Raw genomic sequence first — 72,089 nt, forward strand, 5'->3', positions numbered from 1 at the left:
ATAAAGGAACTAATAGTAAATCCTTGCATTAAGTCCAATGGCACTATTATATTGACATTCAAAAATTCAGGTACAACATAATCAGAAAATTGAGAGAAACCATATGAAATTATTATTATTATTATTATTATTATTATTATTATTATTATTATTATTATTTCTATAACATATATATGCGAATAAGCCCATTAGGACTACGCAAAGTTCTTAAAGGCGTGCAGTTTATTTCCTTCGTGCCTATATTTCTTTCATTCTTTTATGTGGGCTCCCTTTCTGTCTTCCAACCAGATTGTTCCATTCTCGTTCTTTGGTTTTTCCTTTTGGTCAACTTGCCATTTATGAATTTTGGATCTGAGAATACCCTGTTTTGGACATCTGCTGTTGTAATTCCTGCCCGTTTCAAATCGGTTTTGATTTCGCCGATCCATTGTTTTAGCTTTACTCCTCTTTTCATAGACTCGACTATTTGTCTGGAAGTTTGTCTGGATGCATTCTTTTAATACGTCCAAAGAATCTTAGCCGGCGTTTTCTAAGATCACTATGAATATTTGTGTATTATTTGATTTCCCGTCTGCCTCTATGTTGGTATTGTACATCGGTCAGTTTTGGACCTAGAATTTTACTTATTATTTTGCGTTCCTTTTTCTGAATGTTTTCAATGTCTGCTTTCCTGGTGAAAATAATAATAATACCAATAATAACAATAATAATAATAATCTTAATTTACAGGCCTTGGTAACTGACGTAGCAACGTCGCATCAGCTGTTGTTCACCGGTCGACAAGGTTAAGCAGTGGACGACTTCCCCCTTGATGGTTGAACATGATCAATAGTATGCTTGTCTTGTTCGTATCAATCAATCATGAATAACCTGCATTACGTCTATCGAATTTCATATGGCACTATATATCAATCTATAGCCTTTAATACATCCTCAGAAATGTTAAAATCATAGCTGCGTTTCTAGCTTTCACATTTTCCATCTTTTTATAAGTGTCTTCATATTTTAGGAAAATTTCAGTATATCCCATTATTAGTCGCCACCTCTATTAGGGCATTATCTCTACAGTCCAACTACCTTTACATATTGCTAACTGTATACTTCTGCCTTTTGGAAGTCCTGGAATATTCTCTCTCCCCTTGTTCATTAATGATCCCAGGAATGTCCTTCCCGAAGCCTGTTTCTGCCTTAATGTATCTATACATATACTTTCATTGCTCCCCAAAATTCACATGGTTGCCAATTATGTTTGCCATCATGTTATCCTTACCTGAATTTTTCGCTGAATCCATTACTCTAGTGAGCTCCTTCAATCTCTCCTTCCTCCCGCAACCATTCCTAACTCTTCTTTCTAATCTGCACAGCAGCGACCAAGGAAATGTTCGACATCAACGAAATCAAAATCCTAAGTCTACCTTCTGCCTCATAGCTATTCGAAGCTAAAATCATTCCGACCCTGTGTTACGGTATAGAAATCATCCGGAAAAATATCAGTGTAAAGAACCTCAAGAATCTGGAGAAATCAAAGGCCCGTTTCTTAAAGTTTGCTCTCGGACTGTCCAAATATACTCCATGAAGATAATTTTGTGAATTCACGAAAGAGACTTTCCTGTTGGAGGACCTACGAATAAGATTTTCGTTCCCCTTCACGATTAACTGGGCAAAAGTTGTACAAACAAGACAAGAGAAGAGGAAAACCGTATGGTCCGAGTTTTACACCACAAATGCAGTGCTAGATCGGTCATGGACAGGACCCAAACAGGACCTTCGTTACTTGACAACGGGATTAACGGTGCACGGTTATCATATAAAATATGTAAAAAAACATTCTATGAACCTCAACAGGACTGCGTATGTGATTACTGCAACCTGCCGTGTGGCAAATATCATATTACCAACTGTACGAAAAGGACAAATTCAATCAGTTCCTATTGTAAGATGTGATATTTCTAACATTATGCACACCTGTGCACAATTCTTACACTCATTTTTGATCTGCACTTACCTGTTAATCTCTCTGTTGTCCTGTTATATTATAATGGTCCTTAATATTTCTTACCACTTTTTACATTTTATTTTACCGAGCTCGATAGCTGCAGTCGCTTAAATGCGGCCAGTATCCAGTAATCGGGAGATCGTGGGTTCGAGTCCCACTGTCGGCAGCCTTGAAGATGGTTTTCCGTGGTTTCCCATTTTCACACCAGACAAATGCCAGGGCTGTACCATAATTAAGGCCACGGCCGCTTCCTTCCAACTCCTATGTCTTTCCTATCCCATCGTCGCCATAAGACCTATCTGTCTCAGTGCGACGTAAAGCAAATGGCAATAAAAAAAATATTTTCTTACAATTTGCTTTACGTCGCACCGACAGAGGCAGGTGTTATAGGCACCATGGGATAGGAAAGACATAGGAGTGGGAAAGAAGCGGCCGTGGCCCTAATTAAGGTACAGCCCTGGTATTTGCCTGGTACGAAAATCAGAAAACTCGGAAAACCATCTTCAGTCCAACAGTGGAGAACAAACCCACCATCTTCCGGATGCAAGCTCACAGCTACGCGTCTCTAACCGCCCGGTCCTTACCACGTTTATAGGTACATAGGCCTAACTGTTTTCACACTACTCAACAAATGCTTTGAACCCATCCCATAGACTGTGTCCAATTTTATTTACAATTTTTCATTCATCATAATTGCTTGAAAAAGTTCCCCCTTATCAGCCACATGGTATTGCTGGTACCTGGATTGAACTACTTTGGTACAGCACACCTGGCCAAGAACCGCAGAAGATGGAGACAAGTGACCAATAGGATCGTTGGAGTTCACGATTCCCAGAATTGAGGGAACGATAAGAGAGAGAGAGAGAGAGATGACTGATAGCATCCCTATTCATAGAGAGAATCTATATGTATAAAATAACATGTCCTGACTGATTGATTGATTGCCAACGGCCTTAGCCGTGTTGAAACACCGGATCCCGTGAGATCTGCGAAGTTAAGGAACATTGGGCGTGGTCAAGATTTGGATGGGTTGCCACGTGCTGTTGGTAGGGCGGGGGGGGGGTGTAAGGGAATGGAGGAGCGGAAAGGAGCTGGCCACCCTACCGTACGTAAACTCCGGCTCAGGCGCCCACCTCTAAGGAGGTTCGGACCAGCCTCCGGGCAGAATACACCCTTACCCACCGATTGATTTATCATCGCTGAGCCAAAACTACTGGACATAAGAAAATGAAACTTAGGGGATATATTTATGTTCCAGTGTAGGTGCTCACTAAGGGACGACTTTTGTATATTCCGTCCCTAAGTGGGTGAAAAAGGTGGGGCGGTGTTGAATTGTTTAAATGAGTGTATCTGTACCTAAAAACTTTACAGACGTAAAAATGGTATTTGGAATCACCTTTGAAATAAAAGAACCCGTATTTTTTCGTTTTCGGAAAATCCGCTTAGGGGGTGGGGTGAAAACAAGTGAAAAAATATTGAATTATTTTTATGAGGAGATTTATATCTCAAAAGCGGAAGATTTTACAGTCGTGAAAATTGGTACTTGGAATCTGCTTTAAGATTAAAGAAATTTTTATTAACTTTTATTTTGTTCTCGAAAAATCCACTTAATGGTGTCGATGGATCAACTAAGCGCAATTCCGCAGACCGGTTGAAATCAGCTTTCACATTCGAAGAAAATTTCAATACCACCAGCGACCCTCAACGTACCAAACATAAAAAGGAACCGCACAATGCCACGACTGACCAGACCGTCACCAGATCACGACGCATGCACGTTTCCTTGAAAGTTGTGCGAGCGGAGCCCCTAGTAACAGCTATTATACAATACAAAATATCTATGTTTCACGTAAAATTCATTAAAGTTCTGTCTTACTTGCATGTATCCTTTCACTCTTTCACTTTAAGCTCTGTACATGGTACTAGGATTTGGATTGTCCCTGAAATACTGTACACTTTCAGTCCGACCCCCACTACCCTCCACAACCGTCGCAGGTTCGAAACGAGTAGTTAAAAAATCAGCTAAAATATCTCGTAAACCAGTAAAGTTATCGAAAATCTAATTTCCATTTTCTGTAATGTTACTGAGCTTTTTAAATGTGTCAGTTCTTTGCTCGCCAGCCATGAGTTTTTGTCTGTATACAGTATTTGATATCAATTATATTTGTATGAGTCTTTAGACCGTCTCGTTTGTAATGCAAAGTTGGAAACGGATCTTCGTTACACCCAGCCTAGATTCTCTAATATATTTTGCCATTTACTGCAGTATACGACCGTAAAGCAGAGGAGTCTTACTACCGTAGCTAATGGTTAAAATACGCATGAGGTTTATTTTTTCAGCAGCAATATCCGTTTGTACATAAAGCACAGCAGAGAGTAAATAAATTGATAGTGTACATCACAAACAAAGAACGCTTACAAAGCTCTAGGAACAAAGACACTGTGCAGGCTGAGGACAATACCATTGGTCAGGGGAGGGATTATCACAAATCGCTCGCTACACTCTGCCAGAAATTTGACTCACCGGAACAGCTGTACTTACACTAAGTACTTTCACAGTGGTTGTTGAAAAATTAAAAGTAGTATCTTTTTCATCTATTGAGGCTTTAAGGTAGTACTCAGATCACTTCGCATTAAACAAGGAAAGGTCTCGGAGTGGGTAGAAATCGGACGTGGCCTTAATTAAGGTACAGCCCCATTTGCCTGATGTGAAAATGGGAAATGACGGAAAACCATCTCCAGGTCTGCCGACAGTGGGGTTCGAACCCCCGAATGTAAGCTCACAGTTTCACGCACCTAAAGACACGGCCAACTCGCTGGGTTTAAACAGTTAATGTTTGTAAAGGAAAAAACATTCAAAGTTTTCAGTACCAAGTTATATTTACCCTTATGCAAGCCCATCCCGGGTTTTTCTGGATGTTTTAGCAATGTGTGATGGGTGAACAATCATGGATGGAAAACACTTTTGGCGGATGTGAACTACTGTGTGATCAGTTTATACAGATTCATTCACTGCAAACTTGTTTTCACTATCCTCATAAAAGCTGCAATTCTAATTATTCTTGGCAACATCTAAAATCTTCAATCGTGCCTTCACTACACCTGAGTAGAGACGTGTAACCAGACAGATGTCAACGTTGAACACAAGGCATAGAATTCCAGTAAAAATACTGTAAAGTGATCAATCGAACTGACTGTCGTTTTCACAGGGTACAGCCGGGATCTGGAGCTAAATGGTTGGCAGGACAAAGGGCCCCGGGATCGGGGACTTTAACCTCCAGTAGAGTGTACCCGCCGATTTTAAGCTCCTGTCGTCTGGTTGTCTGGTGTCTTCTGTGATAGGAGACTTAATATCCAAACACAGGGGAGGCCAATAAATGTGAGGTGATACCTGCAATGTCGTACGGTGCAGAAACGTGCCAAAAGTGCAGTGACAGTGAAAGTGGCTGGAATAATCTGAAATGAAGATGCTGAGAAAGATGTGTGGGGTTACGAGGAAAGACCACATCAAGAACACCTTTATATGGGGCAGTGTTAAACTGATTGAACTATCCAGTAAGGTTCAAGAGAGATGATTGCTCTTGTATGGCCATATTAAGCGCAGGGATAAAAAATATGTGGGAGAATGCTTGACGCGGAGATGGAATGTAAGAGGAAGAGAGGTAGACCCAGAAGAGATGTATGGATTCTGTGCGGGAAGATCTCAGGGAGAAGAAGTTAAGAGAAAATGCCGTTTGGAACACAGGGAAAGGGAGTGGACTTGTCAGAAACGTCGACCGCGCATGGAATGGAGGTGACGAAGAAGTTAATTTTTCTGGCACGGGGACTATGCATTTGTGCCATCTCCAATATTAGATTTCATTGTACATAAATCGCATAGCTACTTGCTCGGTACTGCACTCATTGCTAGTGATGAGAAGAAAATTGCAGAGCTCATTTTTCGTGTCAAAATGCCAGTGCTCAAACGGATCTGCATAGCAACGTGAACAAGACAAAAAGAATGATTGCTGATAGATCCGAGAAATTTGCCATCACATACATCTTCGAATAATTGGAGAACATTTCATACATTCGATATGTCAGTTCATCCCTTTCCATTTCAGTCACCTGTCCTGCCGTAGAACACCTAAGGCCAAAAATGTAATGGTGAATTTGCTTCACTTATGGAAGGAATCCTCAATCTTGTTACCACCGAAAATGAGAGTAGTATCCTGTCTGGTATTTTCAGATTCCCTCTATGGAGCCGAGACTTGGACTATTCGTGCTACAGACCTGAAGAAAATGGATTTTAAAATGTGGTACTGGCGAAGAATATTAGTAATAATAATAATAATAATAATAATAATAATGTTGGTTCAATGGAAAGGGTAAAGAATCAAATATTTGGGGGGGACAATCCAAGAAAATGGTTTGGAAAATTCTGCTATAGAGGCAAAGATACACAAATTGGAAATAGCATATGGTATAACAAAAGATACATACAACAAGAAATGTTTACCTAAAAAATCTTAAAATAAAGCACTACAACACAGTTGGAAACCGGAATGCTTAGTACTCAATTATAAACTTGAAAGATTGGAAGTACTAGAAAGAAGAATTATGAGAAAAATATTAGGCCCTCTGAATACTAGAGAATTTTGGAAATTAAGAAGTAATAACGAAATTTATCAGAACATAGAAAACGTATCTATAACAGTACGGAAGATGAGACTGCTATTCTTGGACATATTTACAGAATGGACGATAATCGATATTACGATCGCCGTATCTACAGTACATTTCCCTATCTTACATACTGCTGTTCTCGTCGACTTCGTCCTCGCCGCATCAAGCACTCCGCTCACCTGTGCTCTACCAGTGTGATTACGTCATCCTCGCTGCACTTCGCCGTTCCCTGTGCGCTGTGTGTACACGTGACCTCATGTTCCTCGAACTCAATGGTTTGTAGCCTTCTCTACTTTTCTGGAATATTCTATTCCACTATATATTGCCCGCTCCGCTTCTCCACATTTGAGTCGGGTTTCATAGCGGAATGGTGGAGTGCCAAACTACTGTGCCTCTTGTAATCATGTCTATTCCATCTGGACTCTGTCTTCAAGCTATTTGGTGAGCAAGACTTATTGTAATTTATCTTCATTTGGACTTTAATTTTCATCCGGTCTCTTGCCAGTTCAAATTTTCTTCCGTCGAGTTGGTTTGCTACATTTTAAAGCTCATTGACTGCATCACTATACGAACATGCGCTACGGACAATTATGAATTATTTATAATCATTTAAGATGTCTTCTTGGACCTATATAAAAAAATGGTAAATCTTGCAAAACCCCGGTGAAGAAAATCCTTTCCCCGCCCTAATCCTTATGTCACTTCCCTTCCCCCTTTCTTTTGTCCTTCTTTTCTCTCTGATATTTACTCCTGCTGTCCTATTTAGTTTTTATATTTATTGTACGTTGGTAAATTATTTATTAGGCTTTCCCCTTATGCATTTTTGGATATTCAATTTGTAAATGTGGCACACTTTTCGGATTTTTCTCTACTCTGGTATATTCATCTTTCACCATTTATTATAAATTTATCTTCGATTTTATTTATCTTGTTGTTATGTTTTATTGTTAAATATATATTTTATTCACATCGTTATCATTTTGGTATTCCTATTGGCCTAGCTCCTTCTCACTGTGCGTTTCCTTGGTTTAAATCATTCATCATTATTATTATTATTATTCACATTATCTATTTCACTACTATACTTTGGTACACTGAGCTTTCTACGGTACTGCTAATATCTTATTATACTCCGCTCTACGAACTTCAGATTACCCATCACTATTGTATAATAGTACACCACTCACGACAGTATGATAGCAGTACCCACTCACTACATAGACTAACCGAAATGAACTTCACGTATCTTTGGAAGGAGAAAGTCAACAACCACCTGGATTCAAGAGATCAAGAAAAGGCTTGGAAAGAAACAACATCAGAGAAGGAGAAGTAATATCAAGAGAAATTTTCAGTAAGAAAGTTTTAAAGATGGAAGAATTCGAAGGGAGGGAGGCAAAGAAAACCGGCACAAAGTGGTCTGAAGAAAGAAAACAGAAACATCGTGAAACAATGAAGGAATATTGGAAGAAAAAGAAGGAACAACAACAAAGGATGAAGAATTGAAATTAGAACGTGGTCTCTAGTAGGCCCTAACGCAAGAAGAAGAATACTAATATTGGATTTACGTCCCACTAACTACTTTTTCGGAGACGCTGAGGTACCGGAATTTATTCTCGCAGGAGTTATTTTACGTGACAGTAAATCTATCGACACGAGGCTGACGTATTTGAGTACTTCCAAATACAACTAGACTGAGCCAGGATCGAACCTGCCAAGTTGGGGTCAGAAGGCCAGTGCCTCAACCGTCTGAGCCACCCAGTCCGGCAATTTTATTATTAAACCAGCTCAACCTCAGAACCACTTTATCATCAATACGAACACAATTCTTTGGACAGAGTATGTGACGTGAGAATTACAGCATAGAAAAACGTATCCTTCTGGGAAAAGTTCCCGACAATAGAGATCGTGTGTGAGTTCCCATTCAATGGTTGAACATTATCAAGAGTATAAGTTGGTGCAGCACGTCTGGCCGAGGACTGCAAGAGACGGAGACAACTGACCAATAGCCTCCAAGGAGATCACGATCCTCAGAACTGAGGGAACGATAAGAGAGAAAGAGATCAGTGAAAGCATCCCTCTTCATAGATTTGAGGTGAGGAAAGCCACCCGGCCATGAAAGGGAGCCTTGTCCACCTGTACGGCACAGTTTGCACCTATAATTCCATATAAGAGTGGTGAAAGAACAAGAAGATGCAGGGTGCTTCAAATACAAATATACTTCTACCTATTTTGTGTTGCTGTTTCCATTGAAACTTGAATGTAAACTCTAATACAATACTGGACGTCTGGTATGTCAGAGGACATTCTACAATTCAAAACGGCCCGAGTAAGATTCCCGAATACGCTGTCTGACAGCTTCAAAATTAAGACAGGAGTCCGACGAGGTGATGTACTTTCACCAACACTGTTCAACTTGGTTCTGGATGAAGTGGTGAAACAATGGAGTCAGTTGAACAAAACCATGGGTATCGAAGGTGTGTAGTTTAGATACAAGATCAAACACAACGCCACAGTGGACTGCTTGCCTTTGCAGATGATATGGAATTGCTACACGAGAAGGAAGAAGATGCAAAAATGGCGCTAGCAAACCTAGCCAAAACTGCAGCGAAGGTTGACCAAGGTCTGAATGCAAAGGACAACTGGAAGGTTGGAGATCAAGTAGTAGAGAGAGTTGATAGATTCCGATAACTAGGTGAGAATATAACAGGCCAACTACAGAATAATGAGTGTATGGGAGACAAAGCACAACTCCTGCAGAAACTACTACTCACGCCCAAGGCAACATATGGGAAGAAAACATATCGAGGAACGCGAAATTGCGACACTATACGATGAACATACGGAACGCTGCATTGTAGGCTACTGAGACCACGACATTGGGCAAAAGAAATTTTATTCGATTGGAAAAGGAGGAAAGGCAGATCCTGAGAGATATTTGTGGTACCAAAAAAGCAGGGTGAAATATGGGTGCATAGATCAAGGCTGGAACTACGCGAGAAAATAGAACCAATTTCGAGTGTATTACGGAAAAGAAGGTTGAGTTTTGTTGGACATTTGTTGAGGATGGATGACAAAGAAGATACGGAGAGCGACATGCTTAACGGAAAATAACTGGATGAGAGGAGTTAGAGAGGATTGGAAGGCATGTCCACTAAGGACTGTGTGGTTTACACAAAGTTCTTCTAAAGTCACAAATAGACCGATACTAAGATCAAGGTCCAAATCACAGAAGCGGAGAGAAATAGGAGGAATGAAAGAATGAAGAGGTATTTGGAAGGACGAAGACGTGTTGAACAAGTCACTCGAAATCCCAAGGGTCGAAACGAAAAATAAATATTAAAACAATCTTGGTTTATTTGCCTTAAATAAAGCTAACATAAGTTTCAAAATTTCATACCGGGAGTGCTGATGGTGTAACTCTAGAAATGAGTTCCTCCAGGGATTAAATTTGTGATCTCCTAACGTTGTAACTTCGCTTCCCACCATTGAACATGACGTAATGTTCTCAGCTGCCAATGTGGGTGCGAATTTAATCATGGCACGCCTGACTTCGGGAGCAGAACATGCACCTTCCAGTTCGCTAATTGAATATAGCACTGCTTGCTTGTTCCTAATCATCCTTTCTTTCCAACGTTAATGTTTCCTTAATGCGAACGTTGCATTGATCTTTCACTAAACAGGGAAACATTTACAAAAACCTTGGACTATTTTAACATCGTAAAACGTTGCTGCTTTTCTGTTCCATCGTGGAAGAAGAAGTACTGTGATGAGAATTGTGTCATGCCATGAAAATTAATCATAAATGTATCACCATCATCATCTTCCTAATGGCGTGACTGCTGCACTGCTATAGCAGCTGCTTTTCCGAGGTGCAGCGATTTCGCAGGTGCGATCAATTACATTCTATACGAAAGAATCTTGACGAAACATCTTTGCATCAGTCCGTTTTCTCTTACTTGACGTCAGGACAATAGGACAATTTTACATTTAAGGTTATATGGGAACTCCAAAATAACCGTCGAAACATGACTAGTTCCATATTTGTATTCGAAACCCTCTGAATATTGTTGTCTTCCACCATGTTACCAGTCCTCAGTGGGGTCACAGGTACCAACAGTGTCGCTCATTTATTTTATTTTATCATTTCATCAGTTTACATGCCTTTGCTGGCAGGACCTAGTATTTACAGTGCACTATGTCTTCTGGTATGGGCTATATCAAATTTGTTACTTTCATTGACCTATCTCAGTCTCATCCTTGGCTTTGACAATATGAAAGTGGCAGGTATGAGTGATGCTAGTAATACCATTGCTTATGCAGCCGGTCCCTGTTATGAATGGTGTGAAAATATCGCTCATAGGGTCGGTTGGTGCATGCATTTCAGTGGGCTTGGCAGACTGATATGTAATAGCAACGGCTGGCTCGGTGAGGAAAGCAACGGGGAACTATCTCACTCGTCATTTCCCTAGTACGCCTCTTCAGTGACGCCTAGGCTATTTATGACAGCTGTTGGCGGAGCTGCAGAGGATCAAACCAGTCATCGGGCTGAATACCCAACATACATACATACATACATACATACATACATACATACATACATACATACATACATACATACATACATACATACATACATACATACATACATACATACATACAATCAGTTTACTCTCCAGGGTTGTTTTTTCCCAGACTCAGCGAGGGATCACACCTATACCGCCTCAAGGACAGTGTCTTGTAGCGTGAGACATTCGGTTTGGGATACAACTAGGGAGGAGGACCAGTACATTTCCCAGGCGACTTCACATGCTGTGCTGAATGGGGACCTTGTGTGGCAATGGGAAGATTGGAAACGATAGAGAAGGAAGAGGGCAGGAAGCGGCCATGACGTTAAGTGAGGTACCATCCCGGCATTCGCCTGGAGGAGAAGTGGGAAACTTCGAGGATGACTGAGGAAGGATCGAATTGTCCTCCCGAGTCTGAGTGGAGGGTAAGAAGCAGAGGCGACTTACATAAAATAGGTGTGAGACTAATGGAGGTCAATGTATGTATTTATGAATATATGCTTGCTATAATATTGTGAATAATGGAAGAATGTCAACATTCACATTACAATTATATAATAAGAATTTTGATTGTAATATTTAGCCTACATTCTGCAAAATCCAGCTCATTTACTTTGTGCAGGGTTGGCAAAAATAATCCTGACAATCAATGCACAGCCTTCTACACCCTTACTGCTCCCTAGCTGAATGGTCAGCCCACTGGGCTTCGGTTCAGAGCCGTGCTATGAGCACATTCCATTTCCACTTCCATTACCAAGCTCGTTTGCTACAAAGAACAGATTCATAAATGAACGAGTCTACACAGACTCGAACCAGATTCATTGTTGTTCAGTCGAAATAGGCGATACTTGAACAGTGTGAGTCAATCTAAACTGTGTACCAGGCTCTGTACACCGGACCACTTCATTGTCCAGTCAAATACAGCAGAGACAATACACGACACTTCCGGATTTAGCCTTGTTAAAATGGGAGACAATTTTCAAGTGGCGCTCCTAGTGACGTGAAATGGAAATTCGCGCTAAATTCAAATATCAATGGAAATGCATATACGGAAATGGATAAATAAATTGCGTCTAGAAAGAATGTGTTATTAAGATATTAACTTCAAACTTGCTAAAGCAATTCTGGGTAAATGAATGAAGAATTATTTAACAGATTACTGTTTAATGACTGGAATTAGACACATAATCAAGATGTGAAATGGACTGCTGTGAAAGGGATTGATCTTTCATTCATGCATTACTTTTATAGCTTTAGCATTCCTGCCTGAACTTTCACGGCTAGATTAGTCTCTTTTATCATTTAAAAAACATTGTATCATCACTTTAAGCCGCGTGTCAATAAAAATATCGGCGCATTCCTTACACACATGACTCAAAGATTTCACATTTTAGAGCTGGACGATTTTCCTCTTAACTTGAAGCGTAATAATAGAAAGAAAATCTATAAATTTAGCCTCAAAAACATTCAAAATTTCCCTACAAGCAATACTTATCATTATATTAGGGTAAAGCAAATTTGCATCATCATATTGTTTCAACAAAATGTGTACATTTCTTAAGTCACCCATATTTTCTTCAGTGCTTGACAATGCATTACGGCATTCCAAATGGGATAACTTGGAACACATATGCAAATGCATTTTTCTGAATGAAATCAAAACTCACAGATTACACCTACAAAAACACATCGGTACTGAAGGTTAACTGCTGCACTATACAATAAAATAAGCTTATTATATTTTAAGCCAGTTAAAATATGGGTCGCGGAGGTCAGAAGTTTAGGAAGTACTATAAAATTCTCTCTGTAACTGGAAGAATATATATGTAAACACAATATTTACTTACATTTTCTTGTCACGAGGGAAATGGAAGAAAGACCACGAACCTTCTGCACTTCATAGTTATTGCAGCCAATCACAGCACATATCTTTCCACTCATATTCACAGGAGAGAAGGAATGACCCACGCTACGATTTACTTCTGTCAACTTAACGCAAACGCATAAATAACCCCAAACACTTCACAAATAAATACACGTGCTCTTATGACACAATCAGTAACACCAGGTCACTCCGCTTGACAGAGCTCTTATCACTGCCCCTCGATATCTCCCAGACTGTCGCGTAGGTTCAGTCACCCTAATCCACGTACTCACTGTACACTCTTTGTACGGTCGGCCCAGTGTCTACACAATTTTAGAGATGGAGTGGTCCATACGTCTGGCGCCCACAATCTTGCCGTGATCAAATGCGTTGAGGTCTCCTGTCTTACACATACTGTAGTGAATTGTCAGGTCACCTGTAAGGCGTCAACTCGAATGACCTGCAACAGGCCATGCGCCATTATTATTCTATTAAACATCACGCAACACTGTGTATAGCTTGCGATTTGAAGTTAGTACAACATTTCCAAGCATAAATGGATCGATAATGTTACTTAATTCACTTGAACTTTTACACGGCACCATACAATGAAGCTTAACGTAATGTACACCCACATGATACATAGAGCTTCGAGTAACAATCGCCTCTCTCTCTCTCTCTCTCTCTCTCTCTCTCTGCAAGGAGAAAAATGTACAGCAGAATCATGAATTTTATTTCCGTAAATCTCGCCAGAGGTACTGCCACAGTGTGACGTATACTGAACGAGTTCAGCAGGTACTTTATTTCTAAAAAAGTATACGTCTGACGCATTAAGCTACCTTGCGGGATATGATATTACATCACATGGACCTGACTCACCAATAACGTTAGTTTGAGTGTTATAGCAGTCAAGCCAACTTGGTGGACATGCTTCAGTTAAGATGTAACATATTCCGTCTCATATAACTGTCACCGAATCATGCTGGAAATTAGCAGATCAATCCTCTTCGTAACATCCTGAAAATAAGCAAACCAGACTATATCTGAGGATCCCTATCATCTGTCTTCATTCACCACGCCAGGGCATTTATGATGAACCAGCTTACGTAGCCGTTCTTCACACAGGTTGACAAGGGCGATGAACGTAGTTTGACTGGTTATTTTTGGAATAGCTTGCAGCATTTTCTCACTGTGTAAGCTTCTATGTGAAACCCCGTGGCTTCGGACCAGCCCTAGGAGTATTCGTAAGAGAAATTGAATAGTTGAATACAGGCGTACTTATGGCTCACAGTTGAGATCAATGGTACTGCATAACAAGGAATTCAAGTCTGACACGAAACTATCTTTATATCCGTCTGGTTTCGAAGAGAGTTTTCTGTTCGGAACTGAAAGCTAGGTGGAGGAAGGGTATCTTATACGTGAATTGGAAGTAACAAACATGAAAACAGCGAGAATTGTTCCTGGTACAAACAGGTGGGAACAATAATATGAGGGTATTCAGAACGAAATGAGGAGGTAAAAGCTATGTTATGAATGAACTCGCCCGAGAAAGTGGTTGTGCGGTTTGGGTGACGTAGTTTCAAGCTTGCATTCGGGGGATGATTGTTTCGAACCTCACTATTGCCATCCTTGAAGTTGGTTATCCGTGGTTTCCCATTTCTTTTTGCAATTTGCTTTACATCGCACCGAGACAGCTACGCCTTACGGTGACAATGGGAGAGGAAAGGTATAGGAGTGTGAACGAAGCATTTATCTTTCTTCTTCTCCTTCTTATTCTTCTTCTTCTACTGCTTTTCCCACAGCTGTGGGGTCGCGGACGCCAACTATGTCGCACATGTGGATTTGGCCTTGTCTTACGGCCGGATGCTCTTCCTGACGCCAACCTTATGTGGAAGGATGTAATCACTATTGCGTGTTTATTTGGTGGTTGGTAGTGTAGTGAGTTGTCTCAATATTAAGAGGAAAGTGTTGGAAAAAACACAAACATCTAGTCCCCGAGCCGGAATAATTAATCAAACACGATTAAAATCCCCGACCCGGCCAGGAATTGAACCCGGGACCCTCTGAACCGAAGGCCTCAACGCTGAACATTCAGCCAATGAGTCGGACATTATCATTTATCTTTCACTTATGCTATTGTAACAATTAAGACATTGAAGATAAAGCTTCAAGTCTTTCTTCACACATTCCTCACTACCCGCAAATGATTCATTCAAGGTCAGGCATAAAGTCGGCTGCCCTTTCCTCATTCCCCTGAGGTCTCATATTTTCCTATGTAACTTCGTGCTCGCTCGCTGTTAGTTTCTGTGAATTTCTTTCCTTATGTTTAAACCGATTGAGTTTATTTTTATATGGTTTTGTTTTGAAGTGCAATTGTGGGGTGAAGAACTTCTGGAGACCTATGAGGCCTGACAGGAACAGAAAATTCTTCGGGTAGTGCTCGGTGGCTTACCGAACTGTGTGCAGCTCGGAACTTAATTATTTTTTTGTTTTGTTTCTGTGTTTACCTTTCAGAACTAAATATTTTTTATAAACTCATTTCAAAAATGAGTGTATTTTATCATTAATGATGAGCTTGAGGATATGAAAAACAAAAACATTTAGTTTTCCAAATTTTTGATCGCCTTATAATCATCAGATAAGTAAGTTATCCAGTACTTATATGATTATGTTAAATAACGTTTTATGAGTAATATGGTGTGCTACATGTCTAACTTTTCTCTATCAAAGCGTGCTTAAATTTGTTTAAAAATAAATGTGCAATACATAAGTAGCTCGCGTGGCATTTAGGAAAAAGCACTCAGTATTTCTAGGGTTAAGGTACAGCCCCAGTATTTGCCTAGTGTAAAAACAGTAAACACCATATATTTCTACTAGATCTTTTGTCAGCAGAGGAGCACGAAATATCAAGTTAAACACAGCACATGATCCAATTCTGTAAGTATTTAAATACAGAAAGATGAACCATTTGATTGGGTAGTTCATCAGTTTGCAGCGATAGCTAACAGATGGACTTTTTAACATCAGATTGCATTTCACAACACAGGAGAATCCTACTCCATTACTCCAAAGCACGGAAGAACGATACCAGATAAAAGGATTAAAAACAGAGAAAAACTTGTTGAAGTATATGAGATGATGAAGCAGTAAAAACAGACAACTGTGATTTTGATCCGCCAGGCAGTAAAAGTACTGGATAAACGATCACCTGCAAGAGAGCTAATGCTGTACAAAGCTTTTCACTACGGGACAATAAAAGAGACAACAAAGACACGCAAAAGGGATTTAAGCCGTATTTCATTGCTACCTGTTGGCATTATGTTCGTCAGCGGGAGAACAGGAGTCCCTACATGAAGACTACATTCGATGAGCGTGCGATAGTTCTGGAGTTAGTGTAAGGACCAGCAGCAGATGTACTCGTATTTGCGGAGTAGCATGAATATAAATCTGGAATTGGCTAGTTCTTAGATAATAATAATAATAATAATAATAATAATAATAATAATAATAATAATAATAATAATAATAATAATAATAATAATAATAAAATGGTCTCAGCTACTGATTGTTGGCATTTTCACTTAACTCCATACAGGCCTAGGGTGTCTGAATGCCAATTTTGACATTCTGTTTTACTCGACCACATGGCGGATTTGCACTGGGCATTAATTTATTTTGTAGAGCTTCCGTGTCTCAGGCGGCAGCACGTTGGACTCCTACCGCTGGGTTTAATGGCTGAAATCCCGGTCACTGAATGTGAGATTTTTGCTGGAAAAGCAGAGGCGGGCCATGTTCTTTCTCCGGCTACTCCGGGTTTCCCTGTCATCTTTCATACCTTCAACACTCTCCAATATCATTTCATTTCATCTGGCAGCCATTAATCGTTGCCCCAGAAGATTGCGACAGGCTTCGGAAGCCGTCACAATTCCTATAGGCCTACTACCGGGCGAGCTGGTCTTGCGGTTAGAGGCACGCGGCTGTGAGCTTGCATCTGGGAGATAGTGGGTTCGAATCGCACTGTCGGCAGTCCTGAAGATGGTTTTCCGTGGTTTCCCATTTTCACACCAAGCAAATGCTGGGGCTGTACCTTAATTAATGCCACGACCTCTTCCTTTCATCTCCCAGACCTTTCCCATTCCATCGTCACCATAAGACCTATCTATGTTGGTGCGACGTAAATACATTAGCAAATCCTACCCTCGCCGCTAGGTGGGGCTTCATTCATACCATTTCAAACCCGGTCGAATAACAGGAAACAGGCTGTGAATTTTCATTTTCAATAATTTTGTCGGGTTTACATCGAGTGTGCCTCCAGATATCGTAGGGCATGGAATGCTGACTGAACATTTTTATCCGATTCATACTGCCGGGCTTTAAACCTCAATATAACCCACTATGATGGAGGAGAGACAAGTTACATTCAGCTCACAGATCCTGTTAGGTATCTTGATTGAACCCATCATTCTTTCCTTACAGTTTTGTAAACAGAGTGATGTAAGAGTAATTCCACAGACGTATTGTACCCTGATGAGATGAGACAGCCAGGGTCACTTCAGGACTTCCATGTCCAGTACCAAGAGTTCGAGACCCCAGACAATCAGGGCTTTCATAAAAAGGAAGGCATGTCACAAGCCGATACGACCGGACTTAAGTTTGAAGTAGGAGACGGATCGTCATCATCATCAAATGCCCTTCCGACATCTGTGGTCCACGCCATCAAAATGTCAGACGACAAACCACCTAGATACGACGCTCGAGGACATATAACCCCTAAAGGCTTCATCCGCGAGATCACTAACTATATTAGTGAAAATAAAATTCCGGCGGAGCGGCAATTACGAACTGTAGAGAAGTTTTTGGACGGAGCACCTGCAATGTGGTTCAGGGCCTTCTTATACACATTCGAGGATTTCATGGGATTCCGACAGGCGTTTTTGCATAAATTCTGGAGTATCCAAGAACAGCAAGATCTTAGGCTGGAGTTGTATTCTAGACGTTATTCAACATCGTCCCCAACTAAATATTCAGAGTATTTCGTATCCCAATTTCATAAGATGCGGGAATTAGACAATCCGGTCAGTGAAACAGAACTCATTAGCGCTATCGGGAAGCAGTTGCCATTTGAGGTCCAGCGGATGATGATTGCGTCGAATATTCAGACTGCAGTACAAGCGGAAGCTCTGTTACGTCAATTAGATCAGACCACGTATCACTCTAACCAGAGGCAACCCAGGCCTAGAGAGCAACAGATAAATAACGTCGAGAGGCAGAACGAGTACCGATCCAGAACCCAAGAGGATGTATGATCCAGGATGGAGACCCCGACAATGGAACCACGGAGGAGGATTTGCGGAAGGCAACTGGCAAACGAAGCATGTCAAATTCCATGACGAAAGGGGATACCGTGGATATCGGAATGGAAGGAGCGAAACTCAGCCATACCACCGAAGAAATCAGAATAACCGAAGGCATTACACGGAGGAATACCGTAGAAATGGGGATGATCGACACCCAGAAACCCAGCAGTACCTCGATGAGCTGAAGAAGAGGAAATGGAAGGAGGCAATCCAAAATCATGACCGAAAGGATGACAAGCCATGTAGTGTTTGGGACCGAGACGATGGGAAACCATACATAGAGGCGACGATACAAACTATGGAGGAGCTACATCAGGAGACCAAGCAATATTTAGAAGACAAATGGAAGAAGGGGGCAAATGGTGGTCGCAACGGTGAAAGGAACGCGCCGTTGTCACGTTCTCAATATAGTAGCCAGCTAAATCCAAACGCCCCTAGATTCGAGGACGAACGACAACTCGGTGCTAGGAGGAAAACGACAGAGTTTGAATAAGGCAGAGGACGACCAAGAAGAAGATGAGGACGAAGGAGAGGATGATGAAGAAGAAGACGGAAGAGAAGAAGTAGTCCAGCTGATCCATAGGCAAATAGAAGCAAGACCATGCCCAGAATGCGGAGAGCTCGACAGTGATGTCCAAGAATTTGTTAACAGGATTCACCTGACTCAACGAGAGAATGAAGAATTGAGACTCAATAACCAGAATCTGCGGGGCGAGATCAGTCACCATCGAAAAGGAACAAAAGCAGTAATCAAATCATGACGAAAGTATGATGCGGATATATATAAAAAATCTCATGATTATCACAAGATTTTTTTTACCGAGCAACAGGAAAATGTACCCTGATGAGATAGGCTCTATCTTTCATGATTTGATTTTGATATGAGAAATACAGATATAAAGGAATATTAAATGAATACAGTGTCAGTTTTGTGTGGACGGGATAATTTCGACATAAGCTAGACATATCGCGACTGTCAGTCGCCACAGTAAGCTTGTCATTAAGGGGGAAAATGTTTCTTGGCCAGAAGCTAAGAGGATTAAATCTAGAGCTCACAACAACGAAGTAATGACTTCGAGGAAGTGAAAGAGTATATATTTCGGACCAAGGGCGAGCAGATGTATCACCAATACCGAGAATGTGACGTGCCAGTTCTTCCACGCCCGAGGCATTTGGTGTTGTCAACGTTACAAGGAAGAGATTTCAAACTAACCAAAGCGGTGTTGACCAATGAGAAAATTTATCATAGGCCCTCAGATAAACCAACATAAGAAAAACTCAGAGTGAACTCCAGTTAGCTTCTCCGAGAACAATAATTAAATTATTCCAACCACATAATTGAATAGAGGGGATTTTTGTGATATCATTCCCATGTTGATTAAGTGTAATCGTAATAAATTAAAGTAATGAATTCGTGGAAATGACCCACGCTATCTCGCCATTGGTCGAGATGAGCACGCCATCAGGGACGCCGAGTTAGCGCGCGAAAGGTGGAGGACAGAAATTAAGTGATATTTCCATGATCACCGAACGATAGGAGTTCAGAATACGACACATGAATGTGTATCGCCAGTGTATTAAGTAGGATAAAGCAAGAGATCCAAATCCACCTGCATATGCCGATTTAGGAAACCAACCCCCCTCTCCAGGAGCTGACCGCGGATGACCCCGGCGGGAAATCATATCGTCCATAAAAGTCCAGTGTGGAACCTCACATCACTCAGTTCTTACCAGTCACCAGTCGTTATCGGTCACCAGTCGTGTCAGTCGTAATGAAGTAGTTGAGACTCTGACACGTTGACTCTGTAAGTCAGTACCTCGGGACGCATTCGAAGTCAGTTAAAGCTGAAAGTGCGTGAATTATTAGGAGAATGAATACGAACAGTGAAATTATCCATAGTACCGAGTGTAACTAATCAGTACAACTGTATGTTGAATTTAATAAATGTCATGTGATTGAATAATAAATAATTAACGGAACGCCGATAGTACCTTTAGCAGGCAGTGTGCGGAGCCTGAAGTAAACACCTCAAGATAGACGGTGAATAACTATCCGAGCAGGGAATTATAGGAGCTAGGCGATTATCAAGACGGCTTAGAAATAAACCAGGAAGTGCCGGTTGAAGACGCGATACGCGCCGGTTCAAATGAACGACATTTCGTCGTAATGTGCCACGACGTGTGTTTCGGGCGTATATGAAGATTATATTGTGCGAGTGTCAGGGGTCTAGGAGCACCTATAAGTGTTTTTTTTTGTTATTAGTATTCCTGTGTAAATAGTGTAATAAGGTATTAATCATGGGTAGTCACCCAGAAGTGTTTTATTGTGTTAAATTTGTATTGTGCGACGTGATGGACGAGTAGATCACCATGGGGCCGTAAGGCCTATATCTCATCCGCTACGAGACAATGGAATTCTACATAGGAATGAGTACACAATTTTGATATTTGGGGGATGTTATCGCGACTAAACGGGGTTCAGTGTAAATTAATTATGGTTACTTAACATGGTCCGCTTCCCGAGTCCATGATTTTATTTTTTTGTTAGACGGACGAACTAATGTATATTAACGTAATAATGGGTTAGATTAATTAATTTGAGTATTTGTTTGTTGTATATAATGTAAATATGGGATATATTTCTTTCAATTAATGCATGATGTTTGTAATACTTTGACTTAAGTTCATTGCAAGTGTTAAATTCCTTTTTGTTGTGCTAACCCATTTATTTGATTTTCATTCACTGCGGTGATCATTTGTATTTTAATTAGGAATAATTTCTATTAGAGAGCCAGATTATGAAAGAGCCAGAGTATGTAAGATTTGTGTTGCGTACGGAAGGTCATTAAAATACTAATAATAATAATATTTGTGCGTATGCAAGTTAAAGTATAATAATAATAATAATAATAATAATAATAATAATAATAATAATAATAATAATAATAATAATATTTGTGCGTTTGCGAGTTAAAGTATAATAATGATGACAGTGCTTCGTGAGTTAGCCAGTGCAAATATAATAATCAATGTGGAGATGACATGTAGCGTTAAAAACTTTCATTCGCGTAATCAGTTTGATTTTACGTAAACTTTTGATTTTACGTTTTTTGGACTTTATTTTAACCATAAAAAATTTGTTTAAAAGCGATAAAGGCACGTGAATTAGAATGGTCACGATATGTTAAAAGCCCAGAATGATTTGAGCCCATATTTAGAGTTGGAAGTCATGAGGGACGAATATCCGGCGTGAAATAAATTGAGCCGTATTGTTTGTAATGATGAAATAGATGAATCTCAAGGCCTAAGATGATATAAAATACAGATGCCGGTGTTATTAGTGGTAGAATCCACGCACCGAGGATTAATTTATGAATTAAATGTTTGAAGAGTTCCGATGAAAGGAAATGGACTTCAAATTTGAAGGAATAGTTTAGCAATCGCCGGCATTGGAGGTATTTGCCCAGCCGCGATGTGCCATAGGTTGTGAGATGTGTCTTGGGAGGACAGGTGTCCCCATATAAAATAAACGGCAGTACGAAGTTGAAGGTACGGTCCCGAATACCGTGTTGTCCCGACCAATATAAAGCAGATCTTAGTGGTTCATAACGGGATTTAACATATGTGACTAAATTCTAAAGAGTGGAAATTAAAATATCATCGTTCCATTTTTAATAATAATAATAACAATAATCATACTCCAAGTGAATCTTGTCTAAAATCCAGTGCTTAGTGCCAAGATAAATCGGAATAGTAAAAGGGGTTATGCGTTAAACATATTAAGAGTGAACTACCGTGTAACAGGCGAAATTAATTTTTTTTAAATTAATAATAATAATAAAAAAAACTAAGCTACTTTTTTTTTGAAGAATTTACTTTTTTTATATTTTGGACATAATAATGACGTTGGGAGTAGAAATGGAAAATTTGAGATTTTTAACTAATAATAATAATAAATAAAATATTTGAAGAAGGAGAAGAAGAATAACCAATGAAGCTACTTTTTTTAATTTTATTTTTTTGATGAAAATAATAAGAGCGAGAAGTTGAAGTATTATAGCGAGGATGATTACGGGTTACGATAATCACGATTTCCACTATTAATAAATAATAATGAAAAGTTGAAGGAGCAGAAGATAAAGAACTTGCAATAGTCATTTGAGAATAATACTTATGATGAAAGGAAATTAAGATATTTAATGGGCGATGATTCATTGTTACGAATATCATAATAATAATAATAATAATAATAATAATAATAATAATAATAATAATAATAATAATAATAATAATAATAATAATAATAAAAATATTTATGAGGAAGCTGATCATTATATTGTGCGGATAAATTAGGAGGAAGAACGACCCTTCGTTTGAAACGTCGGCAAGGGTTGGCATATAATCATCCCGGATGACAAATGATAATAATCAAAAATAGGATTATAATTGAAATTAATGATAATAATAAATTAATTGATGGCAATCAAAGAATATGATAATGATCAGATAAAGAATGCTAATGATATTATTTAATAATCATAGGAGGATATGCTAGGGACAGTCATCCTGTGTCGAACTGCTCCGAACCAGATGTTGGGTTTTCACGGGGAGATTGTTAGCGGTAGATACGTAAATAACCCACGGACGGCACATGTTTTCAGGGTCAGAGCATAGTAATGAACCTTTCCGTACGTCTTGTCGTATTGACAAGTGTAAATATTAAAGTAGCTTTTGAGTTAATGAACTCTACCTGGTGTGTTTGTGAATCTGGAAATAATAGGCTAGAGTTTGTCCGTATTATAAATTCCCGTTTTTTTCGAGGCGATAACATTTTCCAAGGTGGGTGTCCGGCTCACCAGAATGTACATACCGGAAGTGTCTCATGTCCAAACGGAACGAGGAGACGACAGTAAAAAGTTACTGTCGTGCCTTCGTCTCCGAAAGAAGATCTCCAGCGGTGAAACGTCCAATCATACGGATGTGAATTCGATCCCCAGTAACCAATTGGGGCGAATTCACCAGATGTTTTACCCTACCAGAGTAGTGAGGTAAAATCCAAGTATTATGTCATTTATTTTTCAGGATGAAAGTGTCCCAATGTAAAATTGTCATCATGTGTAGTATGCAAAATAAGTGAATAAATTGCTCCTCATTGCAATTTCAATAAGAAACAGTTTCCATATCTTTTCATTGTAGTTAGTCCAGTATGCCCATGGAATTTAAGTTGTCACTTCCCAGTCCTATTGTGGAGTCAAAAATTTGTATCCATGAATGAGTCGTCCCCCGTAACCTTAAATTTTCATGCCCCGTTCATCCCTGTGTTCATTTGATGCGCCGATATATATTTTTTTGATTTTTTTTATATAAATTGTTTTATCGTTTTCGAACTGATCACCCCTGAGATAAATGCTAGTCTGGGACTCAGGAGGTGAGCGGGTGCAGTATATGGTCTTCTTATCCGTCATCGAGAAACTCGGTCGTGCTTTTAGGGTCGCATAGCTGTGAGCTTGCATTCGTGAAATGGTGGTTTCGAATCCCAATATCGGCAGTGCTGAAGATGGTTTTCCATTATTTAGAAATGTTGGAACTGTACCCTAATTAAGGCCACGGACACTTCGTTCCCAAACCCGGCCCTTTAACACCCTTCTGTCGCTGAAAACCTTACACCTTATAGTGCGGGGTTGGAACACTTGCACGGAGCCTCGATTGAAGAGCTGGCCTAACCCTAGATGTAAATCGTTGAAATTAAACTCTCTGCTCTCCTCGCACAATTGTTATTATTACTTTCTCTGCTACAAACTTTCTCACCTTATTCACCGCTTCATATGGATTTAAACATGACTTGCCTCACCTAAAACTATATTAATTTTTCTTGTTATTCTTCCTTTACAGGCGTGCTGAGTCGCTTTCTGAGCCAGTTGGAGGATCCTGGCTCAGTCCACTGGTATTTGAAGGCGCTCAAATACGTCAGACCCATATCGGTAGATTTACCGACACTTGAAAATACTCCTGCGAGTCAAAATTTCAGCACCTCGGCGTTTCCTTAAATGTAGTTGGTAGGACGTAAACTATTATTATTACTATTATTATTATTGTTATTATTATTATTATTATTATTAATATTCTAACACCAAAAAATTACGGCCATGGCCACTTCCTTCCCAATACCAGCATTTTCCTTTCTTTGCGTCGCCGGAAACCTTCCGTGAGTTGGTACGACGGTAAACCACCTAGGAAAAAAATGGACAATATCTTGGTAAGTCTTCAATCTGCTCTCAATCGTTCCTCCTTTTATTATTCGAGGAGTGAGAACTACTGAGCAGCAGGTGGTGAATTCTGAAAGCTCTGCGTAGAATCGAGTAGCGTACGAAGAGTCCAGGAGATTCAGTCGGTCCAAGAAAATCCGTAGCAATAAATGCCTCAAGCAGAGGTTGGGAAAGAAGAAATGTACTGTGTCTTTCGCACCACACACATGGTTAACATTTTGCCGAACGATCCATTAGCAGAATTGGAAATTTTCTGTTTAAGATCATATTTTCGTTTCCGTTTCCGCTCAATCTAGGGTGATTTGCATACACCCACATCAAGAGACTGGGGTAATTTTCCGTTAAATGAAAGTTTCCGCTCAATGGATGGTCTGACGATGAAAGGTTTTACTGTATTTAGATCACCAGCTATATCAAGTGTGTTCTCTGTGGCCTACTGAGCTTTGATCGAAGCTGCTCCTACATGCTGCACGTCTATAGAGTCGACCCTTAATCCCAAGAGTCTCCATCTTGGACTATGTCGGGTGCTGCCATCAGTCTTCTGGCCCACCATTGACAGACGATTTATCGTGTTGGCGACACTGTAATCTACAGACACTCACACTGGGACAAGGACGGTATAATGAGGGTCAAACGTCGCACTTCGCTCTTCCTGCACTCATTTGTTACCGAACACGCCTCAGTGGTAACAACACAATGGAGTTCTACTACTATTTACAACAGCCAGACTGCGCAGAATGCATTAAAACTCTCATACGAAGAGTCCATTACTATTTTATTACTTTCCTCCTGTTCTCCTGGCATATCTCCACCTAACATGTGGTAAGTTGTGCTGTAAACGTCCTTCCTGTTTTAGAAGTATTCAAATTTCAAATAATATTAATAATAGTAATAATAATAATAATAATAATAATAATAATAATAATAATAATAATAATAATAATAATAATAAATATAAGAATCATCCTCAGCCTGTTACGGATCATGAATGAATGAATGAAGCCCCCATCTAGTGGCGAGGATAGTAACTGTGCCGCCTGCCGAAGCCTGTCGCACTCCTCTGGAGCAATGATTATTGACTGACAGATTAAATGAAATTATATTGGAAAGTGTTTATGGAATGAAAGATGACAGGGAAAATAAAAGTACCTGGACAAAAATCTGTCCCGCATCCGCTTTGTCATGCACAAATCTCACATGGAATGACCGAGATTTGAACCACGGAACCCAGCGGTGAGAGGGCGACATGTTGTCACCTTAGCCACGGAGTCTCTAATAATAACAATAATAATAATAATAATAATAATAATAATAATAATAATAATAATAATAATAATAATAATAATAATAATAATGATAAAAACAGAAATAATGCACCAGCCAAGTAGTGAAGATATTTGAACCGGTTGCCCGTTATATTAAAAAATGTTGGTTCGATCCCGACACAGTGGGTTGTTTGATGGATGTGCTTAAATGTGGAAGATCCTTGACATATATTTATTGACGAGTTAACCAACTCCTTTCAGGCCAACATGTAATCTGTCATGTTGTGAATTAAGGAAATGTTATGTAATAATAATAATGAAATTTAATGCATGGTTTTCTATGGTCGCGTAACACGAATGAGTTCTGCAAGGTCAACCAAGCGAATCTTCCACTACTTCCAAGGTAAGAAGAAAAAAAGGCTGTGGTCCAGTGAGGTAGACAAAGATCTACAAGAGGTGGACACCACACAAGATATCCTGAAGCGCAACCCACTTAAGAAGAAACTTCAAGATCACAAGAGTTACCGAAAAAAGCTGAAGCTGAAAACAGGCGAGGTGTGGACCGAAGAATGGAAGAAGGAAATGAACTACACCGGCGACGAACGCGGGAGTACAGGGCAAATGTTAAAGCCCGGGGAAGTTAAAGTGAAGGAGACATGAATTAATGTTATTCATCTATCATCAGTTCCTGTCAGCTGTTTCAACTGTCGCTTTCAGGAAGCAGGTTAATGAACATTAACATTTTAGAAATTCAAGTGTTTCATGACGTGTCGCATAATTGACTCGATATTGTAATAAAACAATGTATCATTACCATGTTTCCAGAAAAGAGAATACTTGTTATGTCTTCGGTTGCTAGAACATAAGACTTGTTGGTAAGAATGAGCATGGGCTAAGGGCATGCTTACTTATGATGCCATAGGCTAGATTTGGACCGCAGATTACTGAAATTTATTAAAGTTTACTCCAGTACGAATAATAATTTTACTGTCGTGAAAAGTATATATACTTCCGAGATACTGTGGATGGTAGGTACTTACTATTTTTAAACATGTTGATAATCTATAGAGTCGGATGACCTGTGTTTCGCTTATGTCTATACTGATGTTTCTTTTCATAATTATTTGAAGCGATTATGGTCCAGCACTCACCGGGTGAAGAAATTAGAATTCCCAGAAAACAACCTCTGGATTGGACAAACATTCGATTTATAAGGACTTCTGGAATCTATGCCTGTGTACATTACACCATAGTCTCCCAAATCAGTATAACATTTGTGATAAAATAGAGGATCAAACCCAAGCCTTACTACGAACACATAATAATAATATAGGGTATTTTGATCAGGAGCCCACACATGGAATCCTAACGACAGGAATACGTTACACTACGTCAATAGATCACTCGTACTCAAACCAGGTCGTTTTTTTATTTCAGTAGTTATTCTAGACTTCGGATTTTAAGGCAGTAATAGGATAGATTGCAAACGCACTGAAGCGAGTGACAAGTATACACAATTGCCTGCACAACGGTTATGCTACGAGTTTTGTATGAACATTATAGGTACGGCCCATCGGAAACCCTTGAATTTATGTTACTCTCAATACACCGCGGAAGAACGGGCTAGACGGCACTTGCTAATAACCTCCATTTTAACCCAATAGAAACAGATCAGGTTATTTAACACATATTTGTTTTGATTTAATTTACATCATAATTGATCGAGGAGCACCGGTCCAACTCATAGGTCGCTTAAGGGACTAGGAAGTTGCACATTTTTCTTCTATCTTGAGTCAATTGTTTGTGCCACGGGACGTTGTGAAGATGAGATAAGAAGACTGATCACGCTAGGACGAACGGCTATGAAAAAGCTAAGCGAGATCTGGCAGAACACGGCAATTTGAAACAGTACAAAGATCCACGTTCTTCTTATAGGAAGGGAGGAGTGATTTATGCAGGAGGGTTTTTCAGTAGGATAATAGTGTTTCGAATCCCATAGGACCCTAGTTCAGTATTTTCAGGTAAAGAATGGCGTTACATCATGTAGGGCAGCCGGAATTAAACCTCCGCCTAAACATAACATAACCCAGGGCTTCAGAGACTTCAGGCATAACTTGGGTAAAATGGAATTAAGTTATTTTAATTCTGTACATATGGGATTTTGAACAAAATATTACTCAGTCTTGACCTTTTCCCTGCAATTACATTAACTTACCATTCTGCCTCACCCACTGTCGGAGTTGCCACAGAGAGCAAGAAACGCTTGCCCATGTCCTGGGTGCTTGTCCGTTCGGAGATGTTTTAAGGAATAGTCGACACCAGAAGATTCGACACAGGATGGCCGGCGATCTCAAAGAACGTGGCTGTATGATATACAAAGAAGTGTCTGGAGTGCCAGCAAATGGCAGCACCAGACGAAGAATGGATGTCATAGCATTAAAAACAGGAAAACAAGGTCGGAATAATCATCGACAATAATATCTGTGCGATTTGAATCGCATTCTGGTCAAACGGAAGAACCGGTTTTAGAGAATAAATGTATTTTGTATTAAAAATGAAACAATAGACTCCAAAAAATATATATTTTTTACAAGTTGCATTAAGTCGCACCGACAGAGACAGATGTCATGGCGACGATGGGGCAGGAAAGGGCTAGGAGTAGGAAGGAAGTGGCCGTGGCCTTAATTAAGGTACAGCCCCAGCATTTGCCTGGTGTGAAAATGAGAAACCAAGGAAAAGCGTCTTCAGGGCTGCAGACAATGTGGTTCAAACCCACTATCTCCCGAATACTGGATGCATGCCACACTTAAGCGACTGCAGCTATCGAGATCGGTGGACTGCAAAATATATAGCCTAAGTCACAGAGTTAATGGTAGGAGCCTGGGGGACAATTCTCAAATTATTATCCCAGTTTTGTAAACCACCTCTGTTGGCAAACATAGCGGTAGTTGTCATCCGCGTTTCGATGTTACTTTTGAGAAACTATTTATACAGTCAGTAGTATCTTGTGTTGCGTACTCTTGGTTCTTAGTTCCTTTTTGTATTGCATGTGAAAGATTTCTTCACATTCCCTGCTAATACGATTTATTAGATAGTAAGTATATTTTTATAGGGGCTGCCTGGCCGAGGCGGTAAAGGCGTGCTCGGTTCGCCTGGAAGGACGTGGGTTCGAATCCCCGCCAGGAAGTTGTAAAATTTAAGAAACGAGATTTCCACTTCCGGAGGTGCATATGGCCCTGAGGTCCACTCAGCCTACACCAAAAATGAGTACCAGGTTAATTCCTGGGGGCAAAGGTGGCCGGGCGTAAAGCTAATCACTCTACCCCACCACGTGCCGAGGTTAACAATGGTGGAAACCTTTACCTTCCACCCCTCCAAGGGCCTTCATGGCCTGTACGGAGAGGACTTTTAGGTATATTTTTGTAACCTGTTAAGCAGTGATGATAAGTTGTGTGTTGAAAAATGAAGTACACTTTGCTCTAGGGGCAACCCTTAAATTAGGGAAGTCATAATACCGACACGGCTATAGAATTCCCCTTCAGTAACGTAATTGACTATCATCATCAGGTTATAAAGATAACTTTGTAGTGTACATGGGATCTCTGTTAATCGAGTGTATTCACTGATTATGAACACTCATACTGGCAAGGAGAAGTTTGAGGCCATACGTCAGCGCCGTCTTAGAGAGGAATGTGGTTCTCTGGTGTGAAAATGGGAAACGATGGAAAACCATCTTCAGGGCTGCCGACAGTGGGATTCGAGCCCACTATCTCCTGGTTGCAAGCTCACAGCCAAGCGCTTTTAACCACACGGCCATCTCACCTGGTATCCCTCAGGAAGAGCTGCTACGCGTGTCTCACAGTTTGATAAATCGAGCACAGCACTGCACGGACGTCGAGGGCGGCCATTACCAGCGTCTCCTGCTACGCTCGTTAACCCTTCGTCTGTACTCTTTGTAAAAATACTGGAAATACTTTTCGGGACAATTTTATTTTGCCCACCCAGTATTTCTTTTATTCAAAAGTAGAACATTTAAAGAATAATTGTGAAATATTTATTTTTAAATGCGATTGGTCCGATCATGGCTGAGGTCGGTGCTTATATATGACAATTGTGAGCCAAACTTTTGAGGATCCAGCGTCTCTTAGGAACCGCTGAATCAATTGAAAGGACGTTAAACAAATAGTAGCAGTGGTAATATTTTGTGATATTCACGACTTTCACTCGAGAACTTTCAAGACGGGTATTAGCATTTGTCTTCTTTCTTGTCTTCAAATATGCACGGTAGTTCAAAGCTATTCCCCGAATTGCCTCTCCTGCTCTAACCTATAATTTACCTTGCCTTTCAGTTCTGCTTGAAATGACGAGAAGAGTGACAGCTTAAAGCGGAGCTCCTAATTTTCTCCACCATCCACACTGGTATTCAGAATGAAAAAAGTGTGATGGTTGAACAAGAGTATGTGGAATAATGAGGACTGAAACAATCCCACCGGTGTGCGGAAGGCTGCATCTCAATTGACGTAATTATTTCATGAAATCAAAGGAAGGATATGATGAACTACTTCAGAGCACCATGACATGAACTTTTCAAGTGCATATTTCATGTATTCTTTATAATCTCCTTATTCAAAAACCCATCAGTTACGCTCAAGATAAACGTAATTCGCTGAAAACGTGCCGTAAGATACTTCTATTTCTAGAAATCACTCTGTTGTAACTATGTAAGTCTATAAGGGAATGAACAGGTGTTTTAATTGTTAAGTTAGTTTCTCGCGTCACTGCAAAGTCAATCATAAACGTAATATGACGCAAAGACGCACGCACACACTCACGAAAAGAGCGAGAGAATTAATTGATTGATTAATGATTTATTTATCCTGTCGCCTTCTCTTACCTGTAACCAGGTTAATCTACTGTTTACAGCAACCAGTTTACAACTACAGTATATGTTTATACCTAAATATTTGGTAATTCAGTTGATTTATTAACTGAAATAGTTGTGCATTATGCAATATATATAAACAAGATACGAATATTTATTCATTTGCTACACACGTTTAAAAGATTAACGTTTAAAAATAGTAAATTATCAGCAACATAAATTAAGTAGAATATAATTTATTGTCTGTATTGTTACACATACTTTAACGGAATCCTTCAGTTACAAGATACATTTTGATGAATTGATGACTGAATAATGACTTAATAATATAATGCCTACATGAATTGGTGGATGCATGATTTCATGATTGTATTTTTGCATGAATTAATGACTACATACTCTTCTCACCAAGTCGGGGATAGCCACTAACCGGGGACAGACCATTCATTAATGAATGAGCGAATGATTGAACCAATGAAATGAATTGAATGCTTACTCTCAGCCTAGCGCTGCGGAACCTGGCCGTCAGGGAGAGAGCATTCCAATTGACTGACTGACTGACTGACTGACTGACTGACTGCTTGAATGAATGAATGAATAAATGATTGTTCTCATTCAACCCTCAGGCAATTAATATATATAGTATATTGGCAGTTAGGCATATACCTAACATAAATTAAGTAATACTAATTAATAACTGAATAATTTATAAACAAATTACTAAACTAAAACCATGAAGAATATAAGACCAAGTGTGAGGAGTCAGCCATTAATGCACGGTAGTTTGTTGTCCCGCCACTGCAAGCACTGCAAGAGATTATATCCAGCACGTGCTGGCAAGCCGAGCATAGAAAAGTGCGGGAGACGTTACTGTGCGAGACATTTTGGTGAATACGTTGAATTTCCTTTGCTTTCAGATACTAAATTCAGTTCATTTTCTATTGTGTACTTCAGGTATATATCATATGTGGCTTGATTAATTTAATAGTTCAGCACACCGTACTGTTTTCTTCCTGCCTGTAAGTTAGGCTATGGTAGAGTAGTTGATGATATGCGATTTTTTCACCAGCGAAGGATAGAAATTCATTTGAAAAACGGGTAAGAGCTATTCCATGGAAGGACACTGAGTTAACGCATAATAGCAGATTTTGTCAGGTTCATTTCCTTCATAATTTGATAATAAAATTAGATTATTTTATAGTGAATGGCGATAAAGTGGATATATCTCGTGTGAGATGGAAATTACGTCCAGGAGCAGTGTCTCACATTTACCCTAATTTGCCGAAATGCCTTTCAAGTGAGACTAAGTCCCGTGAAACTCCCAACTGGAAAAAAAATCTACACACCAGAAAAAGAAGAGAGAAGATTGAAGACAGGAGTGCAGCAGCGAATGGGGAATTAAAAGTCAGTCTAATGTTGATCAAAATTAGGGCCATTCGAGTGTACTTTCTGATACCAAATGAACAATATTCTCGCTCAAAATGCGACTAAAACCGCTAATAAAAATTTAATTCGAGCTAGATCAAGACTCAACTCAGCAAAATCGAGAATTAATTTGTTGGAAAAGCAGGTTAGAAATACACACGCATTTAATGATAGAGATAACGGACACTTTAGCAAGAAACAACTTTATAGCGTCCCGTTGTATGAACCAAAAACCGGCATATATTTTAAATGTTGATGAAATCCGGGATATCGGGACTCTGTAAATCAATAAACTAATACCATGACGAATATAAGACTGGCTTATCATTTTCTGAGGTGCCAATTTTTCTTCAGAACGAAGGAAATCCGGGGAGATTTACAATCTTGAACATCCGCCAAATCTTCACACGAAATTTTCGCAAGACCAGTAACCGACATATTGAGTTGGTAAGTATCCATGTAACTAGAATACTAAGGGTAAGTAGAGTATTACCTGTAACAAGTTCATGGTGTTTGTTTTAATATGCTGAGAGCTATGTGTTATTTATCTGTATATGTACATTCCACTATTCTGTGGTTTCCGCAACATGTGATGAAGGCCTCTGGCATCATTCCTAAGACCAGATGATCGGTACTCTGGAGCTTGCCCACAGCGTTTTTGTCGTCGGGCGGTGGTTTATCTCTTTCGTGAATTTTTAAACCTGTTACATGGCTAAGGATGTTTATGATTTGTAAAATATTCATTAGACAGGTCTGGTAGTGACCGTTGCCCTTTTGATTATTCTTACAATTAATAATGCTACTGTTACTTATCGATCACTTACGTTAAGTCCTCGTAAATTGGCTGAGAAAGACACTTCATAGGCAGATTTGATTTGTAATGACTTACTTGCTATAAGGGGATAGTTTTTTAAAGTATAGAAAGACGTAGAGTTACGTAAATGACGATAGTTTTCCTTAAAATCCGAACCAGAGGAAATTCCATTTCAAATACACAACTTCAATTGACAATAGAACCAACAGTTATTGCACTCATCAAATCTTATTTAACTAATCATTGTTGAACAGAGGGTTGTCAGGCTGTAAATGTTAAGCTTAGTAGAGCAACTGTAATATTATTAATTCCATTTGAGGAAGCTTCTGTTATTGTTTCTCCACTACTGCATGTTTCTATTTAGATTTGATGTCGCAGCGTTCAGATAGGGAAGTGTAATGATTACATGAACTAAACAAACTACTGCACATGATCGAGTAGTCCCGTGGTAGTGTTGCTAACTAGGCGAATCTCATCTCTGCCAAGTCCAATACATTGCCGTTGTCAGGGCGAGCAGTTTGATGACAGAACATGACTACCGGGGACAATACAGGTTATTGTAATTACCATCAGCGGGATAGTTTTGCTGGTCTGGGTACTTAATTTCCTTTTTGGTCACATATAATTTTTATATATTTATCTTCAAATTGACATAATATACACGTTTGACAACACTGTCCTTTAGTCGAGAATTTTGAAGAGCGATAAATTGAAATTTTCATTTAACAAAGTATGCTTCCTGGTGAAATCGGAACACCTTGATCACCTAGGCTAGGCAGCTCACCAAAGCAGACTCCTAACATTCTATATTATTTACTACATGGGTTTACTATGATGATGATCATGATGATAACTGCATGTTTATAAAAGGAAAAGTATACTATAATCATAAACAATGCACTAGTTTTCCACGAAACAATAGTTGTATAGCCATTGCAATAATTGGAGGAAACTAATGAGGGGAAAACGGAAACTGAATGATTCTTCATCACTTGATTGATAGGACGACCACCAACCGTTATTGTTCGCTGAGTCTTCGAGGAATGGAGGAGAACAAATAAAGGGGGTTACAATGTGACTGTTGTATCCCTACTCGATCAGAGTTAGTCTCTCTTCTTACGCAGATAATATAGACTACTTAATATTTATATTAATTATTAACTTATTTATTAATTAATTTTCGAACATAAACTAAAATTAATTTTGTGTGGATTTGGTAATGTCCACTGTTAGACGATAGAACACTTAAGATATGTATGAATTCCTTAATTCCCAAGAGATATTCCGCGAGGATGAGGGTTGTTAAATAGCCATTAGATCCTATAGAAGAAGTGTCTATACATCGGCGAACATTATCGATATTATATATATAAAAAAAGTTTTGATTTTGGGTAAAACAAGTCATACGTTTTAAAAATGTGTAGCGTACACGGAACTTTTACAGGAAGTTCAGCAAAAGAGGTGCAGCACATGGGAGGATTTCTATTCGTGTGTTGCAATGATCAACCGCAGTTGGACACGAGGAGTCTATGAGTTGAGGCACGTTATGACTCGAACTGCCGTGCATGGGTTTCACCACCGTTTGCGTCAAAATGTGGACTTCCATGAGCCAAGTCAGGACATCGATGTAAAAGATGTGGTGAACTTTATGAACGATATCATGTTCTCAAGTGTAATCGGAGAGTAGAATCTGTATCGAAATTCTGTAGTGCAGACGGTTCGTACGAACCTTGCTCATGCACATTTGTGCGTAATAATAAAACTTTATTTAATAACAGTTATTATAATGAAATTTAATATATCTAAACATTTTCAATTCATTTTATGAATGACAACATGTCATCATAGAGAAACGTCAGAGTTAAGGTTTCTCCTTTTTACTACTACTACTGCCACTACTACTAATACCACTACTACTACTAATAATAATAATTGCTGACTGAAATTCTATGGACACCTCTTCGGAATGGATGGAATGAGATTGATTAAATAAATAGTTCAGATACTAGGTAGTAGACCTAACATTTCTCACAATGGTTACAGTGAGGAAATTGTTCAACAAGTCTTGACTAAGGCGAGAGGACATCTGAAATCGAGGACAGTACCAGCTACAATTGAACAAGTTCAAGGGCTTCCATGAGGAACAAAAGCAGAACAGTGATTGGACGATGGAAAGACGGCAGGCTACTAAGAAAAGAATGCTGCGATTCTGGGTTGCAAAAAAGACTTACACAAATTTTTCAGTTCTTTAGGGTCGTCTTTATTGGCCCTAAACGGAAAAAATAATAGCAATCATAACATTGGACATGACTGGAAAATGCGGACTTGAAGATATCCGGAAGACAGAAAGAAACATGATAAGAAAAATTCTGGGCCCAAATGTAAAATATGGCGAGAGGAGGACTCAAATCTATAAAATTTTTGTGTCAAAGAACTGGAGTGTTTGAACCGATGAGAAAGAGAAGGTTACAGTTATATGGACATTTGTTGAGGATGGACAGTAACAAATTGACGAAGAGAATCCTTGAATTCTTCAGGAAGAGGAAGGCAGAGCTGAAATGTTTTTTTCGAGGAGTGAGGTTAGACTTGACAAATATGAAGTTTCCGTAAGATTATATCATGGACATGAATCAGTTTAGACAACTCGTCAAAAGCTTACGTGGTGTTCAGGAGACTGGCGAAACGCTAGTGAGGAAAGAGAGGTCCTGTTCGGAAGAGCGGAAGAAGGAAGTTGGGGAAATGTTGAAAAGATACCGGCAGAGAGTGAAGACAGAGAAGGTTAAAAATACTGCAAAGATAGTCAAAGGTGATCCATAGACAGCCGAAACAAAAATTTAAATTAAATAATAATAACAATAATAATAATAGGAAGAAGAATAATAAGAATAAAAATAAGAAGAAAGACGGCAGTGAAATGATGAGGAAGTTTTGGGAAGATAAGAAGAACAAGAAGATGAATACCAGTGCTATTTAATAGTTCCACGTGCTCCTTAAGGGGCTAATCGAATGTATATATCTAATAATAATAATTAGTGATTTTATAGTGGAAAAGCACATACCTAGCTTGCAGTATAGAATATATGATGATGATGCCTGTTGTTTAAAGGGCCTAACATCTAGGTCATCGGCCCCATAGAATATATCAAACTCCATGAAGTTCCTACCTGATTCCTTGTTTCTTGGCTAGTTGGTAAAGTAAATTGAACCTTTTCACTGAGCCGTTAATATTTGAAACGTTTCTAACAAGGTAAGGCAAGGCTTTGTTTAAGAGTCTTTCTATACAAAGCGGTTAACTGAACTTCTCAGGTTTCACAAAAGCCTTAGGGATTCTGGAATCCTCCCTTCAACTCAATTAAGCGCTACAATGAGAACAATAAGGAACAAATGATTAATTCTAGAATGAACTGAACTTAAACATATGACGTTGAATATAAGTAGCGAGTTCGATTAAATCACAGTGCAGCGAAAGATCAACCACAAGCATTGATTTCTACGAATGATCAACAGCAAACTGAGGAAACAATGGATGCAGTTGGTTCTACTGTAAAAGTTAATTCGGGAGGTATGTGCAGAAATGAAACTATCAGTGCCTCCGGACATTCTCTACTAAACCAAGATGTAAACTTTTCATGTACTTCAATTAATGAAACAGCCCTTGCGTCGATATGAAGATAAATTCGCGTCAGAACTCCAGTATCATGTTTGAGTTTCAAATCAGGTTTATGCATTTTTAAATAAAACGGGAAGGAATGTTAAGGAATACACCTCGCCAAACTCAGATAATGAGCACATTTCAGTCACATTTTCTGAAATAATAATAATAATAATAATAATAATAATAATAATAATAATAATAATAATAATAATAATAATAATAATAATAAAATCTCTGCTTTCCTACCAACCAACCGAGCAGAGGAGGGGTGGCCTCTACCGTGGCTCTACGCCTCTGCATTCGGGAGACCTGGAGGGGCTGGTCCACAGCATCAGCTGTCCTGAGAATGGCTTTCCGTGGTTTTCCATTGTCCTGCACTAAGGTGAATGCCAGGACAGCTCCTAGTGTAGGCCACGGCCACCAGCCCCTTCACCTTCTCCGCATCGCATCTCGCTGGGCTGAGAGACGGTGTACAGCCTAGGAGGCTGCCGTCCCCTTCAGGGACAGAATTAAAACGTGTTATTGTTATTATTATTATTATTATTATTATTATTATTATTATTATTATTATTATTATTATTATTATTATTCTGCCTTTGCTGGCGGGACCTAGCGTTTACAGTGCACTATGTCTTCTGGTATGGGCTAGAGCAATTTTGTTACTTTCATTCATCTGTCTCAGCTTTATCCTTGGCTTTGACAAAATGAAAGTGACTGAGGTATGAGTGATGCTAGTAATGCCATTCGTTCTGCAGCCAGTCCCTTCTATGAATGGTGCGAAAATATTGCTCATAGGGTCGGTTGGTGAATGCGTTTCAGTGGGCTTGGCAGACTGATATGTAATAGCAACTTCTGGCTCGGTGAGGAAAGCAACAGGAAATTACCTCACTCCTCATTTCCCTACTACACCTCTTCAGTAATGCCTAGGCCATCTATGACAGCTGATGGCGGAGCTGTTAAGGATCCAACTAGCCTTCGGGCTGAGGACTAAACATATATAACAATATTATTATTACTAATGTGAGGATGGGTCCCTACCTAAGATGAATTCTGAAGCTTGAGACGGCACAACATCCAGTCTCGAGCCATACGAATGATCTAATTAAAATTTAAAATTCTCGACCCGACCGGGAATCGAACCCGGGACCCCTTTGACCAAAGACCAATATTCTAACGATTTATCCAGGGAGACGACCATTTTCTGAAGTGATTAACAGGCTGAGTCCTGATACAACTGACAGTAGAAATACGTCGACGTGGCGTAGATCATCATGGAGTGAACCGTTTGATCGTGGTTAGGCATCTACCATACATCAACCCCGATACGAGAAAGAAGTACTCCATAGTGGTCGTCAACCTTCTGTGAGAAGACAGTACAAGAAGAAGATGCTACTGATGTTACGTCCCACTTACTAATTTTACGGTTTTCAGAGGCACCGAGATGCCAGAATTTTTAGCGCAGCAGCAGATTTTTAACATGCCAGTGAATCTACCGACGCGAAGTTGCTCAAAATCTTGTAACTTATTTATTACTCTGTACAGAAAAGCATCATCTGCAAAAAGCCTTATCTCTGATTCCACTTCTTTATACAATTCCTTGATATATAAAAGAAAACATAAAGGTCTAATAATACTGCCTTGAAGAATTCCCCTCTGAACTATTACAGGGACAGATAAAGCTTCGCCTACTCCAATTCTCTGAGTTCTATTTTCTAGAAACAGAGCCACCCATTCAGTCACTCTTTTGTCTAGTTCAATTGCACTCATTTTTGCCAGTAGTCTCCAATGATCCACCCTATCAAATGCCTTAGATGGGTCAATTGCGATACAGTCTAATTGACCTCCTGAATCCACGATATCTGCTATATATTGCTGGAACCCTACAAGCTGAGCTTCAGTGGAAGAACCTTTCCTAAACCCAAACTGCCTTCTATCAAACCAGTTATTAATTTCGCAAACATGTCTAATGTAATCAGAAAGAATGCTTTCCCAAAGCTTACATGCAATGCATGTCAAACTGACTGGCCTGTAATTTTCAGCTTTATGCCTATCACCCTTCCCTTTATATGACATACTTCAGCATCTTGAAATACCAACGGACTGAGCCAGGATCGAACCTGCCTAGTTGAGCTCAGTTGTTCAGCGCTCTACCGTCTGCGGTACTCAGCTCGGAAGAGGAAGAAGAATAAGAAGAAAGGGAATTAAAAAAGAAACCTACCTCTGCGAAAAGCTAATGATCTTGGATATATCCTTCAATAAAAGAAACTCAAATATTTGCTTCATCTCACAGACCATCTTTGACGACCAACGCCTACGGTATCGACTGTGACATTACTTCGGTCACACATTTTGACGTGTTTCACAATTTTTCGGCTAAACCCCAGCGATATGAAATATTCCGGTCAAAATTTAACAGTGAAGAATTATATCGTGTCCATAACCTGGTTAGATATTTCCTTGCCGCACATGGCTAAATAAAATTTAGCTCATTGTAGCAGGTGACACAACATGCCTCATCTTTCGTAAAATAAATAACTCCATGAACCGAAAGGCTTGCTGCATCCTCAAGTATGATCTGGAGTTTGCTTGAGGTACATCATCAGTTCCCTTCCCCCAACGACGTTACCATTTATTCCATCGGATTCAACCGTCTTCACGGTGTTGAATCAGCCACAATCTATTCCACCTGCCAGTTTCAAATGCTTATTAAGGTGATTAATCAAATCCAGGCGCAGGATTTGCAGTGATAAGTGGAGTTCGCGTAAACGTTGCCTAATTTCAGCTGGACATATTCTATAACACATAACATATCAGGTGTTTTACACATACATTCTAACTGGAGTTCAAGGAGCTGGTAGGCGGAAACATCCCTCTAACTCCTACAATTATACTGAATGTATTATCTGGGCCTAGGTTTTCTTGAATATACGTATTAGCAACCTACTAGTCTTATCTTACGCAACATTCTACAGCAATTTTATGCCCACTTTTATTTCCCATGCAATGCAAAAACCGTACATGAGGCAGTTAATGAGGTCTATTTTGAAATTATTGTACCCTTTTATGTAGCATTTTATAAGTATTTTTTAATGTTATTCTACAGCACAACTTACATGCACCCCTATACTTGTCGCTGGAGAATTGTAAACCATTTTATTTTGGGAGGAAAGGGCACTCGTGGCATCATATAAGACATGATAGATTATGACCACTTACAGACATATCAATTCACCACCATTTTCTACAGCCCCTTCACATAAAGACTGAAACAAGATTGATTTTTCAAATCATGGTGTTAAATATGGCATATAAATAGTCCACGCCCGACGCGATACCTGACGCCATTATTATTACTTACTATTAGTTTTGATTATTACTATTGTTAGAGCATTTATGCTAAATAAGGAGGCACAAGGCTTTAACAGACTTATTTTCGAAGTAAAAACTAAGAGTGTACTAGTGAATACCGCATTACTGTGTACATTTAAAGTTCTAATAATAATGATAATAATGTTATTTGCTTTACGTCCCACTAACTACTTTTACGGTCTTCGGAGACGCCAAGGTTCCGGAATTTAGTCCCGCAGGCGTCATTTTACGTGTCAGTAAATCTACCGACACGAGGCTGTTGTATTTGAGCACCTTCAAATATCACCGGACTGAGCCAGGTTGGGGTTAGAAGGCCAGAACCTCAACCGTCTGAGCCACTCAGTCCGGCCATTTACAGTTCTAGTTCACTTGTTGTTTAACTCGCGAGGGGTCGCCTCACGGTGTTTTAGACCGGCCGCATACATTTGTATCCTTTCGAATTTCTTTCACGGTATAACGCTTCATCCCTTCCTGTGTACTACACGTGCTAACGTTTGCTTTTCCCTACTTTCATCACCAGTCAGTCAGTGGTCTTTTACATCGTGCGCGACTCCTGGCGTTCGCCGTCCGCCGTCTTTATTGTCGGTGTAGAAATGTTTTGAGAGTTAAATGTATATATTTCTCTTCAATAAACAATGCATTTTGCTCTAAAAACTGGTATTTCGTTTCATGGACATATTTCTTCTTAGAGATGCAGTGTTTTTTGCTAAAAAAAATCTGTTATTTTATACTCTCCGGTCAAATCGACCGTGCACGACCCATCACGTACCTCTTCTGACGCGACCCCTCGCGGATATAAGTAGCCTAACATCTGTGTCATCCGCCCACATTGAAAGTAGCCGCGTAGAATTACATAGGGCAGACAGTTGTTTCTCAGAGCAGAGGGTATTAAAACCGTCCTTCACTCACGCTTTTATTTATTTTCATTCTGTACCGTGCTAGGCATCCATAACGAAAACATGTTTTTTTTCTGAAGTTGCAGTTATCCTTATACAGAAGTGATAATAAATAAAGATGATCTAATAATTATCGGCACGAAAACAATCGACTAGAGACGAACACCTCGTGTACTACAAAGACTCCGAAGTGACCGCTAATCAACGGTCGCTATAACCGATAGTCGCACAAACCGGGGTTTTCTTGTTGTCAAAAATGTCATATCTGTAAGTTAGGTAAAACTTTTAAAAACATAAATTAAATGAGTACTGTATTTATTGTAAAGTAGATCCTCCGTAGCTAAGGTGGCAGCGAGCCGGATTCCGTGGTTCAAATCCCGATCTCTCAATGTGAGACTTGTGCTGGACAAAGCGGAGGTGGGACAGAGTTTTCTCCGGGTGCTCCTGTTTTCTCTGTCTTACTTAATTCCTGCAAAACACTCCAATATCATTTCATTTCATCTGTCATTGATTAACCATTGCCCCAGAAGAGTGCGACAGGCTACGGCAGCCGGCACAATTCCTATCCACGCCGCTAGATGGGGCTTCATTCATTCCAGTCCTGACCCGGTAGAATGACTGGAAACAGGCTGTGGATCTTCATTTTCATTTATTGTAAAGTATTTATAGAGTGGGACTGCGAGGAACATTATTTGTTGTTTCTGCTTAAACCATCCAAGTAAAGATTCTTCAATAATCTTTCTGCTCAGATGATCTGGCCTGCTCGATTCCTAGAGAATTTTCTTCGGAAAGAGACTGTATTTTCTCTCTGGCCTTCCGAATTGTAGACATCACTTGCTATGATGATACACGCAGTTCCTTCGCGATGCTGACGTGTGCTTCCCTAATCGCCATATCATGTGCGACTTTTTTCAATATTAAACATTTGCCTTTTCTTTAAAAGCGGTTTCGACTGTATTGTCAACATTATGCCAGACTAATTCAGCTAATTGTTACATACTCCAGGCCTTGGGAATTTCTGCTGCTATCTGGGCGAAAGAAAAGTTCGATTCTTCAACACACTGAGACAAATCTGCCTGCAAATTCCAGTCATTAGTTGTTGTATGGGAAATCACCGTGAATTCGGAGGATGTGTTTGTGGGTATAATTGTACTGTACGAAGAAGCAAGAACTAAAGCAAGACGCTTATACCAAGAACGATTTACAGGACAGTGATTACCAACTGCGGAAAGTTCAAGGGGTTGAAATACGCCTGAGTGAAGCATTGTCTACTGGATTATAACCTCCTGCTGGGGATAATCCAATGACATCTGATAATAACGAGTAAGCTCCAAATTATACAGATCAGAACATCCCGCATCAAGCCATTCTGAAAACTTGCCTCGAGGATATACAATCCAATCCTGCTCCGGGTTTCAAGAGCTCCACTACAGACAGCCCGTGTAAACAGTAACATTAGTGACATAAATTAAGTTGCGTTGAGTGTCTCCACCTACCTAGTACACGTGGTGCTAACAGTAGCGCCCTCAATCCTTCCCATGCAAGTGTCGACAGTTTTGGCACGACTTTATTTCCAATCCTCGTATGTTGAATCCACAGCCCAGAGGCCCGTTGGATTCCCAACAGTTCCTCCATTAGTTATCATTGACACCCTAGTCACCGTTCTTCTTTCTTCAGCGGAATGTGGGGGGGGGGGGGGGTGGGGGGATGCATACGTATCATTTTCATTGAAGGCACACGGTAACATCACCTTGGGAACGATGAAATGAACTCAGTAAGACCACTACACTGAACTGTGTCACGAGAAATGTTGTGGTTCATAGACCATAACTATCTCCCCGGCCCCCAACGATAACCAATAGGTTTTGTCATAGAAAGTCAGTAGAGGCACCCAAGTGTCCATTATGGTTGTTTTCTCGACATATACAACAGCATATCCTATAAACTTCCCACTCCAGAAGTTCAAGATACTATAGTTCATCTTCCAAACATAAACATTCCAGTATTATACTCCAACCACGGCAGAGTTCTTGCTTACAGTAATTTTTCTGTTTTAAATTTCTAAATTTCAATGAATCTCCTGTTCCTTGCTCGGCTATCAAATTCAACTCCGCTCACTGTATGCTTGCGTCTGCTGAACTTCTCTTTTTGTTTTGTTTTCAAGGACAATTCAAAGGAATTCAATATATTGATCCATTCCAATATGCCTACCACAGAGCATCCAACAACACTGTACTTCCCATGAATGTTATCAATATGTACAGTGTACCATGGTAGGATAAACGAAGAAGGCATGGCAGAGGTACATATAAAGTCACTCAACCATTTCATTCTGATTCCACATAAAATTGGAGATCCCGTCGCTGTGTTCACGATATCAAGCGTCGCGTAAACTGAAAGCTTGCTTTCTTTTACAGAGATGTATGCCTTCCCTACATGTGTCCATATTCTATTTCGTTATTAACATGTGACTGGAACAGTATAATTCCAGCTCATATGTTACAGCACTTGGCCCTTGAGTGATAGTTTATCAATTGTTCCTAACTTTAGTGAAAGTACGTTATATTTGACTGACTATTCAGCTCATGGCTCTAATAATGAATCCGGTAAAAGAAAATCAGGAACTTCTACCAATCAACAGCTGTATATCACCACAATTTTATGATATTCATGTTATCGCATCTGCTGCACTTCATTTTACATACATTCATCACAATAGCGACACGTAAGTGTGCGCAGTGTTGCCTACACTCCACACTCTCGTCCTCGAACTTTTTGACACTGGTACGTCCGTCTACGCAGTGTTGCCATACAATCCAGTCACAAACTCATTGACTATAGTAGTACATATAAGCTCACCGAACAAAAAATGAACCTCCCCTGAAGAATTCATTACAAGCATCATTTAATTCCATATAACTTCGCCTCTAGTCCTGGTAACTGCCTGTATTCGGTTAGGAAGTGAGCCTACTAAGATGTGAAGTTACGCCGCATCCAAGTTAATCCACTCGCTGAGGATTTGATAGCGCATTTCCACAAAATTGCTGGGATTTTGGTGTCCGCGTTTTACCCGCTTTTCCAACATGTCTCATAGATTTTCAATGGTGTTCATTTTTTGTGATTTTTCATGCCGACTGAAGTGTATAGGGTGGGGGAGTGTTCATAAAACCAGTAACATATGCGTCTAGTCCGTAGAACTTCGCTGTTGTCATCTTGAAATATCGGGCTATCATTAGCATACTCATCATGCAGATGTTGGCTGAAAGGCAACACCTGATCATCCAGAATGTTTAAATGTTAAATATTCTGGCTCATGTTAGAGGGCACCTCAGTGAGCAGGACGAATCCATGTTAGAGGGCACCTCAGTGAGCGGGACGAATCCATGTTAGTGGGCACCTCAGTGAGCAGGACGAATCCATGTTAGCGGGCACCTCAGTGAGCGGGACGAATCCATGTTAGCGGGCACCTCAGTGAGCGGGACGAATCCATGTTAGTGGGCACCTCAGTGAGCAGGACGAATCCATGTTAGCGGGCACCTCAGTGAGCGGGACGAATCCATGTTAGCGGGCACCTCAGTGAGCGGGACGAATCCATGTTAGCGGGCACCTCAGTGAGCAGGACGAATCCATGTTAGCGGGCACCTCAGTGAGCGGGACGAATCCATGTTAGTGGGCACCTCAGTGAGCGGGACGAATCCATGTTAGCGGGCACCTCAGTGAGCGGGACGAATCCATGTTAGCGGGCACCTCAGTGAGCGGGACGAATCCATGTTAGCGGGCACCTCAGTGAGCGGGACGAATCCATGTTAGTGGGCACCTCAGTGAGCAGGACGAATCCATGTTAGTGGGGACCTCAGTGAGCAGGACGAATCCATGTTAGCGGGCACCTCAGTGAGCGGGACGAATCCATGTTAGTGGGCACCTCAGTGAGCAGGACGAATCCATGTTAGTGGGCACCTCAGTAAGCAGGACGAATCCATGTTAGTGGGCACCTCAGTGAGCAGGACGAATCCATGTTAGTGGGCACCTCAGTGAGCAGGACGAATCCATGTTATGAAACACACTCAAAACCCCACAGACCCATTTCCGTCTTGTACACATCCAGGATGAAATGCTTCATTCGGCCGTCGGTGCACTCGATGACGTGCATCATTGGAATACAGATGAGAATGTGATTCTTCAGACCACATTACGTTCCGCCAGTCAGCTACTGTGCGCGTTGGATGATGTCTAGCGCAGCGTTATGCGCCTGTGTGAGCAATGGAGGTGGCCCATTCCATACAGTTCCTGTCGCTATGTTCTCTGCAGATTAGGATGGAACTTCATTCACTAACTGCAGAAATTCCTGTCGGGTTTGGAGACGATTTTGATTCACAAGCCATGAAACGCGTCTCTGGCCCCACTCAGCTACGTAGTGCGCGTGCGGTTGAGCACGGGACGCTTTCGCTGCGCCATCTGTACAGCTTGACGATCCATAAGTGTGTGAGCACTAGGGCGATTAATTTGTAGCCCGGTGAGCGTATTTCCCATTACCTAAGAATCATCCTTTTCATAATACAATATGATGAAGTACAGTTCAACAAAACACTGAAAGAGGAGCACAAATCGAGCACTGGTACCTGTATATATCCATGAACAAGATATTCTGATGAGGGCGGCAGCCGATATATTGTGAGATTGAACACCGAAGAGTTTAAATACAATCTAATTAAACAATATACTTCGTACCTGAATACTTTATTCGCTGTATAGGTTATTAAATAATAATAATAATAATAATAATAATAATAATAATCGTATGGCCTCAGCTACCGTGTGCAGACATTTCGATTTGACGCCATCTGGCTGTCTGCTCGTCAATTTCGACGTTCCGTTTTACTCTAGGCCCACTAGATGGCAGACAGAGTAAACCGGATCTCTATTGGCCGTCTGTGGCTGAAATTTGATGAATTTTGGCGGGTAAATACCAAATGTATCACCAGAGGTCTTTTACGTGCCAACATCGTACGACATGGAGTATCGAATTGACTTTTTTCCGCCCTTAAAAAATGCGACTACCTCTGCCGGGTTTGAACCCGCTATCTTGGGATCCGGAGGCCGACACTCTACCACGGATCCACAGAGGCAGCATTTTGTATGTTTTATTTCTATACACTTTTACTATCATTTGATCGTAAGAAACTCGATGACTTTGAAACTACGCATATAACTTATCTCATGAACCGAACCGGGAATCTGCCGGGCTGAGTGACTCAGACGGTTGAGGCCCTGCCCTCCTGAACCCAATTTAGCAGGTTCGATCCTGGCTCAGTTCGGTGGTATTTGAAGGTGCTCAAATACGTCAGCCTCGTGTCGGTAGATTTGCTAGCACGTAAAAGAACTCCTGCGGGACAAAATTCCATCACCTCGGCGTCTCCGAAAACCGTCAGACGTGAAGCCAATAACATTATCGAACCGGGAATCAACTCCTCGTGGATGAACCGAGCAAACCCGAGCATGACCTTACCACCCGAGTTACGTTGCTCATGTACATAAGTAAAATGTAGAACAGCTTGTAAAGTAAGTCACCAAGTTGAGTTCTTGATTTCTCTGCCATTTTTCTTACATCGCAGTGTCGTATGTCTCACGTGTAGACTATCACATTTCAACAGCCGAACGTCAGCCCTATTGCGCGTTTTTGTCGTATTCGAAACTAACTTTCAACCTATTAGGTCGTGTTACGTACATTCAGTACGTGTTGAAGAGATGTTAAGTCCAGAACAAAAATGGCCAACCGGACACCAATGGGATCCGATCCCACAACCTCACAATTTCGCGTCGGTTGCTCTATCAACTGAGCTATGGTGGCCTAAGCCATCTTTGTTCTATTGCAAAGGATTTAAGCTACAGGTCTGGTACTACTGCCATTAGACTGTAAAGTGCGTTTAAGTCGCCCTTTGAGGGCCAAGTCAATGAATATTGAATTTGCACGACCACATTGTAATCGAAACCAACATTCAACCTATTAGGTCATGTTACGTACATTTAGTACGTGTTGTAGAGATGTTAAGTATGTTTAGTGTAAATAAATAAATGTGTATGTTAATAAAAATTAATATTCTCTGTTCCCAAATGAAATAAATTACTCAAATATGATTGAAATTCTTGGAGTAGACTGGTATTAAAGCCAGGACCGCAAAGGTACTTTGCTGAATATTCTACAAAGGAGCAACAATGAGTTCTTTCATATTAAATGTATTCATTTCTTCCCCGGGTTAGGTTGTACCGTACTCAAACTGCCAAGCTCCGTGCGTTCGTCCTCGGTACATCTATTGACGGATGTCTGAACACTTCTTCCTCCTCCCATTCTCACGGTCGATTGAGTCAACAGCAAGGTAGCCCACTCCCCGCTCCATGTTTGCATTGATGGAGACGAAAACCAGCCCAAGACGACGGCAATTCTTTATTCCTCTGTCAACGTTCTGGATCTAGACCAAACACTGTGCATCCCAAAAGGAATGAGAGAAATTAATTAACATAAATTTGATTACTTTACTTAATTTCTTCGTCTGGTTCTACACGCAATGTTCAGGAAGTCAATTTTCGTTACGTAAATTATAGATTGAGTTCGTTCCCTCCTTAGGAGCAAGCGAGAGCTATGTACACATTGTTTCACATTTGTAGAGGAGAATGTAAGAAGAAGAAGAGAAATTCTGTCGCTTACAGTGAAACACAACCCTCGAAATTCATCTGAAGGATAGCTTAATGCACAGGAACACTAATCTGTATGTAGAGACTGGAACTGAACTTGGGTTCAAATCCCACCTCGAACCGTCGGGAAGAGTTTTTCCTCCTAGTTACACACATCTATTGATGTCATGGTCATAGCCACAGGATTTCAACATTGATGACTTTTGTCGAGAATTTGAATCACGTTTCGTTTAACTTCAGAAATAACGACATGTTAAGTATTAGCCGATTTATTCATTTGGCTCCATAAATATGCTGTTTCCTCTTCTGGTGCTGTCTTCTCACATATTTTCCTTCCCGTATCAGAGTCGGCATATCGTGGATGTATAACTACTGTCGGAGATCCCACGTTTCATTCAATTTTTTCTGTCTTGCCTTCTATGATTAGTTGTACCAGGCTATATCTGTCATTTCGGAAGAAGTGACGGAAATAGGCTGATTCCCTGCGAGTGACTTCAAGACACCACCTCATGGTACTCGTGAGATCTTCAACTTTCTGCGATATGTCCTGACTTCCTTCTGCAATTACTTATTTTGGGCCATGAAGTGTAAAGGTGTTTAAATGCTTCATAAACTAGTGTGAGTGGAGGGAGTAGGCTAAGCTCTAGATATTCAGTTCTAAATCGAGGGTCACGGTTTAAAATCCTGAACATTTCAGTCAGATTTTCATGCGGAACCTCCGTTAAGTTCCACGCTGAGGAAGGTGGTGCTGCAAATCTAAATTTTTTTTTTAAATTTTGCTAGTGGCTTTACGTCGCATCGACACAGATTGGTCTTATGGCGACGATGGAAACGGCCTAGGAGTTGGAAGGAAGCGGCCGTGGCCTTAATTAAGGAAAAGCCCCAGCATTTGCCTGGTGTTGAAATGGTAAACCACGGAAAACCATCTTCAGTGGGATTTCAACTCACTATCTCCGGGATGCAAGCTCACAGCAGCGCGCCCCTAACCGCATGGCCAACTCGCCCAGTAAAAATAAATCAACATTAATATCCATGTCTGAAAGTCACATTTAGCGACAGAGAACACTCCACATAGACACAATGGATTTCTTGTTGTTCATAAAACAATATTTAATTGTAGTTCGCATCTATCTTTCTGTCTACTTCTGTTTGGCAAAAGGGAGGGATCAATAAAACCAATAATAGATGGCAAAAGTGAGAGTGAAATAAAATTGAGATAAAATAATCAGCTCGAGCATGTTTCTAACACAGACTGATTGCATAATATTTATTAGTGTCCCTGTTATTTGTCGGAATAATCGTCGATATAAATTTGAAATATTGGCGGCGCAATTACAAAATGTAATTCAATTACTGCCTATAAAATACCAGGTAAAGCAATTTATTACCTTGACGTGAAAATTCGCTCTTCCCCTTCGCATTTATTTTGTATTTTTTTAATTTCAAGCGCTGATTAATAAATCGTTATTGTAATACAAGCTAATATTGCTAAAAGTAACTATAAAATAAAGTCGTTTAACAGTAATTTAATGAGATCGTTCACTTTTGCGTTAATAATGTTATAAAAGAGTATAAATCATTGTTGTGAAGGTCATTTTAGTGATGCGAATCAGTTAATGAGTCATTACTTTTGTTGCTACGTATTGTACATCATTGTTGAGAGATTCGTATACAGGGTGTAAGGAAAATGTGTTACAAAAATTTTTCAGCCTGTCAAACACACTGAAATTACAATATAAATAATAAAATTATAAACATATCTGTAAAAATACACACTGTAAAAATACACACTATTTTTGTATTATAACGTTATTCTTTGTATAATAATGTGATGTTTACAGGTATGCCTTTTATTGTTATAATTTATATTGAAATTGCAGTGTGTTTGACAGACAGAAAAGGTTTTGTTACATTTAACTAAGTCGACACTGAGAATTGGCTCCTTTCTTAACAAAAAAAGAAAATATGTGACGAAATTTCGATTCTTTCTGTATTGGTACAGAAGAAAGCTCATTCGTATGAACTTCGCTAGTAACAAAGGAATGGGATCTGTAGATGTAGAAATCAACACCAGAATGAGTATCGTAACGAGCGTGTTTATGGTATTAAAACATCCTGTGTTTAACCGAAACCAGTTTGCGTGCTCTGAAGGTTTATGTTACCGCTGCTACTTTACGTGTCGAAAGATGCTTCGTCAAGGACCCAACTACAGGCCTTTCAAACGTGGGTCGATGGCAGAATGTTCAAGATCCCGTCACCAACGAAGTGGTACTCTCTCGTGCCAGGAAATCATGTGAAGTCTCATCCCTCGCAAAATGCAAGCGGACAATTTTCCAATAGGTCGCGCACCGTCTATTTGAACGGGAAGAATAAAATACCAGGTTTATTTTATGAAAACACACTATATTATTAAATAACAGCCTTTCCATCAAACAAAATACTAGCTTTTTTTATCAGAACTAGTTCTATTATTAAGGAAAAGTATATCCATGAAGCAAAATACCAATTTTCTAGCAAAAACATACTATACCGTGCATTTTAATGTAAAAATAGGTCCATGAAACAAAATACTAGCTTTATAGCAAAACACGTTGTGTTATTAACAAAAAGCGTATGCATGGAACAAGATACCACGTTTTCATGCAAAACACATTAGTATTCAAGAAAAATGTATCCATGAAATAATATACCAGTTTGTGTAGTAAAACACATTGCATAAAAACTGCGGATGGCGAACGTCAGGAGTGACGCACGTTGGAAACGACCAGGTTTAAAGAAAAAGCTTTTGCACTAACTGACTATAAAATTGTCGAATTGTTGAATATTGTAACAATGAATTTGATTCAGACTATTCATTTAGAATTAATCAATCCTATTGATTGGAAGTCAAAATTACTTATATACTAAATAAATACATTATGTTCCTCATCAATAAATAGAAATATATAAATATAATCATATTGCATCAACAAAGTGTCAATATCATGCGGCGGCTTCGAATTCGAAACCAACCACACAACCCATATATTAGCTCATATAGTACCACAGGGGCATCTCTCTGTCCTTATACATTTTATGGTATGTATTGAAACAATTAGTAGGATTATTCGTCCAGGGCCGTTAGCCGTCACGTTTACTATCGATCACAGGACAGATTCCTCTGAAATGGCAAGAACACCGCCAAATTCCTTGAGTTTCAAGAACTTAACTTTTACTACTCAATTAAAACCTTTACTTTTAAAATGATAGTTAAGTTCTTGAAATTCAAAGAATTTGGCGGTGTTTTAGCACTGGAAGGGGGGAGAGCGAATGTAAACACGTGTTGTGGACAAATCCATTGAAATGTACAGGAGGGCAAGAAGATTTACACTGTGAAATTATTTCGAAAGAATACACAATGTATGTTAAATGACAAATACTAGTTCTACTAAGCAAAGCTGATAACAGAAGGCAAGATTGAAGGAGGAACATGGAGATAGGCGGAGAATTTCATATTGAGCGCAAAACCTCCTGAGTTGTTCTACATGAACGATACGGAAACTCAGATATTAAAAACCAGATATGGAAATTTACTCCATTCGGGCGCCAATCTTGTGTGAGGAGACAGTACTAGAAGAAACAACAGAATGGCTCCCAAAATGCAGATTTTTTATTTACGTTGACTTTAGTGTACCGAGTGGAGTGGTTGTGCGTATTAACACCCCGGGGCTTTGGAACCGAACTTTAAATTCGGGAGTCGTTGGCTAACATGAGATTCTTTCCTTATGGTTTCCCATTTTTGCTTACAGTCAAATGTCGGGTTATTTCCTATTCATAGGCCGCAACGGATTCCTTGCAGCTTCTTACGCAAGTTCATTCTCCATCATTAATGTCATCTTCATTAGCTCCTCAGCTGAGGTTGGCGTCAGGAAGGGCATCTGGCCGTAAAAGTACAGTCATCTTGTTTTTGGAACCCGAATCAGGAAACGGAACTAAAGTATAGACTTGCACACAAGTATGACTTTAGTGTGTTCCAGTGCGGTTACCTGCTGAAACTGTGACTCGACAGTGATTCCCGGTCATAGAGCACATTTCAGGAAGAAATATATCATAACAGAGCACTAAATTTGAGCAAGCAGTTACTGTGTTTGTTTCTACTCAATAAAAATAAGTGATACTATATTTTAGAGTTTTAGACACACAAAATATGCTTTATTCAAACAAAAGTTTTCCAATTTCACAAAAACATCGCGTACCATTTGAGTATTTGTATCTTATATCGTCGCATTCTGTCTGTGTGCTTTGTGCTTTCGGTCGACGTTTCATATATTACACATGATGCCGAGAAGCTACCTGTGGACAAATATGATGTTGGTGAACTTGAATATTATTATGTCGGATTACAAACAAGCGCAGTGAAAGCTGTCTACCCCACTTTATTATTGCCTGACAATGGCGGGCGATAGTTCACATCAAAAGAACTGCCCATTTGCTTATAATTTGGCGGCAACATCCCACTTCTATTGTTATTCACAATTTGCGTAGGGTCAAGTACGGCCAAAGGTAGTCGCCTGTCAACACCCATCACAGTGCTGCAGTATTACCAATTCATAGCACACTGCAGGTGGTCAATAATTTCTGATCCATACATAAAAATACACGTTTCATGGTCGCATAAGATGCATAATTCTAAGATTTGGGTACTTACAGACTCCGTCCGGCTTGAATGCATTTCAAAATAAAAATTAATATCTTCAGAAGTAAGAGAGATAATCATTGGCGGTTTTGTTCTACAAGTGGAGAAACTCAAAATGTTTCTTTACAGTCTTAGCTAATACACCTTGACATACGCATCATTAGTGGTGTGACAGACGCCGAATGTGTGTTGCTCTTCTCTCGACGTCACCGTATTTGGTGATGTAGCCCGATATCGAAAGCGATCTCTCAACTTTTAGAAAGCGTCTGTGCCATTTCCTGATTGATATGTACGCGGGGAGCATCGCAGTTGATACTCAAGCCGAAAACGACGTTATAGAACGTTAAGCGGGACGCATGTTGTGTTGCGCTGCCTACCTTCAAAGGAGAGGGACATATGGGACACTTACCTCGCACGTAAACTGGATATTGGGATGCATATTCAATAAAAAAAATTAACATGTTAAGTGCAGTTTTCACATTTAAATTCAGCATCCGAGGAAGTATTGCAAATGCTACAGCTGGAATGCAACAAAACACATGGAGAGATGTGCAACACAGTTTCAACGTTTGTCGCGCCATTAATGGTGCGCATGTCGAGGTGTATGTACAAAGAAATACTTTTTTCTACGCGTAAAATAAAACCACCAATGATCACCTCTAATACTTCTCAAGATATTAATTTTTGAAATTGTATATTTATTACAAAGTAACACTTTCTCAATTTAGAGGTTGCCTAAACAACAAGAAAATCACTGAAGATGGTTTATTAAAATACTTATTGACGATTACAAGGCAGAAAGTGCAATGAACGATCTTGGCAGGTGGACTATCTTGCAGAACTCAACGACCTTTCCAGGCATAGTGCTCCTATTCCCGATTAGCAAGCCTGTATTTCTTCATCATTCCAGTTTTCCACTGAATTCAGCATCCGGTGTGAGAAGAGATGTGGTAAGTCAGGAATTCAGAACGGTGGTAGATAAGAAATAAGAAACATATTGATTAAGCGACTGTAAAAGTAAATAGTGGATGGATCAGCTATGCCTATTTCTTCGTATTTATGCAAGCTGCAGTTTATATCCTAGCCGGAAAACATCTACCATATCGTCTGATAATCAGTTATTGTCTAGGTACATGGATTCGTTGCTGATGCACCGGTAATATGAAGCTAATAGTGAGGAACGAACGCATAGAACAGTGTTACGTTTAAAAAAGGGAACGTTCAGTGCTGATGAGAAATTAGGTCAACATTGAAATGTTACGGCATAGGAACAATAGCATCAGACTTAAGGAAAGGACATCGTTCTAATCAAGAGCCCTTTAAGCCCTTTGAAACGGATCAGCATTTTAAATTCTTTACGATTTGCTTTATATCGTACAGATACAGATAGGTCTTATGGCGACGATGGGATAGGAAGGGGTTAGGCGTGGGAAGGAAACGCCGTGGAGTTAAGGTACAGCCCCACATTTTCCTGGTGTGAAAATGGGAAACAACGGAAAACCATATTCAGGACGCAGGACACTGGGGCCCGAACCCACAATCTCCCGAATGCAAGCTCACAACTGTGCACCAAACCTCACTGCCCACCCGCTTGGTCCACCATAGCTTAATTGGAAAGACTGCAAGATTATAAGTTCGGATCCCTCGGGTGTCCGTTTGGCTTTATGTTTCCTCTGTTTAATATATCTTCAGTATGTGACAATTATTTTTATTTTGGTACGGAGTTATCCGTGGAAGGCAGAGGTGAAAGAAGGTGCGGTCTGGAATGGGTCTAACTACAAGTCTTAAAGATGAATTTAAAATTTAAATAAAGGTTATATTTTCAACAGATAACAGCATTTAACAATTTTCACTAGGTAAAATAACAAAGAAAATCAGGTACAATGCAACTTTACAAAAGAAAGCACAAGTTAAGGGGTCTTTACAAATTCTGGGCTACGAGCCCAAATTCGTCAATCCTTGGGCTCTCAGCTCACAACCACAAAATACCAAAGGGCAGAACGCCCCTAATTACATGGAGCACTAGCTCCCAACAATCAAAATGTTACGCCTCCCCGAAGCACCTTTCAAAATAACAGAAAGAGCTGACTCGCTCTCAATCTTTCAAGCCTATTAAGAGGCCATAAACGGACTTTACTACAAACTGCCCTCAAGGCACACTTATAAATAAACAGGGGGAACTTGTACCCACTCTACTGGGCCTAAAATGAAAAATAATAGGTTACTTTAAATGGCCCTAAATGCAAAAGGAATGGAGGCGTGAGTTAACTCTCCTAAATACACATTTTAAAACCTAAGAGGCACTAGGCCGATTACACAGGGGCTAATCCCAATCTATGGAGGTGACTAGTATACAAAATAAATTTAACACATTAAGAAGGAAGAGAAAAGCGGTTACGAGAACATAGTCACCTCAAATTCAAAAATGAAGGGGAGCTCGAGAGGGTAAAGCACTCTCTATCCCCGATTTACAGTTGAAGAAATTTGTAGATTTTACATGGACAGAAAAGGGATTTATATTTTAAAGAGATGGGTTACATATTAAAGGTTTCGAACCTTCCCCGCGAGTTAAACTGCCGAGCTAGCAAGAAAATATATTAAATGGCCATTACCTTGTTGAAGATCTGTTGCTCGAAGAAAGAGGCGCTTCCCGCCCCCTGCTACATATCTACACGCTAAGCTAGATGTTATTGAAGTGGCGCTGAGACAAGAAAATCAGCAGTTTTTATACCCTCGCGGAAAATTCGAGACCTTTCATGAATGATTAAGACCCGCCCACAAACGTTTATTGGTTAACAGCAAACGTTACACACAAATCGATGAAGAAACACCTTATTGGTGGGAAATTAATTACAGAAATTTAGGATTGGTTAAATTCAAAACAGGCGGAAAGAAAGCTTAATATTGCCAACCCCCAAATAAAAGAACAAAATTTAGTAAAGACAAAACTTATGAATACAACATTTCTCCAAGAAAGTTCATTCCTTCGCACCAGAGTGCATTATCATAGTTTTTTAGTAGAGACATCTGTTAGAGAATGTCCACACTTCTTGATCAACAAAAGCAAATCAAAAACACCTAGAGACATCTTCTGATAAACAGTAGAGTTGATTCAGTTGTTACAGTTCAGGGTTTCTCCTGTAGAGAGGTACTTTAAGGCGGAAAATTCAAATTTGCAGCGTAGAGGTGTACCAACCGGTACAATTTTTATTGCTAGTGGCTTAACCTCGCAATAATACATTGAGTGTGAAAATGGGAAAGCACGGAAAAGCATATTCAGAGCTACCGACGGTGAATTCGCAACCATCATCTCCCGAATGTAAGCCCACAGCTGTGCGACTCAAACCGCACGGTATATGTACTGAGTGCGATCTAACACTTTGAAAGTTTATCTTGAGCGATGATGATGATGATGATGATGATGTTTGTTGTTTACAGGGGCCTACCATCTAGGTCATCGGCTCCTAATAGTACGAAATGAGATCTAATGACAATTTAAAATTCAAAAATTCATCCGCTGACCAGAGTTCAAAACTTGATGATGAAGAATGAATGGAAGAGTATGAATTTAAAATAATCAGCAGATCCATCTGAGAATATTGAAGGTTAAAGATAATTCCAAAATCAATCCACTGACTAGAATAAAAAAAAATACGACGATGAACAGTGATTATGAACTTAGTCAGTGGATCCGACCAGCAATGGCCCACCTTCCGACAAACAAACTGAAAACAACTGCTTCGAGAGAAATGGATGAGAATTAAAATGTCACGAAAAATATCAGTTAACATAAACGGACTTTTAGGGTTGTATTTACCCGTAATGTACCCGTCGTTGATGGGTTAGCTTTTGTAATTGCAACAGGAATGTCATTTTTTGCACAGTGGCAAACACCACCTAACAATAACAGTCAGCGTAATGTCACTGTTGATAATGTGACGATTTAAAACAACAACGTATTGATTGATTAAGATTCTTTGACAAGACGTTCGAGGAGAAAAGAGCTGGGACCAATTGGAGGTTAGTGGATGTAATAAGAAGAAGATAAAACGTTAATAAAAACAGTATATTGTTTCTACAAGGAAATCAATTTTAAATTTTACAACTCAAAATTTTGTAATCTGACACACAAAAGAAATCACTCATCGTGAATGACGTACATTAGAATAGAATCCCTAGACCATTTACAAGTTATAATATGTGACTAATCAAATGAACATGGTAACCTATAAGTCTCGGAGAATATGGACACAGATTTCCAAAAAGGTAAACAAAGGGAAAAGAAAGGCACGGGAAAGACCAAGGACGGGGATCACAATAATGGGAGTCGCCTGAGTATAAACATTGCCAAATGCAGGAACAGTTTTATGTGATAAGTTGTACCGTCCAGGCCACAAGTTCAATCACTCACTAACTCTTGAAATTGCATATTACTCGATGTTCATTTGTTAAGGAAAAATATCACTCATATCAAGCTTAAAAGAAAACCGGCCACAGCAATGAAGATAACTCCAAAATCCATAGGAGAAGAATAATAGTGGTAATTATAAAATAAATACTCTGTTGCTCACCCAACACAGCAAATAAAAGAAGTGGAGCTTCCCAGCAAATACTGGGAAGTCCTCAGACGACCCTCCAACCACACTCGGTATCAGTGCTGGACTGAAGACCGAGTATGTGGGGGAAGCCTTTATACCGCTGCAGAAAGTTCAGGAGAAAAGTACAAAAAACGTCGAGAAATATCGGACACTGACGTAGCGGGTGACGTAACCCAGAGGAGACTCAGTGTGTAGTCAGCAGTTCACCAGGACGGATGCACGGCGACGCAGCAGAGAAAGTCCAAGGCCGGTTAGATGAGTGAAGTAGCGGCGAGTATATGAACATAGATGGAGTTCCAGATGACGGTAGCCGAAAATAGGTGAGTGATCGTTACAATAAGCTTCAGGGGCTCGTCATAAAGCTTTTGTTTTCTTCCGACTCAGCGACACCAATGCATTCCAGACCCACCCTTTCTACCCACCTCATCATAAAACAGACCTCTGCAGAAATACGCAATCCCTCCACATAGGGCTGACGTAAGGAAATGTATACCGCCGTAAATTTGAGCTAAAATCCTGAAAATCGTCAACGAGACTGGAAAGAAGACCAGAATGAAGAGCAACAATTAAACTAACCCCATGGCTCTACAGCCCTCAAGGGCCTTAGCCTACCAAGGGTCCGCTGCTCATCCTGAAGGCCTGCAGATTACGAGGTACCCCGTAGTCAACACGACGAATCCTCTCGGCCGTTATTCTTGGCTTTCTGGACCGGGTTGCCATCTCACCGTCCGATAGCTCCTCATTTATAATCACGTAGGCTGAGTGGACCTCGAAGCAACCCTCGGATCCAGATACCTGACTTCCCCTACACCACGCGGCCGGAGGAGCAACAATAATGTTACGTAAATTATTTTACCTTATTTTCATGACTCGAGAAAAAAGGCCCAAAAGCTTGTTATCACACCTACAATTACGGACCGTGAAGGCATGAATCTAATCACTAAATAACTACTGTTAATATTCAAAAAGCTGACAGTCAGTATCAGAGAGAAATACATATTAAGATACACTGTTCTCTTTTTCCTTCGACCAATAATCATAGCAAAGTCGCCAGGATATTTCAGAGCGGAAACATTCAAGTGCATTCGCCATCTGGACCTTATATCTCTGCAGTTATTCCTGTCATGACGAAATTACGTCCACTCATCCATATTTTGAACGTTCGCTTGCAGTGAAAGAGACCCAACTACGTAGAGCATCAGATGCTCATGAGGCGGAATGACATACACCCTGCCCACACGGAGATGTGGCTTGCATTCATTTTCTATCGGGCGGAAGATTATACCGCTACTGGAGCTAAGTTGGAGAGAAAAATAAATTAATAGATCAACTCTGCCGCGTATATGTTTATGTCATATATAACCCGAGAATATATAAGTTCACTTGATACTGTATATTGCTGTTCTCTAGAGTATTTATACAGGGTATATCTTAAACAATTTTAACTGTTATCTTTGAAAGAATATGAGAGTCTGTGGAAGTAGCATGTCTGGTAAGTAATTCACTCACTCAACAATTTGCGTTACATCGCACCCACAGAGATAGGTCTTATGGCGACGATAGGATAGGAAAGGACAAGGAGTGGGATGGAAGCGACCGTGGCCTTAATTAAGGTACAGGCCAAGAATTTGCCTGGTGCGAAAATGGGAAACCACGGAAAACCATCTTCAGTTTTGCCGACAATGGGGCTCGAACCGACTTCCCTAACCACACGGCCAAGTCGGCCGATATATAATTAGTGAAAATCATGTAAATTAGGATACATTTATGTAGTAAATCTATGTTCGTAGTTTCGGAGTAATTATGGCAATGTGCATCTTGTGATAATAGGAAGTGATAATGAAATATCTATGTTTCCCTAACCCTTACACGTACTCACCTGTTTATATTAGACACAAATTCTCTGTTCCGTGCCGTATCAAAACAGTAACATATGATAAACGCTCGTTAGGAATAGACGGAAGAGCAGAGGGTAAGAACAGTAGAGGATATTCAATGATTGGACAGCTGCCTCTGTGGATCAGCGGTAGAGTGTCGGCCTCCGGATCCCAAGATAGCGGGTTCAAACCCGGCAGAGGTAGTCGGATTTTTGAAGGGCGGAAAAAAGTCCATTCGACACTCCATGTCGTACGATGTCGGCATGTAAAAGATCTCTGGTGACACATTTGATGTTTACCCGACAAAATTCATTAAATCTCAGCCATAGACGCCCAAGAGAGTTTCGGTTTACTCGGTCTGCCATCTAGTGGGGGCCTAGAGTAAAACGAAACGTCGAAATTGACGAGCAGACAGCCAGATGGCGTCAAATTGAAATGTCTGCACACGGTAGCTGAGGCCATACGATTTTTTTTTTTAATGATTGGACAATTTTGCACTTCACTCCTGGTCCATTACGTTCTGTCGCTCGTTCACTCGTGGAGCCAGTGTGTGGAACATGTTCCCGGTAAACTAGTTTTTCCCGCATTTCTCTGTCCTTTTAAGTTTCACGGTCTTTGCAACTTCCTGATTGACACTTTCTGAGGACTGTACTTTTCCTTTTATCAGATTTTCCAGGAAGCCGCTCAACACGACTAGAGAGATTTGCTGGTGGATTCAGAATTTGACTTGTCGATGCCAAATGTTCGTTTGTGAGATCCAAGTACAGCATTTTCAAGCAATTTCGACGGAATGTATGTTCAGATTTGAGATTCTTTGCTCTATAGATGACTTGAATGTTTCAAATAAAATATAATTTTGAATAGCTCATTCCTACGTAGGAAGTAAATATATTAGGGGAGTGTATGATCACTTGCTTCGACATTGTCTATTTCTTAGTCATCACGACTCGTGATGTCACAGTCTTCCTTGGGAGCGACAGGTTTACAAATTCACTCTGCACCATAGAATGATACATCTTCAGTTCCTGAAATTCACTAAACTTTCACGTAAACTTACCTGTAGTAGTATAATGTACACTACCAAGCTCGATAGCTGCAGTCGCTTAAGTGCGACCAGTATCCAGTATTCGGGAAATAGTGAGTTCGAATCCCACTGTCGGTAGCACTTAAAATGGTTTCCTGTGGTTTCCCATTTTCACACCAGGCAAATTCTGGAGCTGTACCTTAATTAAGACTAAGGACGCTTCCTTCCCACTCCCATCAGCCCGTTTCTGTCCCATCGTCGCCATAAGACCTATCTGTGTCGGTGCGACGTAAAACAACTTGCAAAACAGTACACTTGTCTAATAATAATGCTAGTAATAATTACTGCACTGTTCGTCCGTAGAAACAAAGTAGTTAGAAGTAGACAAGAATGACATTCTTGAACGTATGAATGCGCGCACCAGTGAAATTTACCCAGTGAATTTTTCTCTCACACTGTGAGCGGAACTAACAAAGCTGCGCACCTGATTCAAGGTCATGTCATTTGGAATGGTTCACTCGAAATGTGCTGAAGAGCACATTAGAAGTAATTGAAATATACATTTCAATTTCACCTGGGTAATTTTTACCCATACGCGCGTCCCCACGGGTTAATTAAAATACAGCCTCACCGTATGTTTGGTGTGAAAATGGGAAACAGCGGAAAACCATCTTCAGGCCTGCCGACAGTGGAGTTCGAACCGGATGCAAGCTTACAGCTGCGCGGTCCTGACCGCACGGTTAACTCATTCGGTTCTCCGTAATTTTTAAGCAAGCTCTGAGGTAATGGATTAGACCAACAGCAGCCTCGTTTTCTCGGCAACAACATACCTCTTTTTTCTAATACAAGAATGGTATCCGACTCTAGGTCCCTGAGAGAGAGCCATTGTGTCATTAGTTAAACATTTTTCAGAAACTATCCACACATATCACGTTGCCCAGTAAGCAATGTAATCAAAAGAGAGAGTGAAATTACAACCATGTATGGATTGGTTAAAATTTAGGCTTAGATAATTCAAAGCGAATTCCAAGCCGCAAAGGCAGGTTTTCTGAAAAGAAATTCATTGGCTAGATATTTAGTTTTTTTGGTTTTTGCTAGTTGCTTTATGTCGCACTGACTCAGATAGGTCTTATGGCGACGATGGGACAAGGAAGGGCTAGGAATGGGAAGGAAGCGGCCGTGGCCCCAGCATTTGCCTGGTGTTGAAATGGGACACCACGGAAAACTATTTTCAGGGCTGCCGACAGTGGGTTTCGAACCTACTATCTCCCGAATTCTGGATACTGGCCGCACTTAAGCGACTGCAGTTATCGAGCTCGGTACTGGGTAGATAATAATAAATCTTGACGACATTAAAAAGGACTTCGTTTTGCAACATCGGATATTTTCTGAGAGCCCCTGCAGGTTTTTTTTTAACTCCCGTAGGAATGTTCCGTCATCAAGTATTCCTGCAACATCTTGTCTGTGTATTCGTCGTTCCTGGACACACTAGCCATTGCCGATATGTAGACAGCAAATGTAGTGCTGCTGTGCCATACACCAGCCTAGTAGTATGAAGTCTAAAACATGGTTTACTAATGCAAGCGAGCGACCATCCGGTTGTTATCTCTTCATATTCCGACGTAGCCTGCCTTCTGGCGGTAGTGCCGCGGTGAAAATCAGTTAGTAGATATTCATCATTAGTGCATGCGGGACATTTATAAGTAGAAACCACGCCACTCAAGGGCCGCCTTGTATACCTGCCCGTAATAGCAGCTGAACGTCGTAGAAATAAGCACCTCTTACAGCTGATTGTACCGTCTCCTTCAGTATTTATTTACACTGCGTACAAGAAAAACAATGCACCCAGAATGAATGGTCGGATGCCAGAGTAACTTGTTACATGTACACACCATCGGCGGGTATATGTGGTTAGGGTCGCAGTTCTCATTCACTGTTAGGCTGCATTATTATTGATCGTGTTTTTACCAATTCTGGTAGAGTATACAGGGGCGTGAACAGCATCACATGTCGTGTGATCACTGCGAAGGACACGGAGATGCCGCGTACTTGCGTGAAAGAGCATTATAAGAACCTGACAGTTTGAAAGGGGCCTCATTGTGGGTCTCAATTTGCCCGGCCGGTCTTAATCGTGCAATATCCATATTTGTGGGGTTTTCGTATGCGACAGTGGTCCGACGTTGGACTGCATGGAAACGTCAGGACAGGCATAAGCCTAATCGTCGACAAGGTTCCGGTCGATCACGTTTGACCGCCAAAAGGGAGGATCACCGTATTTTGCACGAAACGCATCGCTACCCCTTCACATCTACGTCTGCCATCCGAGAACAAGCAATTGGTTCCCTGCGACAGGCCGTGTCATCTCGCACCACTGCCCGGAGAATAGCAGCGGCCGGAGTAGGGAGTTACAGTACTATGCGTAGGCTACCATTAACACCACAACACAAATGGCAGCGCTCATGGTGGTTCCGTGACCGGGAGGTTCTGCACTACCCCAGATGACAATCGTCTGCAAGTAGCGGTGATCTGAGGAGAGGTCTCAATTTTCCAATGTTTTGGAGAGACACAGCGTTGATACTTCTGGCATGATGGTGTGGGGAGTTATCAGGTACGACTTCAGGTCACGGCTGGTAGTGTTTGAGGGAACTCTGACGGCACAACGGTACGTCACGGATAGACAGCGTCCTCATGTGCTTCCTCAGATGCGACAGTATCGTGGCGCAATTTGTCAACAGGACAATACTCGTCTGCCTCTGTGAACTATCTGCGTGATAGTGAGGTACTTCCGTGGCCAGGAAGATCCCCAGATCTGTCCCTGTTAGATCACGGGTGGGATACTCGGACTTCAACTCCATCCCAGTACCAAAATCCAGGATGTCAAGGACAAACGACAACTCTTGCGCGTCATCTTGCTTAAGAAGAGGATACATCGATTTTATGACACCCTTCCTAACCGGATCCGTGTCTGCATTCAGGGCCGAACGAGTGTAACGTCATACTGATAACAGGACTTGTACTGCTACGTACTTTGTAAATTTGACTCTATTTTGTAATCACTGCTATAACATCAAAAACCCTCTCAACAAGTGTCATTTCCTTTCCTCTTCCCCTTCTGGATGCGTCAGTGTTTTTGGTCAGGCAGTGTATTTCATCTCTTAATAATGTTATTTGCTTTACGTCCCACTAACTACTTTTACGGTCTTCGGAGACGCCGATGTGCCAGAATTTAGTCCCACAGGAGTTCTTTAACGTGCCAGTAAATCTACCGACACGAGGCTGTCGTATTTGAGCACCTTCAAATACCACCGGACTGAGCTAGGATCGAACCTGCCAAGTTGGAGTTAGAAGGCCAGCGCCTTAACCGTCTGAGCCACTCAGCCCGGCATTTCATTTCTTGTTCAGTACGAATTTCTTCCAATTTACGGAATATTTCCCGTAGTTATTTCCAATGCTATGTACAATACAGACTTACAAATTTAAAGTTCTATGAACTATATGCAGAGATGCATGTATATGTAATTTTAATTTAGTTCTTAATCTCTCCTAACATACATATTTTGACGGGATTACATGACCATACCCGAAGGACTATATTTATTAATGCCCAACGAGGATTAACATGATTTCTTTACTTTATGTCTGCTCCTCGCGCCAGTTCCCTCCCGACTGACCATAAATAAGTTTTTTTTCTATTTGCTTTACGACGCACCAACACAGATAGGTCCTATGGCGACGATGGGATAGAAAAGGCGTAGGAATGGGAAGGAAGCGGACGTGGCCTTAATTGAAGTACAGCCCCAGCATTTGGCTGGTGTGAAAATTGTAAACCACGGGAAACCGGATTCAAGCTCACAGCTGCGCGCCCCTAACCGCACGGCCAACACGCCCGGTATACATTATTGTACATTCCTATTCAAATATATCCATATTTTGCATTTTATGAATTAGTTGATATAGGTTTAAATATGGTTTCAGATATTGACCTGTGTTTGACCTATTAATAGCAAACGTTAAATTGGTTCTGTTATTTCCAGAGGATACGTACAGGTATATTAAATCTTGATTGTCTACTTTATTTTTCAGACGTTCATGTAAGAACAGTACTTCAGACTAGTATGTAAGTTGTTTCAGGAACTTTGAAAATGTTACTTGTTAGAAGAAGAAAACGCCGAAGTTACTTCAATCTAACATATGGACAAACACTGAGTGGCCAAAACTCACGGAAAGGGGTGTCCCATTAGAAAATGTGCCGTGTGTGGCCCCTGAACGTTGCGGCTGTCTGCGGCATAGCTGAGCAGTCTGCCACAGACACCGACTTTGAACGTGAGATGATCATCGGCACACGGCGCATTGCAGAGATTACACGCGAATTCGGGTTCCGAAGTCAACAGTGTCGAGGGTGGATCTTCAGTATCGCAGAGAGTGTGTTACCATAGGTGTTTAAAGAACGGACATCACGTCGCCTCTGAGTGCTCGACAGGCTACTGTGAGTGGGATCACCACCCAGGTAAATGTTGATGATGATGATGTTTGTTGTTTAAAGGGGCCTAACATCTAGGTCATGGGCCCCTAATGGTCTGTCTGTTAGGTCATCAGCCCAGAGGCTGGTTGGATCCTCAAAAAGCACCACCAAAGGTTATGCTGTTATAAGGAAACCGCAAAAACCAATGGCAGCACCAAAATGAGGCATACTAGGCAAGACGAGGAGTGAGGTTGTTTGCCATTGCTTTCCTCACTGGGTCAGAAAGTGCTATTGCAGCACGACTGACCCTATGAGCAGCACCTTCCATAACACTCAGATGCACTAGTCGTGCTCTGAATGCCATTATTCAGCACCACCCATACCTCAGCAGCTTCCATATTGTCACAGCCATGGATGAGACTGGGACTTCGGTGAAAGCTACACTTTAATCTGGCCCGTGCCAAGAGATGGATACAAAAGTACTGTATCCATCAAGAAATGGCAGCAGGCAACCCCTAATGGTACGAAATGTAAAAAAAAGAAATACAAAATCATCCACTGACCAGAATAAATAATCCGATGAAGAATGGATGGATATGAATTTAAAACAATCAGTGGATCTGACCCAGAAACTATAATAAACAATAGTATTACTGACAAAGGGACTGCTTCTAAAGCACAATCCTGAATCGAGGATGCTTGTTGTCTAAAGGGGTCCAAAATCCTGGTCGACGGTCCCTCATAATGGTACTTATGGCTAGGAAAGTAGAACTATGGTATTTGTCATGTTGCGGTACTACTCACAGGTAACGATATTCGCACATGTAATACAGACCTATAGTGTTTCGCACATTGCGGCGCCATTTACAGGCAACGCAAACCTATGGTGTTCATCACAGAAATGTACTACCCACAGGGACTCGTACTCTCCCGTGGCGTTCCTCACATAGTGGTTACTGGTCATAGGCAAGCCATAACCATGATGTCGCTAATATAGTGTTACTAATCACAGGTACTGTAAAAGCCCGAAGCAAACTCTGTTGCTACTAATCACAAACCTATTTGGTACCTAACTTTGTAGTACTGCGCACAAGTAAAAGCGACCAATGGTGATCCCCGCGTGGTGGTACCAGTAGACTCATGGTTCTAATTCAATCATCCCTTGGTCGCCCCTTTTAGTTGCATCTTACGACAGGCAGGGGATACCGTTGGTGTATTCTTCATCTTGGTCCCCCACCCACAGGGGGGAGACAGAGAGAAAAGGAAGAAAAAGAAAAAGGGAGCCGGCACTTCGAAAAGTGAAGTAATGGACGTAGAAAGGCAAGAGCCACGAAGGGCGTGAAAATTAAAGACTCCCTAGCCCTTGGAAACCTAACAGCGTCCGGGTCGGAAAAGAACAAGGGAGGTCGGATGAAAGCGAGGAGCCTGGCGCAAGTAAGTGGAAACAATGCCAGGACTCAGCTAAAGGCCCCGTGTTCGCGATATCACCCTTCCAAGTTGAGAGCCCCTGGTGGCTCTTTTAGTCGCCTCTTACGACAGGCAGGTGATACCGTTGGTGTATTCTTCATCTGCGTCCCCAAACACAGGGGGTTGTATGTTTGGTCCGTGTGAGGTATTTTATTTCCCTCAAGTCCGCCGGCAAGCCGGTTAGGACCTCCCTATACGCCTCTTAGAACACGCCACGTGGGAGTATCACCTCTCCCCCTGCTACGAGAGCGTAGTAAGTTTGTGCAGTTAAATGTTGGGAGTCAGGAACCCTTATTGCACCGTGCTGTAGAAAGGTATGTTTGCATGACGTATTTACCACTCCTAGAGTATGATGTATACAGGATTCATTATCTTTTACGCACGCGCATAGGAATTTGAACTCAACGAAAATTGTTTTGAAGGAGTCTTAAGAGAAATAATGGATAGGAAGAACATTGTCACATTCGTGGTTTTGATACAACACTTAGTTAACATATGTAGAAATATATGACTTACTGGGTTATCGATATTTTTAGTCATTATCACATTTAGTCGCCTATTGCCTGTCCCTTCCCTCTGTGGTCGAGTCTAGAGTTGGAATGTGACTGTACGTATCCACAAACTTCTATAGAGAGTCATGGATTAAATAACTTCATGGAGTTTATATTAAAGAAGAGACTAAAGCCATTTTAAAATACAATACAAAAGGGAACAAAGAGAAACACTAAACCTTTGTTAATGGTCAAAGTAAAAGTCAGCTTTATATATTTTTAGACTCTGTTTTTCAACAACTACAACCACATTACAAAAGGTAATTTAAATAAACGAACCAAAAACCGGTGGTGCTAAGCCAGAAAGGTATTTATTCAGTCTCGTGTCTACTTTGCATTGTAGATAAATTACCCTATTATTGCTTTGTATCGAAACTAATTTTATTACACAGACTCTACCCATACCATTTCCTCTTTCTGTTTAAATTCGATAATCCGCGTCTTTCACACAGAGTTACAAAATGCCAAAGCGACAGAAATTGAATTTTGATCCGCTGTACTACATTCAAAATGTGCAAAATAATTGAACGATTTTACGGCTTGTGAGTAGCGGTGGAGAAGCAGGTTGGTGGTAGAGGGGATTGAGGGTGGGATATTAGAAGCCTCTTAACGAGTCAGCTGCAGTGTTCCGTGGCTTGAACATTTTGTATCCTTCGTGTAGCACCAGTTATGTGGTAATACTCGGAAATAATTCCTCTCTTTATTAGATTATGAGTTTCGTTAATGGAAAAGGGAAAATGCAATTTCTTTGAAATTAATGAACATAGGGGGTTAATAAAAACTTTATCACAGTTCTGGATATTTCTTATTATGAAAGTGAAATATAGCTCATTCGCTTGGGGAATATCTTCTAATTTGTCATTCAGTGATTGTCTGTTCTAATCGCGCCCTTCTCGGTAGCTGAACTGTTTCCTTCCAGAAATCATAAAATTTTAAATTTTAATTTACTGACCGAACGACCGACGTCAAAGTGACCACGAAATGTGTTGATATAAAACATGTTCCCTTTAGCCTTTCATTCCACATATTATGATGGGTGGTATTAAGCGGGTTGCCTAGCCGAGGCAATAACGAAGTTTTCGGTTCAATTGGAAGGAAGCGGGTTCGATTCCTCGCTAGGAAGTGCTCTCAGCACACGTAAGAAAAGGAGTGCTCAGATTGTATGTATCTGTACGTTTTTTTACAATTTGCTTTACGTCGCACCGACACAGACAGGTGTTATGGGATGGGAAAGTCCTAGGGGTTGGAAGGAAGAGACTGTGGCCTTAATTAAGGTACAGTCTGGCGTGAAAATGGGAACCCACGGAAAAAACCATCTTCAGAGCTGCTGACAGTGGGGTTCGAACCCACTATCTCCTGGATGCAAGGTCACAGCTGCGCGGCCCAAAACCGAATGGCCAACTCGCCCGGTAAGTATCTGTAGCTTCAGCTCTTTTAGGGATCTTCATGGCCTCCATGAAGGTAACATGGATTGTTGACATTATGATGTTTACCGTAGGACACCGTACATAACGCACTCTAAGTACAAAACCTTCCATATAAAAGGAAATCTACACTCATTGGCCGGGATTCGAACTGCGGCTACTTTGATGAGGAAAGCCACTCGGCGATTCCCCACTACTCCTCGTCTTCCTGTATGGAGCTTTTGACTTTTCGGTTGAGTTTCTCTTACACTTAGTGCATTGTTTATCTGCTGCAGAATACGGCGTGTTTAAATTTGGTTCATACAAAGCGGGTGAATGAAACATACAACCCCTACTGAGAAAGTTTACTGTCTGGCTGGGATTACTTCCCCTGACATTCGGAGGGAAGTGGCGGTGGACAAGACCTTTCCACTTGTACAGCTGGTGTGTCGCATCATCGTACTGGAAGATCTCGGGATAACCTCAAGTGGTGGGGGTATTTAGAAAAACAGACAGAGCTTTGTGATGGGAGGGAAGTACAAACTACCCCACACATGTATAACTGTCCAGCGTACACTTCAAGACCTCGCTCAAGGGACCAAAGGGGAATTGCTGTCGCAGTGTGCACACAGTGTGACCGCACGAATTATATCTGTAACGTGCCGTGTGTTTTGTGTAATTGTAACATGTATGTTATGTTTGTATTTATGTATTTGTATATTGTATCAACGTTTTGACACGAAATAATTATCTAAATTTTATTCCACTTCGACTTTAGTAAAGATCCAAAGAATGAAATACATTTTTCACTTCGGGTGTGGTCTGGATCCATGATTTAGTTGTCAGTGTCTTGCTGTTCGAATCCTGGATTCGACTATTGACTTGGTCGTGGAATTTTGATCATAAACGTTTAATTCCCTTCACTGTAGGTGTTAAAAAACCACACATCACTCGCGACACGCAGCAGACATTGCCCACCCCATCTACTCATTGGCTGAATGGTCAACATACTGGCCTTCGGTTCAGAGGGTCTCGGCCGGGTCGGGGGTTTAAACCTTCATTGGTTAATTCCATTGGTCCTGGGGCTGGGTGTTTGTGCTGTCCACAACATCCCTGCAACTCACACACCACACATAACACTATCCTCTACCACAATGTCACACACCCTCAACGGAGGGTCTTCCCTACAAGGGCTGCACTCGGCTAGAAATAGCCACACGAAATTATTATTATTATTATTATTATTATTATTATTATTATTATTATTATTATTATTATTATTATTATTATTATTATTATTTAACTTCGATATTCCGCGTCTTTCACACAATCACAAAATATACTTAGTGGAATGAGTGGACTAGTTTAAAGGGTTTGAAGTCTATTCTGACACACCCAGTGGAGGCTGCCCGTTGAAGAGGCCAAGTGAGGATTATTAACAGTGGGGCAACACATTTTGTAGGCTAAGCGGGTCACTTGCTGTTAGCAGCAATCAATGGTGCGCGCTCATATATCACTAGTGTTTAGTAATGGGGGTATGCCCACACTTCTTGTAAAGATAAGCAAGCATTCAGTTCTCATACACAGTGCAGTTTTTTGTTCATTAATTATCGTCAACAGCAAGAACAGGGTGGAGTGAGACTGGAAAGTTCTTTACACGGACAAGCAAGCCTCTCCATTAGCATAGCGTGCAGCCAATTTTATCTCGACATATGGTACCAGTAGTTGTAGCGCTTGCTCAAATCTGGCCAGGGAGTGTCGCATTTTCTTACTCTAGAGGGCTCCTCCTGGTGACAGCAAGTGTTGACTCATCACTCATGATATGGATTGGCCTCGACAGCAGCGAGTGGAGGCGTTATCTGGGGGATGGGAGGAAAGTAACACGAAGATGGATGGTAAGTAGAAAATAAATAGGTTAAAAGTTAAGATCGATTATTTGATTACCCAAAATTAAACCCTAATTACAAGCTCCTTATGCTATTTAAATTAGGTCGTTTCGATCCTGGATGAAGTGGATAGTATTAAAGGGTGTATGAATATGACAACTCCGAGTCGTGATTGACTTCAGACAAGTTAAAGAAATTCCGTGGATGAGAATGTTAATTTTGAAGACATTTATTAGCAGACAAATATGAGGTCTCCATACTAAGATAAACGAAAAATTCAGCAATTTCCTCAATTGAGCCGAAATTTGAAGGGCTAAAGGGCCCGAAAAGTATTCTCCTTTATTCAAATCCTAGCCAAATTGACTTATTTACATAATTATTTCTGTAATGTGTTTCTTTTTTTTCAATACCCTCAGGCGGTTTCTGATTTTTGAAAAAAGTGAACACCGAATGCAATGAAAAGGGCTTAAGTGAAAAAATGCATGGACTTACATTAGCGCTCGTAGTGGTAGAAAAAGGCAAACTGCTAATCTAATCTAATCGATCGGATACCGATGATTAAATAAAGGATTGTAAGTTTTAGTAATGAATAAAAAATATACATTCCCTGCCAGTAAGTGTCAGGCGCATTTATAATTATACTAATTATAAATAGGCAACCTCAATATTATTTGTTGTATTGGGGTTGAATGTAAGAGAGGGTCGGGTGCCCTAACTTCGCCACATGAAAGAAGCCATAATAAATCAATAAAAAATAAATAAATATCTTATACTGTATTACATTTTATTTGAGTAAAATTCGTACTTCACATCCCTGGGATGTTTTCAGCATTGAGTTGCTTGCCTGAAGGATATTTAACTCTTGTTGTACGTCGCAGGGACACAGACTCAGACGATATTACGGCGATGATGGCGTAAGAAAGGGCCGAGGGAAAGGGCTAGGACTGTAAAGGAAGTTATCATTGTCTGGTGTAAAAATGGTAAACCACGGAAAACCATCTTCAGAGTTTCTGACAGTGGGCTTCGAGCCCAGTATCCCTCGAATGCAAGCTGACATGTATGTGACCCAGACCGCACAGCCATCTAGTTCGCTTACGAACATTATATCAGAATTCAAAAGTCTGACTTACTCGTATAAGTTTGACTTGCGAACATGGGACCCTGAATGTCCTCTTTCTTCTAAGAATGAAAACACTTCTTCCTCGCTTTTCAAGCATCGTAATGGTCCTCATATAAAATAGCCTCATTGAACACAACCACAATTCTAAATGAAAATCCCCAAAATATAAAATGTATTAATGGGCCAGTTTATATAATCTATGCATTGCACTTGTGTACATTGCATGGGTAAAATAATTCGTTCATTTCAGAGATACCATAGGCTTATATTTATGCAGTATGAATGGAATGAAAAAATGCAGGAGAGTCATAATGCTACCCACTGTGTGCATTACAGCCATTGGAGTCTAGAATAGTGGCCTTGTATTCTTGGACACCCACTTCCATGATCAATAAACTGGGGCAAACAGTTGAATCTACTAATTAGGGAGGAGCCAGGAGTGTGTGTACTCTCCAACAACTACACTACACGACTACAGGACGATATAGGCCTACAGTGGATATATTACTTGATAATGCGTTGTGAAAACGGCACAAAAAGTCGCGGTATAGGTGCCTTCGTTCACTCGGAAGGACGTGGGTTCGATTCCCTGTCATGAAATCGAAAAATTTAAGAAACAATATTTCCACTTCCGGTCGTTCACTTGGTCCTGAGGTACACTCAGCCTACGCCGCAAATGAGTACTAGGTTAATTCGTGGGCTCAATGGCAGCCGAGTGAAGAACTAACCACTCTACCCAAACAAATACCAATTGGGAAGCTGAATATTGAATTTTCACGACCGCACTGTAATCGAAACAGACTTTCAACGTATTAGGTCGTGTTACGTACATGTAGTACGTGTTGAAGAGAGGTTGTGGGTTCGGATCCCACTGGTGTCCGGCTGGCCATTTTTGTTCTGTACTTAACATCTCTTCAAATTGGGAAGCCTTTACTTTCCACCCCATGTCCCCACTACGGCCTTCATAGGTGTACGGAGATGACTTTGCTTCGCTTTTCATGATGTTTATTTATTAATTAATTTATGTATTTAATCCGTCTACCCTCCAGCGTTGGTTTTTTCCCGGATTCTGCGAGGAATGCCACCTCTACCACCTCAAGGGCAGTGCCCTGGAGCGGTATACATTTGATCGCCCAAGCTAAGCTATGCTAACCAGGGGCCTTGTGGGTGATGGGAGGATTGGAAGGGATAGGCAAGAAAGAGGGAAGCAAGCGGCAGTGGCTTTAAGTTAGGTACCATCCCAGCATTGGCTAGGAGAAGAAGTCGGAAACCACGGAAAATCACTTTGAGGATAGTTGAGGAGGGAATCGAATCCCC

The sequence above is a fragment of the Anabrus simplex genome, chromosome 6, assembly GCF_040414725.1.
Source record: "Anabrus simplex isolate iqAnaSimp1 chromosome 6, ASM4041472v1, whole genome shotgun sequence".
NCBI classification, from domain to species: domain Eukaryota; kingdom Metazoa; phylum Arthropoda; class Insecta; order Orthoptera; family Tettigoniidae; genus Anabrus; species Anabrus simplex.